The following is a 70,738-nucleotide window of genomic DNA, read 5'->3' as shown; positions in this document are numbered from 1 at the left end:
TGGCGAAACGTTCAAGTCACAGGATAAATGTCCCATGTGTGGGGCCAGCCGGTACAAGAACGATAACCTTTACGGTGGGGACAAAGTCTCCACGGGGAAAAAAAAGAAATAAGAAGGGTACAAAAAAGGTGGTACAAGAATCTCAGCCCCCAGAGGACACTCCATTAGGCAACGATGCAAAGCAGAGAAGAATTCTTGTCTTGGTAATGTGGTACCTGCCAATGACTGACCGCTTGAGACGTATCTTCCTAAACCCTAAAGAAGTCGTACTCATAACATGGTGGGATGATGAGCGCAAGGTGGATGATGATAAGATTGCACACCCGGCTGATTGTAGTCAGTGGCAAAGGTTCGATGAGAAGCACAAAGAATTCAGTGATGACCTAAGGAATGTACGATTTGGCTTGAGCACCGATGGAATGAATCCCTTCAATGAGAGGATGAGCGACCACAGCACTTGGCCAGTGATCTTGACCATGTACAACATCCTAACGTGGTTGTGTCAAAAGAGAAAGTACCTTCTCATCACTATTCTTATTTCTGGCCCTAAACAACCAGGCATTGATATAGACGTGTTCCTCGAGACTTTGACCTATCGTATATACAGGTCCCTCCTGAAACTCAGAAAAGACGACGTCGACATCCGCAACATCTCACTGGACAAGACGGAGTAGAGGAAAGGAGAGCAGAGGCAACAGCCACAGAGACGGATCACGATGCCTCTGCTTCACAACCTCAAGACACAACCACGACTACCAAGCCTAAGAGGAAATGAGGGGATAGAAAAGCAAATCAATATCCAAATAAGGCATGCTATGTGATAAGAGGACGATTTTGTAATGCCACCGGGGCCCTAATAAGAGATAAATTGAACCTAGCAATCTCTAACTAGAAAGAGGTACCATAGAACAAAAAGGATGAACTATGAGATAGACAGCTGAAGCTCAATTTTAGATTTCTAGAGGGTAAGCACGAACTGGTAAAAAAATGCTTTCAGGATGATGGGAGAGTCGTTCTGATGTTGGAGATCAGAGCTCAACAAGAAGTATATCCAAAAGGGGTTAACTCCCTTCAACGAGTTCAGCAACATAACTCCTAGTCAATGGGAGGAGGTCGTGGCTCAGAAGACTTCACCGGAGGCATTGGAGCTCAGTGCTCGTAACACCGAGCTGGCGAAGAGGAACAAACACCACCATCATCTAGGCTCCGGTGGCTACTATGCCAAGGAAGAGCAGTTTAGGAAGATGGACGAAGAGGCCACAGCTACTGAGAATATTGATGTGATGAATTTGTAGGTACGCTCAAGGAATTGGATATATGCGAGGAGTACAGAATCATCCGATCGTAATCTTAAGTTTGATAAGCCAGAGACCCAAGAGGCAGTATGAAGGATACTGAAATATGCTGAAGACAAGGAGAATGGCTCATTCGATCCTTCCAGAGAGAGGGATGAGCTTAGCCTTGGCTTGGGAAACAAGGAGCACACAGGCCGCACCAGGGGCTAGGGAAAAGGATGACCTGGAAGCAAGAATTCGAAGAGGACAGGCACATATACAAGAAACATAGCAGAGACCGGGTGACTAATCTTGAGCTCCAAGTGAAGGCTCTAGTTGCGAAGGCGCTGGAGGAGCAAGGACTGTCTATGGAGCCACGGATATTAGTGACGCCGCTGGGAGAACTAGCATTAGCTGGCAGCCCTCAGAAAGTTTCTAGCAGCCAAGGTTCCACTACAGCCACAACCCCTGTCGATCGCATATGGGAACCAACTAGTTGCACCTTGGTGTTTCTCAACGGCCGACAGAACATTGTGATGGAGGTGGCAATGGGTGTGGCACATTCTCCCGGTGGCTTACACCATAATAATAAGATACCACTAGACTACACTAGGGTCTAGGTGCATACCGTAAAGCCCGAGTTCATGCAGGGGAGGATAGACTACGCAACTCCCGAGGGGCTGGTGTTACTAGGAGACGTTATGGGGCAGTTCATCCTCTGGCACAAACGGAACATTATATTGACTGCTTCTTCGCCGCATGCCCCTCTCCTAAATTTGGAGCGAGTTGTTGAGGTCGGGGAGATATTTTTATCGTCTCGTGACCACCACATTCCTGAGATGCCACATTCTTTCTTGCCTCCTAGCGAGCATGTGCTTGATAAGACACAACCTTCTACAGCTCGTACCGAGCAAGTGCATGATGAGATGCCATAGTCTTCTCAACAAGCACAGCCGATACATGAACAACGAGTGCCTCCTGAAGAATGTGATGCACAAGAAGATGAGAACGTGCCTGAATGGGAACTTCGAAAGAAGCATCCAATCACCATAAGACCAATTTATGTTCTGATGAAAGACGACTCATCGGTGTCCAAGTGGTATTTCCATGACCAGTTCAAGCTTGAGAACCAAGTTAAAAAAGTCACATCACGGGGTTCTGAGGAGGCCGTCACTAGCAAACTCCACCAAATAGCAAAGCAGTATCCAAATATTGATGTCATCAAATGGTCAAAGGATTTTCTGAAAATATATGAAAGAGGCAAGCCCTTCCTACCAAACCAGGACATCCAGCGCTTACCACTTAGAATGAGAAGGTTCCATGATTGGTACTTGCGTGTTCTCCCAACGAGCATAGACCTCATACAAGCATGCTTCCCCACCAGCACATTTGGAAGTCCAGTGGGGAAAATTGTCTTTGACTTCAATGACATGCGGACATGCTTCCACCTCGGAGCAATGGAGATGAATCTAATTTGCACGTGGTGCCTGTAAGTCCTTGTCCTCCCAATATGATATGAATGTAATCTTTGAATTTTATTGTAACTAACCCACGTCGTGATTTGTAGAATGCAAGTGTACATTGTCAAACAAATACCAAGTGTGAAAGCCAGGTATATAGACCATCAAGCTATAGCATAAACAAATTTTAATTACCCTAAACAGTGGAAACTGGATGCCAAAGAGCTAGCTGTTGGAAAGACTCTTCGGGAGAAAGAGCACATCCGTACGACAAAACTAAGGGAAGAGTCCCTGAAGATTGCGACATACATTGACCTGGCTTTCAAAATTCTCCAATAGCACTCTACTATATGGCTACCATACAACTTCGAGTAAGTTCAACTCTATACTTAAAGCTTTGTTCGATATATTTTATTCGATGCAAAAGAACTTATCTAGTTCTATGATTAAATCCATGCAGCAATCACTGAATTTATATAGCTGTCGATGTGGAAGGAGCATGGCATGGGTCTTTGATTCAATAGATAGGGACCCGGTGACATACAAAGACTTCATATCGATTCTTAAGGCATATATATATCGACAATCCTCATTAACTTATATGTTTGTACACATACTTATAATGTTCACTTTTGGATACTAACAAGTTATATTTGCTAAAATAATTTGAACATGGTATTTAGGTTCTATGTCACTAAACATCACGGAAGGCGTGATCCAGCAAGGAAGTAAAAGCTGGCTATAAAAACACTATGTGCAGTAAGTGTAACTTACTTCTTCAGTAATCCATTACATGGCTGTCAAAAGCATTACTTAACATTTTCATATGCAAAACACACAATGCCCCAAACAGAAGCCTGGGAGTGTACATTGTGGATACTATATATGTTCTAGATGAGTAACACCGATTCCTACAGGAGACACCCCTTAAGGGTAAGTTTGAACCTCTTCACCCGTAGTATAAAAACTTCATACATGGTATAAAATACTAAACCGAAACTTATTTTCTTGTAGTGAAAAGAAGAGAAAAAAAATAAAAAGAGACCCGTACAAGGATGACCAACTCTTAGAGCTCGTCGGCGACCTTTGCAACTTCATACTGGATCAGATTGTACACGTTAAAGGCACCTACCATGACCGAGAGTCTGACTTAGGTAGAAATCCTCAGTACCAACACCTTCATAAGACTGAAAGGCTAGCTCTAGGACGTTGATAACAATGTGTATGGAATTTGACATTGGTTTTACCTTGTGAATTATGTCTATTTAATGATGGATTGTACATATTCTTGTGAATTGGACTTGTAATTGTAGTTTATATAATACTCTTATGCTTGTAGTTTATATAATACTCTTGAGCGAACACGGTTCAGAACGTTGGTCGCGGGGTGTTCGGCGGGATTATCTCGCTTTCCTCGCTCACGTCGGTCGCGGGGCGTTCGGCAACGCGAACGCTTGATGGAATACACGGAAACGTTCGGCAACGCGAACGCTGGATGGAATACGCGAAAACAAACAGTGTTATGGTCGAATTTGAATTGTAAATTTGAATTTTTTTTTAGAAAAACGTACTGTAGAGACAGTTCTAGACTGAACCACCCCTATAAACAGGTATTATAGGGGCGGCGAGTACTACAACCGTCCCTACAAATATATTTATAGGAACGGTCTGGGAACCACCCCTACAAATATATGATTTGTAGAGACGGTTTGGTAGAGACGGCTGACCAAACCGGCCCTACAAATGATCTTGAGCTCTCCCTACAAAACCCGGTCCTACAAATGATCTTGAGCTCTCCCTACAAAACGTTTATGTAGTAGAGCCAGCGTGGTCTCGGCATCCTTAGCGTCAAGGCTCTTGCACAGAATGCCTTCGCACATCAGCTTCAACCGTTCCACGGCGTACCTATCCGCAGCCACAAGTAGGTGTTTAACCATCTCCTTGCGGTCGACAGCGTCGAACCCTTCCATGGACGGCATCGAGTCCGTGTATATGAAGTGAAGCAGCGCCCTGAAAACAGCAGGCTGCATGTCCTCGATAGCTATGCTGCACTGGCTTGCTGCGTCGTCGTCGTCCTCCTCCCGCATTGGCCCGTAGAACTGCGCGTCGAACACTGGCGACCTCATCGCGAGCACGATCTTGTGCGCCGGGAAGAGCTCGTCTCCAACCCTGAACGTCACGTCCGCTCCCTTCTTCCCCTGGAGCAGTTTCGCGAGGCTGCCCGAGAGGTCCGAGGGCGGCACGCGCACCATCATGTTCACCTGTGGCTCTTTGATCACAGTCACATCGCACTCGATTACCAGGCAGTCGTCTCGCAGGTACGCCTCGAGCTCGCTCTTCTTCTTCACGCAGAAGGCGCCCCAGGCGTCGTCTGATCTTTCACGGCTACTACTAGTGCTAGCGCGCATCATGGTCATGGTGCTGAACGACGCAGTCGGCGTTGCCCATGGCCTGTGGAAAAGCGTGGACTTCCCTGTGGCCTGGTCGACCAGCCGGAACGTGAAGCGCGCTCTCACCTCGGCTTTCTTGCTCACCAGCTTCAGGAAGAGCACGAGGCGGCCGGGAGGCGCGAGCGACGAGCTGATGCCGTCGGGATAGTAGTGGATGCTCCAGTGGTACTGGTAGCCGTCGACGGCGAAGGTGGTGGAGCGGATGGAGCGGTCCACGCCGAGGCCCCTGTGCAGGCTGTAGCCGACGATCCGGAGCACTTGCGTGCCCCGCGCCGTCTCTGGAGTGCACGTCGACGACGTCCACGTCTGATGTGACCATTGTTGGGATGCTGCTGCCATGGTCGCGTCTAATTTGCCGTTTACGCAAGGAACCCCATCAGAGCGGCGGAGGATATCAGGACGATGTACGCGCGCGCAATCATATCGGTACGAGGGCCAAGAATTTGGGCGACGTATAGAAAGGGCCGGAGAAACGGAAGTTGGTGTCGTATCGGCAGCGGGATGAAGCTAGAGAGAGGTTTTGTGAACGGGGCCAGAGGACGGGACACGTCCGAAACGGAATTGTTCCAACTAAGGACCGGGTCCGATCTACCTCCGTCCAAGTCGTGTTTAGCTGTGCAATTCCTAGTAGAGCGACAAAAAGGCCACACGAGAGCTCGGAATTACATGGTTTTATTTGGCTGGTGAAATTCGTGCCATCCGGGCTAGCACGCATCATTATTATCGGGTTGCATGCATTAATTTTAGTTCAATTCAAAAGGTTAAGCTGAAGCAAATAGACAGACTATTTCACTTCTAGACTTTCTTTTTTTTAGCCTCAAACATGAAAGGGATAATGGTGTTCTTACCTTATCCAATAAGCCAATTGTGATTTTGCCCCTACTTTTTTAACTTTGTGTTTTTACCCTTGTTATTTTAAACTAAATGGTCCGTTTGCCCCTATTTCTCACGTCCATCAAATTAACATGGATTAAACGAATTAAAAAAATTCCAAATCTGAAAAGCAAGGGCTAAATGACCATAATGCCCCTTATCCTTATCTCCTCATCCATCCTAGACTGAAGCACGGGCGTCGTCTGTCTGCATCGGGCTCGGGCTGTTCGTGAGCGCGGGTTCCCGGCGGCGGCGGCTGCAGAAGCACAGAAGGGGAGGTCGTGGCTCCAGAGCACGGGCGCGGGAAGGGGCTGCCTCCTGGTTGTGGGCGCGGGGCCACGGCTCTAGGTGCGGGCACGAACTTCCTCCAGGCGCTGTGCCTGTGCGAGCATGGCCGGCGGGCTTGAGGGAGAGGGAGGACCTCCTCGCCCAGATCCATGCCGCCAGAGAAGGAGACAGAGGAGCTCCTCGGTCCCCGTGCCGCGCCGTCGCTGGAGGGAGGAGATAGGGGGCTTCCCGTGCCGCCACCGGATCCGACGTCCCCGCGCCGAGCTGCCACCGGAGTTTTGACCGGGAGTGCATTGGTTCTCGCTTAAAGCGTGTCTGCTGCGCTGTGCCTGCAGTGACGCGTTTGGGCCGTGGTGGTCGCTGCAGCTGCTGACGCGGAGGGGCCGGAGGACGAGGACGAGGAGGGCGGCGGCGGTGTACCCCAAGATGGCGCGGCCGCCGATCCTGTCCGTCGCGCTGCCGTCCGACACCGGCCGCGTGCTCAGCATCCAGTCCCACACCGTCCAGGTCCATCGCCGCTTGATGTTCTAAATATATTATAAGATTGTTGTTCACGTGCTTGTAGGTGAAAGCGCACTCATTCAGATGACCGCTATGCTTGCCATGATGCAGCATCGTCGTAAGAAGGTTTTAAAATCTTTTCCTTTTATATTTCCAGTATTCATATCGAGTGTGTTCATGTTTGCAATTGATAAACTAAAGAGGTTATGGCATCTGCCACTGACCATTTTAGGTTCCAATCATTGTGCACAATGAGAGTGAACAAGCTCACAAGTGGAGTCAGATATACAGTGAAGAGACAAAGAAGCAGTCCATTCGTGTCATAACAGCTTGGCAGTTGAATGAACGAATGTAAGAGTTTCCTGCAGTCTAGAATGATTATCTGGTGCATTGTATTATTTCTTGTTGAACCTGACATGTAATTTTACCTTGCCATCTAAGGTATGGTGAGCTTCAAGGCCTTAACAAGCAAGAAACCGCTGATCGATTTGGTAAAGAACAAGTTCATGAATGGCGTCACAGTTATGATATTCCTCCCCCAAATGGAGAGAGCCTTGAGATGTGTGCAGAGAAAGCAGTTGCTTATTTCAAAGACAAGTAAGGATATTATCAGACACTGCTATTTCAGTTTACATGTTGCTTTGTATGCTTACAAAAGTCAGATGCTGCAAGCTTTGGTTTTGAAACTATGGTTAGCCTTCAATTATCTCTACCAACTAATTCTAAATATGTTTCTGTCGAGGCTGGCGGAGAAGATGAAGCAGGACGGGGACGTCGGCCTCGGCGCCGACTTCGGGAGGTTTCATCGGGAGAAGGCGGCAGCGTCCAGGGCTAGAGTCGCTGACGATCCTAGCCTTAGCTTGTACATGGAGAGGTGTATGTGTGCAGCGTGATCATTTACATCTGGTTTCTGCTATACAGGAACTAATCTGAGACCAGAACACACTGAAACACGGCAGAGTCCAGTCCACTGTCTACATATGAATCGATCTCTGTAGCATCTTATGTAATCTCCCATCCCAGGATCATGAACCTTTTGGTCCCAAAATTTTGAATATTTATCAATATTAAATCTGAGTTCAAATAATTACAATTTGTGCCAAATATGTTTGACCAAATTTAATCAATTGTCAACATACAATAAAAAAGTCTAATTCCAAATCAGGGTAAAATCACAATTAGGCATAACAAATAGGGGCAAAATCGTATGGGCATTCATGTCCTTTTGTACAAAGTTTAACACCGTTAGGGGTAGATGACGGAGCAGGGGCAAACTGGTGCTTCGTGAACGGCACAGTTGGGGTAAATTCACAAAGTCAAAAAAATAGGGGCAAAATCACAATTTCGATACAAAAAAGGGTACAAACGCAAGAGCCCCAGCATGAAAATATAAGTCCATTGTAATTATTTAATTTATTAATGCATATTTTGCTCCCGGTCGGTTTCCTGGCCTCTCTCTCATAGTATCTCTCATAATACCTGTGTGCGTCCGGCCAGCGGCAACAGCCTCCTGGCGGCAGTGACCAGTGGCTGAACCAACGATTTTGATTAAGGGACCAGGCAAATTGTATTTTTAGTTTGATAAAATATACATAATTATATGTTTAACAACTTTTTAAATATGTTTACACTATTTATAACCAAAATCATAATATTTAAATAAAAATGGGTGAAAATTGATATTTTTTGTGATATAAATTCAAATATGTATATAGGTATTAAACAAAATCTACTGTTCTTGGGGGGAGGGGGGGTGTGGGCACGGGCCCTGCTGGCCCCCTGGTTCCGCCACCGGCAGTGATGGAGCTCAACCAGAATTTTAAAAATATGACCAACCTGCCATTGTAAAGATTAGTTACGATATAATTATCCTTAATTCCTTATCCATTTTCATACACAAACATGATGATACATACCCTCGGTTATCACAATGAGAGAAAAGTTTGACAGAGAGTAATGCAGACCTCATAGGAAGCTATTTCGACCAATGGGACCTCTCAAAGACTAACCCAAATATTTTTCTGGTCTAATCTTGTTTGTCAAAGAAATCCAATGCATAACTAAAAATAAACCAAAGCCACTCGCAACGCGATGGGCTGTCTCTCGAAGGCTCCCCCGCTACAGTTGAGAAAGGCGAAAAAAGGGGATCTCATCGCCGCCGGCGGAGTTGGTGGTCTCTTCCGCCTCCGATGGCCTGCGGGACGTCGCGAGGTGGTCAGTCTCTTGCCGGCGGGTGGGGTAGGTGGTAGTTTAGGTCCTAGGGTTTCTAGGTTTAGGTTTCCTGGTGGCATCGGCGAGGCAGTGGTGGCGGCGTTGCGGCGGAATAAGTCCTCTCGGACTTTTCCTCGCCCCGTTGAAGCTCCACTCCGGCGACGACGGCGAGCCCGTGGAGGTGGTACTCCCTGTGTGGAGTCCATGTGTAGGAGTTAGTGGTCGGCGGCCATCAATCTCGGTGTTTGCCGAGGCGTGGTGGGTGCCGACATTTTGCTTCGAGGATGGGGAGGTAGCTGTGGGGTCTGCGGCAACGTGGAGGATGGATCGACCTCGACTTCCCCGTGGCGGCGGCTGTTGTCAACAGCGAGCTTCGATCCAAGGCCAGGGGCTTGGGGCGCGGCCCCGACCGACGAGCTTTCAACGACGGCATATCTCGTTCTTAGAGGCGAGTGTCTACTTTGGCTCTTTGCAAAGCCTTTGTGCGATGGAGTCCTCTCGGTTCTGGGAAAGATGGCGCCTTTCGGTTCCCGGCGGCGTTCGGTGGCGGCTGATGCAGGCGACCTCGGTGACCACAGGGTTCTTGGGCTTGTTTGTAATTTCTGTTTTATCTAGGTCCCTATGTGTGATTTGGTGGGGACAACTGTCCTCTGTATCCTACTGTGTCATATACTCATATCTGTATTTCTACGGGTCTTTGTACGTATTCCTTAATATGAATACAGGTACGTTTGATAAAAAAAAACAAAGCCTCTCAGTGCCTACAGAGAACGTAGAGCTGCATGATCTGACATAAGTTCAGTGGGAATCAGACATCAAAGTATCAAACTCTTTACATAAGCTCAGTGCATCTCACAATCCGATGAGAACTACGACACAATCAAGCAAATCCACATTATCTTTATACCTAAACTAATTTGCCAACAACAACAAAAACCCACCCGTTGTGTTTCCCCTTGTTCATCAGCAGCCTCCTAATCAATTCAACGAACCTACCGGCTCACTCGGCGGCACGTGCTGACGTCCCCGGCAGCTCGTCGCTCTCCCTCCGGGGCTGATCCACCTGAACTGCTAGACGGCCTGTTCGCTGTCCGGCTGGTGCTGGTTTATTGTGAGAGGAAAATACTGTTGGCTGGCTGATAAGCCCTGGCTGAAACCAACGAGCGAACGTGCTAGAGTCTCTTTGAGGAAGTCCACCTCTCCCAGTGCCTCCTTGTACATGGCGTATAGGATGTCTGCTGACCTTGCTTCAGCATATCCTTGTCATGCTTAGCCCTCTGCCTCTCCTGTCTGAGCTCGTCGTAGAAGCCGTGGCACCTCTGCTCCAGCTCGCCAATCTGACCTTGGAGCGTGCTCATCCGCGCCTGCGCCGCGGCAAGCTCTTGCTCGAGTTCGTGTGTCCTCGCCTGGGAAGCGGCGAGCTGCACAAGCTGTGCAGCTGACAGCTCCACCTCACTCGCCCACGCCGCCTCCGCATCGTGCGCACGCGCGTTGCCCCGCCGGCGGTGGTAACGGTGCTACCACCAGGCAAATGCCTCTGCCGATGAGACTAATCGGCACCTTCTCATCAACGGGTAGGTCGGAGAAACGGGGCTTGATGAACTGATAGGGTGATACCGTGGAGTTGTTGTAGTGGTGTGAGCCTTCTATAGCTGAGGTGAACGTGCGAGGCCACCACCGCCCACCGCCTGCATAGAACATTACGACGGGGTGAGATACTTAAAAAAAAGCTAAAACAACTTATAATTTGATATTTGTTCAGTTTAGAGTTATGATATATTCCCATTTAAAAATACCATGTTGAATAGTAGTGTTTTTAAGACATGTTTTAATTTGATATTCATGAACATTGAATTTTATAACCAAATAATTAAAGGTCGATTTTACAGTGGTGTCTACCAGTTTAGACTTGCGTAAGCGTGCAGGCTGAAATACTTGATAAAAATATCCAGTGTGTGAAAGTTGTCTACATGATTTTGCAGCAAGCAGATACAACTCTTAACCAAGCAATGATGTTATGAGGCGGACCATCATCAGGGATGGTAATAAATTGCCATAACATTAATTAGAAATATGCAAGTTACTGCACAATATTTTATTAAAAATGAGCTGAATATTTCAGAATCTTCGCCATCTTGAGGGCGATAATTTCGAAATGTGCATTGCATAGTAGTGACACGCTGACAGCAAACAAAACATAAAATATTGCAAATACCAGAGAAACCAACCTTGATTAAGGTGGGTTTGTTAGTGACCACCTTTGCTTCCTTAATAGCTGCACGGATGTTTCTCAGCAAGTGCCAACCCAACTGCAATGGCGATACCCTGACCAAGAGGTCCTGCGGAACAACCATATGGAAATCGAAACTTAAGTTTTACAGTGCAGCTGGGAAACTTGCAAGTGTTAGCTCTGTAGAGAAGAAAACAGACCAGAGGTAACTTCAACTCCTGGAGTCTCAAAAGTTTTCTGGGTGGCCCGGTGTGCTGCTTCCCCATTGCCTGAACTGCTTCAAGTCCTCCTCCTGCAGCAGTATACCGGCCGTTAAAACAAATTCAGTCGCACAAGAGGTAATGTACATGTTCCATATGAAACAGCAAGCAGTTCTAGTCTGATAAGTAGTATATGTGCAGGTGTGATGTGTTCAATGAAATGCCAATCAGTGACGGAGCTCAACCAGAATTTTAGGTGGGGCGGACCGTGCACACATAACTAATAGTACGAAATAAGAGAGAACATATGCACACCATATTTTTAATAATATCACACAGACGCATATAAATAGTCAAATTTAAAGATCAATTGAAGATAGTACCTTCTATTAGAAGGTAGCCGTCCATAGCACTTAAGTCCAATACAATTCATTAATTCAACATATACCAACTGAATAAGAGTCCAAGATTAAACTATTCAAGAGCTAACGAACTGGTAAATTTGAAACAAATCCATCAATTCATCTAGCCATCATAAGAGGAAATACTTTAGAACAACAAGCCATCATCGCCTGACACAGAATAACTTGCTCGTATAAAATACAACATTACGATGTAAACAGAGAATTGCATAGATAAGTAGGACCATAATCAATGAACATATAGGTTCAACAGAACAGTTCAAGCATACGAAAGATCTAGGTTCAGCAGAACATATCTTCCTGCTCACCACCGCCATTCCCCTCTAGCCCACCCCCACCCTCTCCTCCATACAGCACAGCAACAATTTGCAGGTAGCTAGGCACCAGCTAGGGGCGGCAGCAGCTGCACTACAACAGGCAGCGAGGGGCACCGGGGCGGCTGCTGCCGGCTGTGCCGCGTAGGCTAGCGGCAACAGCAGGCCAGCATTGGAAGGGACACAGAGGGGCATCAGCAGCTAGGGTGTGACGGTGGCACGCTTGGGGTAGCGCAGCGGAGGCCGCCGGCGCCCTTAGCCTCGATGTCGTGAAGTGGATTTTTTTTTTTTTTTTTTTTTGAGAATGCTGGAGGGTCTTGCGCCCCTACAGAAAGTTATTGCAATAAAAAAACACAGTTGTGGAATTGGGGAGGTCGATAGAGGGAGATTGAGACGTGAGATGTATGGGTCGGCCAGGAGTGGGCTAGCTCAAGGGTTGTTGGGCCTTTAGGCCCTCCACAGCCTGAGGCTCGAGTGGTGCTCGTAGAGGAGAGAGAGACTTTGGGAGTCACTCATTTCCACTGCAGCAAGTGATTTCAGCTTTCACCGGTGCCAAAAAAACCAAGAGCGGAGCAACTACTTTGCTCCGGTGCCCAAACAATAAAAATAAAATAAAATTTCGTTGGTACTTCACTGGCCGATGCAGAATACTAGTTGGGTTTAGCTAGTGGGTTCTGTGTATTTCTTTTATCTCCCCTATGGGTCCCAACAGTGATGCCCAGCAGCTCTACACGCTGCAGCAACTGAAGAACGCTCCTGGTTTTGGCAGTGGGGTCCGGTCCGATTTTTTTGATGGCTCTACTTCCACACTGTTCTGTAGAAGGGCTCTACTCGGGCGCCATCGCCCTTATCGTGCGACGCACAGAACACACTCCTGCGCGTCTTGCCGCCGGTCACCGCTTCACACAGTGGCGGAGCCTGAACCATTATATAGCGCAGTGGCGGAGCCTGAACCATTATAGGGGGGGGGGGGGGGGATTTGTTAATTAAAATCAATATGTACATAGGTGATGAAGAAATTAGTTTTAGTACTTATAATTAGGTCACAGTTCACAGGATACATAGAGCATTCAGCTATGCAATTTGGGGCTTAGGACAAATTAAATAACAAAGATTTAAAATTATCTAAAAAAAGCATCAGATGATCTCAATAGACAACAAATTATTACTCAATTGGTGACTTCTAGTATGCATAGCCCGTAGGTTTTACAGATTAAATAATTTGGAAGCAAAAAATAGAAGAATCAACAAGAACGACATCTATCCCTCTATCCATAATAATAAAAATAAAAAATTTCTAGCCTTTTTTTTGTCCAGCTCATTCTAATCTGGCCTAACCGTCCAGCCACTCTCTAGCTTTCAGCCCGGCCCGATTCGATCACATGGACTCACAGCGCTCCGCTTCCCGTCGCTCCCGTCCGGTCGTTCCTCTTCATCTCGATAAAAAAAAATCACGGTGAGTGGCGTCGCTCCCGGAAAATGAGAATTTTGCCTTCCTCAGCCATGTGCCCAGGGCACACGGCAAACCTACTGTTTCCGGTAGTGTATAAAGCATGACTTTTAGTAAAATGCTTTACGCAAAGAGAATGAATAGATTACGATGAGAGTTTTCTCTCCAGTTTCATGCAAAGATTCTTTTAGAATCATAATGGTGTTATTGGCACATTATGATTTAGAGTTACATCAGATGGATGTAAAGACGGCATTCCTCAACGGGGATTTGTATGAAAATGTTTACATGGCATAACCCAAAGGTTTTATCGTGGAAGAAAAAGAACGTATGGGATGCCGCCTGTAGAAATCCATTTATGGGTTAAAACAAGTCACAAGACAGTAGTATTTAAAGTTGATGAAACAATAAGAAAGTTTGAGTTTTAAAGAAAATAAGAAAGACAATAGCGTTTATGCGAAGTTCATGAATAAAAAATTCATTTTCCACATCCTGTGAACAGATGACATTCTACTCACTCGTAGTGATGTTAATCTGTCATTGGAGAAGAAGAAGTTTTGTCCTCAAGTTTTAATGTGAATGATCTTGGTGAAGCGTCATTGGTTCTAGGAACCAAAATTCACCGAGATAGAAGAAAAATGGGGTATTAGGACTATCGCAAAGACATACTTAGAAAAGATTCTAAAGAAATAAAGTATGCATGCGAGTAAACCTACGCCTGCTCCTATAGTCAAGGGTAATAGTTTTGGGAACTTTAAGTGTTCCAGGAACCGATACGAGATCGATCAAATGAACATGGTTCCATATGCTTCAGCTGTTGGAAGCTTGATGAGTGTACAAGTACAAGTAAAAACTTACCCTGACGTAGTTTACGTATCCAGGATATTTTAGTAGAAGTCCAGTCTAGATATAGATCACTAGAATAGAGTTAAGAATATCTTACAATTTTGCAAAGTATCATAGGCCTCGTGCTGGGTAAGAAAGAACAAGTACTCTCAAATAGTTGAGGGTACAAATGTTAAGTCTTGGCGAGATGTATAGTGAAATCCACAGAAGTTGCTAACACTCGCAGTTGAAGTATTATTGTGGAAAAGCTCCAAAGAAACAGTTGTGGTGTCATCAGTGATGTATACCATAGTATAGCTTGACATGAGGCTTAAGGAACATGCAAAAGGAGGTTAAGGGAATTAGTACCCGGATTTAACAATGGTAGTCAACAGCAATAACCATTTAAAGTAGTTAACTCCTATGACAACAGGTCAAGTGTGCTGCCAAACACATTGACATTAAGTTATATGTTGTAAAGGAGAAAATCTAGAATTATTTTGAAAGCATCGAGCATATAAGTACCAAGCAAATACTTGTGGATCCGCTTACCAAAGACTAACCACCCAGTGCGTCCAGAGAACACAATCGACATGGGTTTACAGAAAAGCCTATGATTTCTAAATACTAAGGGCCTAGTTGAGAATCTATTTCAAAATAGAGAGGTGCATTGTAGCTGTTAAATCTAATGGCAACTAACCGTGGCGATGAGGCACGCTCTATGCACTGATCTGTGATGCAATGGGAAGAGATAAAGTAAGTTAAGTTTAAGTCATAAGGTGAAATCAAGGGAGAGAATGTTAGGATTGATCTCCACCAACTTGGCCCAACGGCCAATTGGGACCTTGATCCGCACTCTGATCGAGGGCGCCCAGCCGTTCTTTTAGCTGATGGCCCCCATCGCGCAGCGCAATAAATAGGAGGTGGGGGCTGGGGCTCGAGACACGAGGTTCACCACAGCCGCCAGCGCCCCACCGAGGTTCCTAACCCTAGTCCGATCTAGAAGGGCGCGCTGTGAGCGACTGAAAGCTCTAGTTTGGTTTTGGTTAATTGATGAAATCCTAAGTGCTAACCTAGTTTATCAAAGTGATTATAAGATAGGTAGCACTACTCTAAGTGATGAAGAAATGGCGAAGATCATGACAATGATGATGGCATGGTGATGATCAAATGCTTGAACTTGGAAAAGAAGAAAGAGAAAAACAAAAGGCTCAAGGCAAAGGTATAAATAGTAGGAGCCATTTTGTTTCGGTGATCAAGACACTTAGCGAGTGTGATCATATTTAGGTTAGATAGTCATACCATTAAGAGGGGTGAAACTCGTATTGAAATGCGGTTATCAAAGTGCCACTAGATGCTCTAACTCATTGCATATGCACTTAGGATCTAGTGGAGGGCTAACACCCCTGAAAATGTTTGTGAAAATATGCTAACACATGTGCACAAGGTGATACACTTGGTGGTTGGCACATTTAAGCAAGGGTAAAGAAGTTTGAGATGAAATGGAGTTGGTCGCAAAGATGCTGGCGTCGGTCAAAGGACCGGACGCTGGGTCGCTCAGCGACCGGACGTAAAAGGGCTGCGTCCAGTCGTGTTGTCGGTCAGCACAGTAAGAAGTCACAGTGTGACCGGACGCTGGCAGGGTCCGGTCGAGCATGACCGGACGCGTCCGGTCGGCAAAAATCGGTTTTGGAATCTTACTGTAAACGACCGGACGCTAGGTGTTCAGCGTCTGGTCAACTCAGGCGCAGTGTCCGGTCAAGACTGATGACCGTTGAAGTCAGGACACGTGGCTGACTGCGAGCGACCGGACGCTGGGGGCTCAGCGTCCGGTCAACTGACCGGAGCATCCGGTCAGCCCACGTTATGCTCAGTGAAGGGGTATAACGGCTCTATTTCGTGGGGCTTCTATTTAAGCCCCATGGCCGGTTCAAGCTCACTCTCTTCCATTTGCATTGACATAGCAACCTTGTAAGCTTAGCCAAAGTCCTCCCACTCATCTCCATCATTGATTCATCATCTTTGTGAGATTGGGAGAGAATCCAAGTGCATTGCTTGAGTGATTGCATCTAGAGGCACTTGGTATTCGTGTTTTGCTGCGGGATTTGCTTGTTGCTCTTGGTGGTTGCCACCACCTAGACGGCTTGGTGCAGCGGTGGAGGATTGGCACGAGTTGGTGATTGTTCGTGGCCATCTCCAGTGATTGTGAAGAGATTTGTACCTTCCCCAGCGGAGCGCCAAAAGGTAACTCTAGTGGATTGCTCGTGTCATTGAGTTACCTCACTTGTGGGTAGGTTCTTGCGGTGTCCAATCATGTGGACGAGGTTTGTGCAACACCTCTTAGCCGCCGAACCACCAAGTGTTGGTCGACACAACAGGGCCGTAGCGTGTTGGCAAGCACGTTAACCTCGGGAGAAAATCGGTTGTCTCTGGCCATTTGGTATTCTCCTGGTGATTGATTTAATATTCACCTTGTGATTGGTTCACTCCTCTACACGGTAGTATAATCACCCTACTCACTCATTTATATTCTTGCAAACTAGTTGTGGTAAGCTCTTTAGTTTAATTAGAATTGAGAGTTTGCTTTGTTATTTTAAGTTCATCTAGTGGAGCTCTTTAGAGTAGCAAGATTGAGAGCTCTTAGTGAGTAGTAACTTTGCAAGTTGTGTGCCCAGGAATCATTGCAACTAAAATTGTTGGATAGGTGGCTTGCAACCCTTGTAGAGCTAGAGCAAGTTTGTTTTTCGCTATTTGTCATACTAATTAAATTGCTCTAGTTGATTTATAGATTTTTAAATAGGCTATTCACCTCCCTCTAGCCATATTAGGACCTTTCAAGTGGTATCAGAGCCGTGGTCACCGTTTGATTGAAGGCTTAACAACCTCGGTGTCAAATTATGGCTCAAGTTGTGTTCAACCATGTGGGGGGCAAACCACCGTTCTTTGATGGCACGCGCTATGATTATTGGAAGAGAAAGATGAGGATGTATCTTGGTTCAATCAATGATCAAGTGTGGGAAGTGACCGAGAATGACTATGCTATCATCGATCCCGATGATCCCACCAACCAAGATAAGATCAATAAGCAATGCAATACAATGGCTCTCAACACCATATACAATACCATTGATTCCAAGATGTTTGAGCAAATCAAGGATTGTGAAAGAGCAAATAAAGTGTGGAAAAGATTGGAAGAAACTTATGAGGGCACACCGGCGGTGAAGAGTGCCAAGTTGTATATCCTCAAGGATAAATTGACAAGCTTCAAGATGAAGGAAGATGAGAGCATTCCGGAGATGTTCCATCGATTACAAGTGATTGTCAATTATTTGAAGGCATTGGGAGAGAAGATCAATGAGGATGATGTCTCTCATCGGTTCTTGATGTGCCTACCTCCAAGATTTGAGATGTTGAGATTGCTCATCATAAAAGGAGGATTGAAGGAGATTACCCCTAACCAAGTATTAGGTGATGTCATGACCCAAGAGACATACCATGTGGAAAGGGAGGGGGATGACAAGGATGACAAGAAGGAAGAAGACAAGAAGAAGAGTATAGCATTCAAGGCTAGCTCATCATCATCTAAGAACAAGGGCAAGTCCAAGAAAGAATCAAGCGATGATGATGATCTTAGTGATATTGATGATGAAGCTATGGCCCTCTTTGTTCGCAAGATGGGAAAATGCATGAAGAAGAAGGGCTATGGTGCAAGAAAGAGAAGAGATCACACCAAGAGCAAAGAATATGTGAGAAGATGCTACAATTGCAAAAGCCCCGATCATGTTGTAGCAAATTGTCCCTACAATAGTGATAATGATAAAGATGAGAAGAAGAAGCACAAGAAAGATAAGAATGAAAAGAAGGAGAAGAAGGAGAAGAGAATTACCTTCCAAAAGAAGAAGAAGGGTGGAGGCTATGTAGTCACTTAGGATAGTGATGGTTCCTTGGATGATGATAGCTCTAGTGATGATGACAAGAAATCTATCAAGAGAGCACTAGCAAGCATCGCCATTAACAAGAAGCTCTCTATCTTCGACACTCCATCGACATGTCTCATGGCAAAGCCTATCAAGGTAAAATATGATGAGAGTGATGATGATGAATGTGAAAGTGACTCTTGTAGGAATGATAATGATGATGATGAGGATGAGGAGTACACCAAGGAGAAGCTCTTGGACATGTGTGAGCAAGTGCACGCTTGTAATGAGATAAAGAGAAAGGAGTGCAAAGAATTGCGTAAGAAAAGTAAAATTTCTTGAGAAATCCTTTGATGAGCTCAATGCTACTCATGAGAGGCTAATGGAAGCCCATGAGAAGTTTGGCAAAGCTCACTCTAAGCTTGAAAAGGCTCACTCCTCTTTTATTGAGCAAGTCAAAGTGGAGGAAGCCAAGAAGGAGCAAGTGATCATATCATGTGATGTGGGACTAACATGTGATCTTATTGATGAATCTATTTTTGTTGCTCCCACTAACACTTCTTATAGCACTACCACTTCCACTTCACCCTTGAGTGATGGTCTCACTTGTGAAAATTCACTAAAAGTGGAAAATGAGGCCCTCAAGAAGGAGGTGAATGAGCTCACTCGTGCCTTAGGCAATGCCTATGGTGGAGATACCCGCTTGCTAAAGTGCTTGGGTAGCCAAAGGTTTTCTCTCAATAAAGAGGGATTAGGCTATACTCCCAAGAAAGGCAAGGCGGCCTTTGTCACTCCCAAAGTTAGCTTTGTGAAGGACAATGGTCGGTTTTGCAATAGATGCAAGCAAGTTGGGCATATAGAGCAATATTGCAAGATTAACAAGAACAAGCTACCTAATATATCCTCAATTAAATTTGATTCTTGTTATATGCTTTTTAAGGGTGCCAATGGTGTGAAGGCTAAGTTCATTGGTACACCAATTGTGGGCCCAAAGAAGAAGGCCATTTGGGTACCAAAGACCTTGGTAACTAACCTTCAAGGACCCAAGCAAGTTTGGGTACCTAAAAGGAATTGATCCTCTTTTGTAGGTCAATTATAAAGCCGGAGGAAGGCATTGGGTGCTTGATAGTGGGTGCACACAACACATGACCGGTGATCCAAGAATGTTCAATTCAATCAATGAAAACAAGAGCAACAGGATTGATAGTATCATATTTGGTGACAATGGCAAAGGCAAGGTCAAAGGACTTGGTAAGATTGTAATATCCAATGACTTGGGTATTTCTAATGTGCTACTAGTAGAGAGCTTAAACTTCAACCTATTATCAGTAGCTCAATTGTGTGATCTTGGTTTCAAGTGCATATTTGGTGTGGATGATGTAGAGATTATAAGTGTAGATGGCTCTAACTTCATATTCAAAGGATTTAGATATGAGAATCTATACTTGGTTGATTTCAATGCTAGAGAAGCTCAATTGCCAACATGTTTGATCACTAAGTCTAGCATGGGTTGGTTATGGCATAGAAGGCTTGGTCATGTTGAAATGAAACAATTAAACAAGTTAATCAAGCATGACTTAGTTAGAGGCTTGAAAGATGTCACTTTTGAGAAAGATAAGCTATGTAGTGCATGTCAAGCCAGAAAGCAAGTTGGTAACACACATCCTAAGAAGAGTATGATGAGCACATCTAAGGCATTTGAGCTAATGCATATGGACTTGTTTGGACCAACCACATACACTAGCATTGAAGGAAACAAATATGGATTTATGATTGTAGATGATTTCACTAGATATACATGGGTCTTCTTTCTTGGTGACAAGAGTGATGTGTTTGCAACATTCAAATCTTTTGTCAAGGGTATTCATAATGAATTTGAAACAACAATCAAGAAAGTTAGAAGTGACAATGGAAGTGAGTTCAAGAACACTAGAATTGATGAGTTATGTGATGAATTTGGAATTAGACATCAATTCTCGACCAAGTACACTCCCCAATCAAATGGCTTAGTTGAAAGAAAGAATAGAACTTTGATTGACATGGCAAGATCAATATTGAGTGAGTACAATGTGAGTCATTCATTTTGGGCCGAAGCAATCAACATGGCTTGCTATTATAGCAACCGTCTCTATTGTCACCCCATGATAGAGAAGACACCTTATGAGCTTTTGAATGGAAGAAAGCCCAACATAGCATACTTTCAGATTTTTGGTTGTAAATGCTACATATTAAAGAAATGCACTAGATTGAGCAAGTTTGAAAAAATGTGATGAAGGTTTCTTGCTTGGTTACTCCACTACTAGCAAGGCTTATAGAGTTTGAAATTTGGCTAGTGATACTCTTGAAGAGGTTCATGATGTGGAGTTTGATGAAACAAATGGTTCCCAAGATGAAGATGAGAATCTAGATGATGTGAAAGGCACTCAATTGGTCAAGGCAATGAGAAACATGGACATTGGTGAGTTAAGACCTAGAGTGGTGATTGATGTTAAAGATGACAAGAATCAAATACTCTCTAACTCAAATGTGCAAGCTAGTGGTTCTCATGATCAAATCCAAGCAAGCATCAGTGATGGCAATGTGCAAGATCAACAAATGGCTAGTTCATCATCTCAACCAAGTGATCAATCAAATGCTAGCAATCAAGTGCAAGTGCTTCAACCAACCAATGTTGCAAGAGATCATCCATTGGACACTATCATTGGTGATATTTCAAGAGGTGTGCAAACAAAATTAAGATTGGCTTCATTTTGTGAGCATTTCTTATTTGTGTCATCCATTGAACCTAAGAAGATAGATGAAGCTTTGAGGGATGTTGATTGGGTCAATGTTATGCATGAAGAGCTAAACAACTTTACAAGAAACTAAGTATGAGATTTAGTTGAGAGGCCTAAGGATCATAATGTGATAGAAACCAAGTGGGTCTTTCGGAACAAGCAAGATCAAGATGGGATAGTAATAAGGAACAAAGCAAGATTAGTGGCTCAAGGTTACACTCAAGTTGAATGTCTTGACTTTAGAGAAACATATGCCCTGGTTGCAAGATTGAAAGCAATTAGGATTTTGCTAGCTTATGCTTGTGCCCACAACATCAAGTTGTACCAAATGGATGTGAAAAGTGTATTTCTAAATGGGTACATCAATGAGCTTGTGTATGTTGAGCAACCACCTGGTTTTGAGGATGAAAAAAAACCCAACCATGTGTACAAGTTGAGAAAGGCTTTGTATAGATTGAAGCAAGCACCTAGAGCATGGTATGAGAGATTGATGGACTTTCTACTTTCTAAGGGATTCAAGATGGGAAAGGTTGACACCACTCTCTTCACCAAGAAGCTTGAAAAGGACTTGTTTGTAATGCAAATCTATGTTGATGATATTATTTTTGGGTCAACAAATCAAGAATTTTGTGAGAAGTTTGGCAAAATGATGGCTAATGAGTTTGAAATGTCCATAATTGGAGAGCTTAGCTACTTCCTTGGTCTTCAAATCAAGCCAATGAAGTATGGCACATTTATGAGTCAAGGCAAGTATATCAAGAATATGCTCAAGAAGTTTGGAATGGATGATGCTAAAGCTATTAGTACACCAATGGGGGACAAGTGGAAGCTTAGATAGTGATGCTAGTGGCAACATGGTGGATCAAAAGATGTATCGGTCCATGATTGGAAGTCTACTCTATGTGACCACATCAAGACCGGATGTAATGTTTAGTGTATACATGTGTGCTAGATTTCAAGCCTCACCAAGAGAGTCATTTGAAGGCAACTAAGAGAATATTGAGGTACTTGAAGCATACACAACATGTTGGATTATGGTATCCCAAAGGAGCAAGATTTGAGTTGATTGGATATTCGGACTCCGATTATGCGGGATGCAAAGTTGAGAGAAAGAGCACATCAGGCACATGTCAACTATTGGGAAGATCACTTGTGTCTTGGTCATCAAAGAAGCAAAATAGTGTAGCACTTTCAACCGCCGAAGCAGAGTACATTTTGGTCGGTAGTTGTTGTGCACAATTACTTTGGATGAAGGCCACTTTGAGTGATTTTAGAATCAAGTTCAAGCAAGTGCCATTGCTATGTGACAATGAAAGTGCCGTAAAGCTCACCAACAACCCGGTTCAACACTCAAGAACAAAGCATATAGATATCCGTCATCACTTCATAAGAGATCACCAACAAAAAGGGGACATTTACATAGAGAGTGTGGGCACTGAAGATCAACTTGCCGACATATTCACCAAGCCACTTGATGAGAAGAGGTTTTGCAAGCTAAGGAATGAATTAAACATACTTGACTTTTCTAATATGTGTTGATGCACCCCCACTATATGACATGTCTCTCCTTCGAGCAAAGCAAGGTAAAATTGATTGACATGTCATCCATCCATCCATTGCTAAGGACTTGTTTAGTGCATCTAGTCATTCCTATTATGTCCTAGGCTCATTCATGAAAATCAAATAAATTTGATGCTTGTATGGTACAACTATTGCTTGTATGCTTGAAATGATCTAACCGAGTTAAATAACTTTTGCAAGTAATCTAGATTGAACCAATTTGGGAAAATGATCCTCACTTCACATGGTTTCACCCCAGCCTATCTAAAATTTGAGCCCTCTTTTTGTGCTAATTGTTGACAAAGGGGGAGAGAAATACACAAAGATAGTAAGATAGATAGGGGGGGCAAACAAATGAAAGATAGTAAGATAGATAGGGGGAGCAAACAAATAAAATGACATTATAAGGGGATCAATCAAAATTACACACAAGTAGGGGGAGCAAGCTCATAAACTTGTATAATGCATTTGAATGTGCATTTCATATATTTGCTTGCATGGTACAAGTTCTCAATTTCAATATCCATGCTTGTGTGGTGTATGCTAGTTGTAGGTTTGAATGTTGAAAGGAAAAACTAGCATGCATAGGCTAAAGTAACTAGATCTATGTTCATTCTATGGAAACTAGACCCTTGCTTGTAATATTGATCTCATAGGGTATTCTAGTTTTTGTATATGTCTAGTTACTAATGGTGCTAAGGATGGTATATTGGTGCACTCCGATTGGTATCATGCTTCAAAGGTCCATCTCTTATACCTTAGCATCATTTGGTAGACATTATCTCCTATATTTCCTATCTAAGCATATGTGCAAGCTACAATCCAAACTCTTAGCACATATATAGGGGGAGCAATTGCTACCATTTGGGATTCATGAAACTTGTCCATATCCTTTACACATGGTAAATATGCTTGGGCAAGCAACATGGATTCAATTAAATTTCAACTCATATCTTTGTGAAATGGTTGTCATCAATTACCAAAAAGGGGGAGATTGAAAGCTCTAGTTTGGTTTTGGTTAATTGATGAAACCCTAAGTGCTAACCTAGTTTATCAAAGTGATTATGAGATAGGTAGCACTACTCCAAGTGATAAAGAAATGGCGAAGATCATGACGATGGTGATGGCATGGTGATGATCAAATGCTTGAACTTGAAAAAGAAGAAAGAGAAAAACAAAAGGCTCAAGGCAAAGGTATAAATAGTAGGAGCTATTTTATTTCGGTGATCAAGACACTTAGCGAGTGTGATCACATTTAGGTTAGATAGCCGTACTATTAAGAGGGGTGAAACTCGTATTGAAATACGGTTATCAAAGTGCCACTAGATGCTCTAACTCATTACATATGCATTTAGGATCTAGTGGAGTGCTAACACCCTTGAAAATGTTTATGAAAATATGCTAACACATGTGCACAAGGTGATACACTTGGTGATTGGCACATTTGAGCAAGGGTAAAGAAGTTTGAGATGAAATGGAGTTGGTCGCAAAGATGCTGGTGTCGGTCAAAGGACCGGACGCTGGGTCGCTCAGCGACCGGACGCTGAAGGGCTGCGTCCGGTCGTGTTGTCGGTCAACACAGTAAGAAGTCACAGTGTGACCAGACACTAGCAGGGTCCGGTCGAGCATGACCGGACGTGTCCGGTCGGCAAAAGTCGGTTTTGGAACCTTACTGTAAACGACCGGACGCTAGGTGTTCAGCATCCGGTCAACTCAGGCGCAGTGTCAGGTCAAGACTGATGACCGTTGAAGTCAGGACACGTGGCTGACTACGAGCGACCGGACGCTGAGCCCCCAGCGTCCGGTCAACTGACTAGAGCGTCCGGTCAGCCCGCGTTATGCCCAGTGAAGGGGTATAACGGCTCTATTTCGTGGGGGCTTCTATTTAAGCCCCATGGCCGGTTTAAGCTCACTCTCTTGGCCATTTGCATTGACATAGCAACCTTGTGAGCTTAGTCAAAGTCCTCCCACTCATCTCCATCATTGATTCATCATCTTTGTGAGATTGGGAGAGAATCCAAGTGCATTGCTTGAGTGATTGCATCTAGAGGCACTTGGTATTCGTGTTTCGCTGCAGGATTCGCTTGTTACTCTTGGTGGTTGCCACCACCTAGATGGCTTGGTGCAGCGGTGGAGGATTGACACGAGTTGATGATTGTTCGTGGCCATCTCCGGTGATTGTGAGGGGATTTGTATCTTCCCCAGCGGAGCGCCAAAAGGTAACTCTAGTGGATTGCTCGTGTCATTGAGTTACCTCACTTATGGGTAGGTTCTTGCGGTGTCCAATCGTGTGGACGAGGTTTGTGCAACACCTCTTAGCCGCCGAACCACCAAGTGTTGGTCGACACAACGGGGACGTAGCGTGTTGGCAAGCACGTGAACCTCGAGAGAAAATCGGTTGTCTCTTGCCATTTGGTATTCTTCCGGTGATTGATTTAATATTCACCTTGTGATTGGTTCACTCCTCTACACGGCAGTATAATCACCCTACTCACTCATTTATATTCTTGCAAACTAATTGTGGCAAGCTCTTTAGTTTAATTAGAATTGAGAGCTTGCTTTGTTATTTTAAGTTCATCTAGTGGAGCTCTTTAGAGTAGCAAGATTGAGAGCTCTTAGTGAGTAGTAACTTTGCAAGTTGTGTGCCCAGGAATCATTGCAACTAGAATTGTTGGATAGGTGACTTGCAACTCTTGTAGAGCTAGAGCAAGTTCGTTTTTCGCTATTTGTCATACTAATCAAATTGCTCTAGTTGATTTGTAGATTTTTAAATAGGCTATTCACACCCCTTTAGCCATATTAGGACCTTTCAGCGACGGGAAGCACCACTACGTTCACCGCCGCCGGGACACCACTGGAGCGCTACTCCGTCGCTGACCTTATCACCGACACGTCGCGGCCACCTTGTTGGCGGCGCCACCGCCGCGAATGCCTTTTGGTAAGGTACATCAACAAGTCACCCCATTAAGCTAAGTATTATCCACTGATCTACGCCTAGAAGTACTTTCAGATCTATCGATCCACGGAGGAAGACTATCCAACTTTCCCACGAAGCTAAAATTAGTGACAAGCAGGGGACGTGAATCCACAAAAGCCAGAATGTCTAGAGATGAGTCATGCTCCTTTTCATCTATAATGTGAATAGAGAGTGAGTGAAGAGAGCATGCCAACTTTCCCAGAGACCCGACAAACGCCTTCCAGTTAACTTTCACATTTCGAAGGAGGACTTTACGCTTCCTTAGCTTTTGTAACAGACCAATCTCCCGTAGAACCAACGGCTCGTCCTTAACCACTATATGAGCAAGTGATTGCAGAGCTGTCATATTCCTGACCACCCCAGGAGAGATCTCCAAACCTGAGCAATGTTTTAAGAACTTGACACTGCTCGTCCTTGTAAGTTGTTCCTTGTGCCCAGCTAACAAATGCTTCATACAACTGAGGTTGTTTGCACTGGCCGGTAGTCTTTTGATTAGTGTTGCCCTAATGTCAAGTGTCTCCAAGTGCTTCAGGTTTCCTAATTGCCGTGGTAACTTACATATGTTGGTCTTTCTGAGGCTTAAGCACTTCAGCTGGAAAAAAACTGCAGATGCAGTCCAAAGTGCTGTTGTTTAGGCACCTGCAGCCTTCTATATCAAGTACTCTTAGCAGGCGTAGCTGTGGAAAGAAGACTGGGATGTCCTCTACAGAAGCAGACATTGTGAAGGAACAAACATGAGATACACTGGGAATTGTTTCTTGCATCAACTTGTGACTACTGTGGATGGACAAGCGACGGATTTTGTCATGGGAAACCAATAAACTTCCATTATCACGTAAGAATGATGCAAAGTTCTCCTCTAGTGACTTGGATATTATGACTTCTAGCATTATATCATGAACTCTGCAGCTCCTCACCTTGCCATTCCAGTCGATTCTCACAGGCTGCACAATGCTTCTAGCAACAAACTCATCAAAGTAACTTTCAGCGATCTGCTCCATGCTTAATCCATACCTTTGACTTACAAAACCTTCTGCTATCCACCTTCTAACCAAAGGTCCCCTCTTGATCTCATAATTTTCAGGGAAAATACTTAGATATAAGACGCAAGCCTTTAGATGGTAGGGTAAATCATCATAGCTCAAGGTCAAGACTAGCTTTGCACCTTGCAGAGTAGGATTACTTTCAAGTTCAGAGCCTAAGTTGTCACAAACCTTCTTCCACTCCTGCTTGGTTCTGTCTGTCTTGCTTGCAAGAAGGCTGCCGATGCTCATTATTGCTAAAGGCAAACCCCCACATTTCTTCAAAATGGAATTTGATACTTCCTCCAACTCATCATGTGGTAAATTATCTGCAGAGCCAAAGATCCTCTTAAAGAATAATTCTCTTGATGTAGCATCTGATAATCGCTGGATTTTGTAAATCCAATCTTGGGGATGAGAGCAGCATGTTTTGGCCACATCTTCATTCCTCGTGGTAATTATTACCCTGCTACCCTTCATATTGTCAGGCAGTGCACATCTGATGCTCTCCCATGATGATATGGTCCATATGTCATCAAGGATCATAATATACCTACACGAAAAGAATATGAAACTATAAGGTTACAAACAAGCTAATGAAAAAAGCTGCAGCCCGATGTGCAAGACACAATTATTTGGAAATGGATGGCTGACGGTGCCTACTCCACCAGCTTGGTATACAGGATACAGTTTCGAGGCTCACATCGGAAGTTCCAACATGAGCTCATTTGGAAGGCACGATCGGAGAATAAGTGCAAGATACACGCCTGGATCCTCATGCATGACAAAATCCTAACGGTAGACAATCTACAAAAGAGGGGTTGGCCACACCAAGAACATTGTGCCTTGTGTAACGGTCCTGTGGAAAATGGGCTTCATCTCTCCTTGCTTTGCCCCTTCGCAAAAGCCGTATGGGATCTAGTGCTAGCTTGGGAAAACTTTGTGGTGCAATGGCCACAACAGGACCCTGCCTCAATTGCCGAATGGTGGGAGCAGGCGGCAAGCAAGATTCAAAAGCAAGACCGCAAGCGATTCAATGGCATGGTGATATACATTATGTGGAATTTGTGGAAGGAGAGGAATAGAAGAATCTTCGAAAATGTGCACAGGACGGTGCAGCAGGTGGCATTTTTGACCAAAGAGGAAATAATGCAAAGGCATAGGGCACTGAACTTTGGTGAGGGGTAAAACTAATATTGCGAGACGTATTTTCTCCTCTTCGGTCTTCAGACCATGGTGTTTAGGCACTTCAACTGCCATTTGTACGTAAACCTCTTTTCCCGTCTTAATTGAGTGGCAGAGCTCCTGCCTTTTATTTCAAAAAAAATTACATTTCCTTTCCAAGGGTGTGAGTGTGTGTGTAGTGTTTGTGGTGTTGTTTAGGCTCTTGCCCTTTATTCTCTTCTTAATATAATGAGGCGTAGCTCTCCTGCGTTTTCGAGAGAAAAAAAAGTTGTTGATGATGGCAGTCTAAAAACTCTAATGTTGAGTGAAGTGGTTTAACTCAGAGCTGACACCCCCTCCATTACCTTTTTCATGAGTAAAAAAGGGGAAGAACTGGAAATAAAAAGGCTGACAACCATTTGAATTTCTGCATGCAGGTTTTCCTTTCCAAGTGGACATAGTCACTTATCTGGCTTGTTTTACCTTGCAGACAGTAGAACTTCGAACGCTCATAGAGAATAGATGTAGTATAATTAAGCTTGACATCATTTGTACATCACAATCATTGTTTTTGAGGCGCCGCGAGCTTGACATCATTTGTACATCACAATCATTGTTTTTGAGGCACCGCGGCGAGGCGCCGCGCCTGACCCCCTTCACAACGCCTAGGCATTTGTGGCGGATGCCTAGGCGACGCCATACACACATTGTAAGGCGTTGTAAGCTAGAATTTTATATACTAGTGCAGCACATACATACCTCGTTTGTTGCCAATTCTTGAGCCCATGTTCCTTTCTTTCCTTTCCAAAAGCTCTTCTCCCATGTAGCATCCATCCCCCTTGAAGAAAACTGCATGACAATTACACAATTCAGCAATAAATAGGTTATCAGTTGCTGAGAATTAAATAGGAAACAATACACAAGAGGCAAGATAATAAATTAGCAAGCATTAGTGCATGCATGAGCATGACAAATGACATCATAGTCTGTCTCAAATAGTCCACAAACTTAGAATGAAGTACTGAACTCTAAAGCATACTAATTAAGTCAACTACACCAAAGCCATACAACAGGAGTGCAGGACAACACAAAAGTACAGCAAGGGTGCAGGACACAAAAGAATCCATCAGCAGGAGTGCAAATCTCTGTTTCAGCACTCAAAATCCATCATCAAACTCATCAGGATAAGCAGCCTTGTCTTCTTCAGTAGCAGGAACATTGCCATCTTCTTCACACTCGCTCACTTCCGCATCATCATGTGGGTCTTCAACTTCATCTTCCTCTTCTCCATCTTCAGTAGCAGGAACAGGAACATTTCTTGAACGACTATAATGTTGAGTAGCAGTAGCTCTCCTAGGAAGATTACGACCCTGCAGCGCTTGTGATGCACCGGTGGTTTCATCAACATGCTGCCATACGAGGTCATTGACAGCATCAGACCCTCGAGCACCCGGAATGGGCACATGCAATGAATCAGCCCATTCATTGTCCCAATCAAACTCCTCAATGACCAAAGGGTCATATTTCTTGCCTGCCTTCTCACGCATAAGCTGAACCCTTGTTCTCATCTTCCGATTGTATGAAACAAAAACAATATCATTCAATCTCTTGTGCAGCAGCCTATTCCTTTTCTTTGTATGCATCTACAAACAAAAAATCAGATGGGAAGCAGTATGGCACTATGAGAAGCAGTATTCCTTTTCTTTGTATGCCTTATGTTTTTTGTTCTGTACAACAGTAAACTAAAGAAAGAACACAAGTGAATGGCACTATGGCAGAGGAAGACATTATACTAATCAAAGAAAGATCCTTGTGCTTTGTGTTGTAGCAGGGTGTGTGACAGCCCAAGCCCAAGCAGCCATTTGTATATGTGAGTGACAACCCATATAATATAAAAAGCAGGCATCAGCAGTTCATCTTACAATATTCAGAGGCTCAGAGCAGAGTACATACAGGCACACACCATGAGCAAAAGCAGAGCAGAGTGCAGAATAAATATTCAGAGCAAGGGAGGAGGCAGGGACAGGCATGCAGCATGAGCATACAATATTCATATCAATAGCAGAGCACGAGACATACAATATTCAGATCAAAAGCAGAGCAGCAGAGCACGAGGCATACTATATTCAGAACAAAAGCAGAGCACGAAGAGCAGATAACACTACAAGAGTACACGCCTGGGAGTTGGCCTTTGGGAGACCAGAGACAGAGAGGAGGCAGGGGACATACCAGGCGGAGGCGCAGACACGAGGCAGACGGACAAGTGCGGTGCGGATGGACCTGCGGATGGCGACTCGAAGCGGACGGACAGGTGAGGTGCGGATGGACCTATGGATGGCGACGGCGACTCGAAGCAGAGAGGAGGCAGGGAGCGTCCAGGCCCAGGCTGACGGCAGACGGTCGACGGAGGCGGGTGAGCAGCTGCAGACGGCCGACGAGTGCAGGTCCGGCCGGTCGACGGAGACGGGCGAGTAGGTGCGGACCGCTAGTGGACTTGCGCAGCCAGGCGGAGATGCAGGGGCGGCCTCGTGGGAGATGCGGGCAGCCGCTGGACTCAAGCAGATGAGCAACAAGAGGAGATGCAGGGCCGCCGCCGCCGCCAAGAGTTCCCGCCCTCGGTCTTCTCTTTTCTTCTCCCTCTCTCCCCGTGAAGCTGCCCGCACCTACAATAAATGCCACCGAGCGGGAAATTTCCCGCACAAGAGCATATATGCGCTCACCGCGGGTCTTCTAGCGCGAACGTGTGCTCGATTTCCCACCCGACGCCATTCGCGCCTAGGCGTCCGCCCGACGCCATTCGCGCCTAGGCGACGCCTAATCCTATGAGGCGGACGCCATACCTGCGGAGGTCGTGGCGACCCCGACGCCCAGCACCTCTACCACGCCTTGTTGCCTAGGCGATGACTAGGCGACGCCTCATAAACCATGATCACAATGTCCAAATCTAGTCTGTTGGCCTTTTGTTTTTCTAAACATGGTAGAGACTTGATTCAACCTCTTTCATACACATGTTTCCAGCCCCAGTGGCGGAGCATGTAACTAAACCCATGGCCATGTATCAAAGAACCAAGACTAATTTGACTTTCGAAAATACTGGTTTTTTTATTTTCAGAGGAAGCACATATATGACACGCGCACACAATTGACTTTCTTTTGACCAAAACTAGGTAATACAAATTTCACATTGCATTTCCTGACAATTTAATAAGTGAGCGGCTACCTGAACGTGGTAACAGCCAGTATACAACTAAAAAATGATACTATCTTGAGAAAAGAACAAGGTGGCAGTTGGCATTTCCAAATCAAATCCAGAAACAGGGAAGTATGCCTCTATCACTCTTTTATCAGACAGGCATTAAACTGGATTGAGAGAACTGGGCTGAAAATATAACTTTTTATAGATAAAAAAATTAGAAGTTACCTGCAGTGGTATATCTTTGTTTATTTATATTTCAAATTTCAAAAGAATCCATATCATCATGGGAGAGCATCAGATGTGCTACCCTTCATATGTCATCTGATGCTCTCCGTTGATGGATTATTTTCCAGAACAAAAAAAAAAATATAACTTCATGATGGTGTAGAAATATAACAAGCCTGCTGAAGTACCTTTTGTCTTGTAAATATCTCCTAAGCTTCTCAGCAAGCACTGCAATTCCCAACCTTTCAATTCCCTCCAAGGTTTCCTCTGTGAAATGGTCATATTTGCCACCCGCTATTGCCATTGCCTCATGAGGTCGCTGGATCAACTCCTTTATCATGTGCTGAAAGAGGTTCCGGACATTGAAGGTTTGCGACACAATGAACAACGGACAACACTGGAAATCAGCACCTTTCACCACTGGACTCTCACAAACCATCCGTGCCAGTGTGGTCTTGCCTAGGCCACCAAATCCAACAATTGACAGCACACGAAGCCGGGGATCATCTTCCATGAGCCACCTTACAAGCGCATCCCTTGGTTCATCAATGCCAACAAGCTGAGCTTCTTCTGTAAAGAGAGCATGCGACTGTGGATCTAGATGAAGAGAGGCATGCTTCAAGAACTGTGGGCTAGCAGCTCTGGAAAGTAGGGTATTTGCTAGGACCACCCCATAACATGAGCGCCGCTCACTAACATCCCAGGCACGTGCCTTCAGTTCCTGCAATTGGATGGCAATGCGACGGTGACAACCAAACGTGCCAATAATACACATTACCCAACGAAGGAAACCCACTCCTAACATGTCACTGGAATGATGGATGAACTCATCAATGCAGTCCTCGGCATCATAGGCAATTTCCCTCACTTGTTTCATCCAGATTCTCACTTGATCATCATGGCCATCTGACATGGTGAGGGTGCGGAGGAAGGCATTCATACTCTCCAGTTCATCTTTGATGAACTGTATGTCTCCATGGACACCCTGTACCAACGACCTTTCCTGGGAGAGAAGGCAGCCAAACTTGCATAGAAGACTCCTCACTGCACCCTCAGTCAAACTGAAGATAGTGGCTTCCATGTCTTACTATGGAGAATGGGAATGAAAATGTTTCTTCTGTTGGAGTCAGATTGCTTAGGCTCCATATATAGGCCATTTAGTTAGATAAATTCTAATAAGTAGAAGCAGAATAGTATTATGGACCACAGTTTCCTGATAGTTTCCAGTTCTGATTCTGAACAGGCTTCTCTTGGTAGCCAGAATAGTAAATTGAAGAAAGGAAAATAATACTGACTGCAGTGTAAATTGATGACAGGGCAATGACATGACACAGACTTCCAGTCAGGGCAATTTGCTTGCATAATTCCAAAAACTTTCTTACAATCTACTCAGCAGAACATATTATTCTTCTAGTGTCCCTCTTCAAAAGATCTGATTCAAAAAAGTCAGGAGCAACTTGTTGCTATCCCTAGATATAAGGTGATTGGCAAATTGTTGAGTCAACAATGGCGAGCTTAACAACAATGCTGAAAAGGTGATAACTATGACTCTTTTAAATATATGCAGTGGCGGAAGAGTGACTCAAAAGATATTACATCCAAACCAAACATATAAATACAAGATCACCTGATCAGCAAGACCAGCTCGTAAAGTGGGAAAAAGGAGAAAAGGAAAGGTCATTATTAAAGTGCATGATCATGGAAGCCTGACAAATAAGATACATATCCAAACCAAACATATACAAACAAAATCTCGAAAGAAGCAAGACCAAGAAATAGAGTGACTTGCAACAGCTAGGAAATTGGCAATGCTGTAATTCAACAAGAAAAGATTAAAAAAAGCATATGATGTGATCTAACCCAGAAGATACACATCCAAATTGAAACATATACAAACAAAATCACTGAATAAGCAAAGAAAGAGTAAAGATGCGGAACCAGTTAGGAAATAGGCATACTGCACGTCAACATTACTTAATTAATTTTGAAGGAAAGTAATCATAGAGTGATGATGAATTACTTGGTAATTGAGGTTGTCAAGAATTCAAAATCCTGGGAACTAGGATAGCCACCAGACACTGACTATCTGAGTCACAGGCTTTTCACACTTGTATGCCTGCTCCCAATCAGATTAGTAGTGCCTCTGATGTTAACGTCATGACACTCGGTTAATTACATCTTAATATTACCAGCCCGAAGGAGAAGAACCATGCAGGCACACAAAACAGATAAGAAGTTACAACACATATAATAAGAACGTGATGAAAACAAGAGGACATTGCTGTAGTGTTGTTACATGAGATTATCTTAGTTAATAAGACACACTATTGACCTAATAACCATATGATGTGCTTCACAAATCATAACCTAACAAGCAGTGGGCATAGCTGCAAACGATAAAAGATTTGTTGAAGCATGGTTGTTCGACTCATACCTAGTTGCCATGCCTTACAAGAAATTTGTCTGCCAACAGAAACGCATATAATGTAATAAAAAAGGATCCTGGTATATAACTGGTCATTTTCTTACTTAAAACTTTAGAAACAGTCCATTATTTAGTATATTATTCTGGAGACCAGAGAGGTCCATTCTTGTGTTGAACTTTGAACAGAACAAACTCACTCAGTGACACTTGAATTATTTGTGAAGCTGACATCATTCCATTTAGGAAATTTAAGGAGAAGTTTAAGGTAAGTGACACGCAAGAAGATAAGTACCTGGCCCGCGAGGCATGCCATCAGGCTACTCAATCGCGACTTGGGAGGGTCGCGGGTCGGTTCATTGGATGGAAAGCCAAGCTGATGGCACTACGGCCTATGCTCATCACCTATACACATCTAGGCCATCCACGTCCAGCTGCTCACCATCAGGCCACTTGCTGCTGGTGCCTGTCAATGGACAGTCCCTCGAGAGCAGTCTGCATCCACGGCAAGCTCTTCATGAGGCATTTCGTCGAACACCTGGAGCATGGCTCCCTAGGTACATTTGCCCAGCAAATGTTTAGCCCTTGCGGCTGCCGCGTACCACTGGGAGTCGATCGGCAAGGGTGTGGCGCTCGGGAGGCAGGCGGTCGCAGGCGCCGCTGCTCGCACCGGGCTGGAGCCCAGCGAGGAGCTCGCCAACCGTTCGAAACTTACGCTTCTCCGTCTGCTTCGTACGACCAGGACTTGAGCGGTTAGGGCGTGGCGCGCCGAGAAGGAGGCTGCTCGTGCTGAATAGCTGTCAGATTTGGAGGCCATAGAAGGAAAAACAGCGGCCCACCAAGTACTCTGAGGAAAACAAGAGAATGGCATGGGCCTCTTGCCGCTAGAAAATACTGCTCCTTGACCACTACATGGGAAAGCGATTGCAATCCTGCCATGTTCTTGATCACCCCGGGAACAACCTCTAAACCAGAGCAAGGTTTCAAGTACTTCACGCTGGCTGTCCTTGTAAGGTGCATCTTGTGCCCAACTAACAGATGCTTTACACAACTGAGGTTGTTTGCACTGGCTGGCAGTTTCTTGACAAGTGTTGCTCTAATGTCCAGTGTCTCCAGATGTTTCAGGTTTCCTAGTCGCCGCGGCAACTTCCAGACATTGGTCTTCCTGAAGCTTATGTACTTCAGCTGAAAAAAATTGCAGATACACTCCAGAGTGCTCATGCTCAAGCAACTGCAACCTTGCATGTCAAGTACCCTTAGTAGCCGTAGCTGTGGGAAGAAGCATGGGACTTCCTCGACAGAAGCTGACATTGTGAAGGAACGAACATGCGATACACTGGCATTTGTTTTTCCATCAATTTGTGACTACTGTGGATAGAGAGAAGGCGAATTTTGTCATGGGAAGCCAACGTGCTTCCCTCACATAAGAAAGATGCAAAGTTCTCCTCAATTGCCTTAGAGACGATGTATCATGAACTCTGCAGCTCCTCACCTTCTCATTCCAATCAATTTTCACGGGCAGCACAATGCTTCTGGCCACAAACTCTTCAAAGTAACCTTCTGCAATCTGCTCCAGGCTTAAACCATGCCTTTTGCTAACAAAACCTTCAGCTATCCACCTTCTCACCAGAGGTCCCCTCTTTATCACATAATTTTCGGGGAAAATACTTAGATACAAGAAGCATGCCTTCAAATGGTAGGGCAGATCATCGTAGCTAAGGGTCAAGACTTGCTTTGCAGCTTCTAGAGTGGGATTGGTTGCAAGTTCGGAGCCTAAGTTGTCACACACCTTCTGCCACTCCTGCTTGGTTGTATTTGTCTTGCTTGCAAGAAGGCTGCCAATGCTCATTATTGCTAAAGGCAGGCCTCAACATTTCTTCAAAATGCAGTTTGATACTTCCTCAAGCTCATCATTTGGTAATTTATCTGCTGAGCCAAAGATCCTCTTGAAGAATAATTCCCGTGATGTAGCATCTGATAATCGTTGGATTTTGTAAATCCAATCTTGCGGACGAGAACAACATATTTTGGCTACATCTTCATTCCTTGTTATTATCACCCTGCTACCCATATTATTGTAAGGTAGAGCACATTTGATGCTCTCCCATGCTGATATGGTCCATATGTCATCCAGGATTATAATGTACCTATAAGATAAGAATAGAAGGTTAAGGGAACTTGCCAATCTAGAGATACTCAACAACCTTGAAATTATTTATGAGTTAAATGCACCAGAGATCCATTAACTTGTGAGAAAATTTCAGTTGAGTCCATCAACTTCCAAAGTGGTCTTTTAGATCCATAAACTTTTAAAATGGTTCACTGCAGTCCATATATATTTATTTAACCTTAAATTCAAAGCACATTTGTAGAAAACCCCTTCCCACGCGCATGCAGTGCATGCATGGCCGGGTTTAGTGCTTTACTGTAGCTGGCGAGGAAGGGAATCAGCGCCGCGCTCTTCTCGGTGTCCACCACCGTCTCGTGACTCGTCCTTCACCAACGGCGGCCTGCTCCCGACGAACGAGAGCATGGCGGTGTTCGCCGCGAACCGTGGCCTGCTCCTGCTGCTGGCGGCACAGATCCTCGCCGGCAGCACGCTGCTCCCGGTGTTCCTCAGGCTGGCGGTCAGCGCCACGAGAGGGCTAGCGAGGGTGTTGTTCTTGTTCACCGGGCGAGGAGGACCCGTCGAGGAGCTCGTACCCATGGACATGGAGAACAGCGCCGCGGCGGCGGGCTTCGGCCACCTGCTGCCGAGCGACACGCGGGCGGCGTCCCTCGCCGCCACGGTGGTCGCCGTCGCGGCCGCCGCCGCGGCGCTCCTCTGCTGCCTGAACTGGAACTCCGCGGTGTTCGTGGGGCTCACCGCCGGCGAGAAGGTCACCAACGCGGTGTTCATGGCCGTGAACGTGCGGCAGGCCGGGGAGAACTCCGTCGACTGCTCCCTCGTCGCGGTCGCGCCGGCGGTGCTGGTGCTGTTCCTCGCCATGATGTCAGTCATGCTCCTCCGCGCGAAATTGAAGCATACGCGACAGCATATTGTTCGATCATTGACAGATTTTGCATGCCAACCGACGACTTTCAGGTGCATCCCCGCGTCGGCGACATTGTTGTCGGTGCACGACGACGGCGGCGAAAAGAAAAGGAGCGGCGCCGGAGAGCCGGAACGCAAGGATGGAGAGAAGAAGAGGAGACTGTCGCTGAACAGCATGCTGCTGTCACCGCTGGCCTGCAACGCCGCAGCGGTAATGCTCGCCTGCATCACCGAGAGGCGATCGATCTCCGTGTAATCAAGACCAAGAAAACAGGGCTGAAAAACTGCTGAAGAATTGGCAATACTGTGTTCAGTCCATTGTAATAAGGTAAAGCATAGGTTGATGATGACTAACATGACACTTTAAGGTTAGTAAAAAAAAGTTCAAGCTCCAGACAATTAGGACAACTGCCTCGGTCAATTGTTCTCCACAGTCCACACTGGTATATCTGTCCCAATCAGATTAGTTATGCTTCTCGGTAATGTCAGGTATCAATATTAGTAACATACCAGGAGAAAAACCAAGCAACTACACAACATAGTAGATATAGATAAGTATTATTAAAAAAAATCCACTAGTTAAGAAGGCTGACCTCATATCATACATGGAGAAGACAAAGAACCTCTGTTGTTACCTAACATGTAAGTTTTATTAATTAGAGGGAGGGCAAACAGTATCGAACCACGAATCATATGATGTAGTATAAAACCTGAATTGGGACCACAGGTTGAATATGAAAAGCGAAGAAGAAGGTAAGTAGCGAACACATGGCAAAATTTTAAGCAACCAAGCAACTTGAAGAAGTTTCCATGTGCTTCACAGTTCACCACAAAATCATTGAGGAGCTTCCTTTCACACAAATAAAAAAAAAATGTTGAAACACGACTGTTTGATTGTAATACCCTCAGCTGCTATATAAGAATGGGAGATGTCGGTGCCTACAATACTGTTTGTGTCATGGTGGCTGCAGAGTACTATTCCGTGCAGGGTATGGTCCCTGGTACAGTGGTTTTGACTTGTGAGCCTTGCCTTGCTTTTCTCCGCACGTCTTCTGGTTCCTACCGAGCGGGCGTCCCCGGTCGGATGGCTCCAGTCGGCTCTGAGTGCGCCGGTCGGAGAAGAGCGGTGAGCAGGGTTCCTGTGATCCCCGGTCGGAGACGTGGGGTCGAAGTCAGAAGTAGTGTTTTGGGCCAGGCCTTCCGATTGGAGAGGCCGTCCGGTGGCGGCTGGAGTCGAAGCGAACGCTCCGGTCGGAGAGGTGGGCCGAAGCAGCCGACGAGCAGGCGTTGTTCCTCTTCGGCCAGACCTTCCGGTCGGTGACATGGCCGCCCTTCCGGTCTGTCGTTTTAGACTCTTGGGCCGGCCCATGAGTCACGTGCTGTCGGCTTGGGCCAAGCCTTGGCGTGGAAGCCGGTCCCCGAGGGACCCCGGGTTTATGAACCCGACAATACTTCTATAATAAACTTATAAAAAAACTCGATCCGCGGGGGAATGACGTCCCCACCGGTTTTTCATTAAGAAGAAGATCTTTTCACGCAGATCGAGAAAATCCCCGAACTCCGGCCCCATCCATATACAGCGGCACCACACCCCCCGAACCCCGGCCCCACCCATATACAGCGGCACCGCATCCCCGTGAGACGGGACGGCCACAGACATGTACTTTGGCGTGGAACAGACGAGGATATTTTTTTTACCTTGAGGCCTGAAAATCGCCCCCGAGGGGGATCGAACTCATGACCTCAGGGGTGCCGAACCAACCGGTCTAGCTTCTGTTGGCTAATAAATTTATCTAAAAAAAAGATATTATTTTCTATATATCTAATCAAATTTGAACAAATTTGATTCTTCAGCCAGCAAGATGTGCTATTATTTTTAGACGAAGGGAGCCGATGCCAATCTGTCAACACGCGATCACCAAACTAACCTCAAATTAAGCAATCAACATGGACCCATTCCTTCATCCCCAGATATTTTAATCACAAAATGTCTTCTCTATCGCGCACAGTTTCGGATACGTAAGATAAATGCATAAACAGGGATTTAAAAAATCGGCCTCATCTCCTTTAAAATGGTGGGTCTCCAGGAACTAAATAAAGAAGACAAGCAGAGACGACGATGCTCACGCTCATCTACTACCTTGTACACCTCTGCATTACGCACAAAACCACAAAGTAACTTTCTCGAACATGTCTACCAGCACAGCAGGGCATGTTTTTTTTTTTTTGAGGTGCACGTACCCTTGACTTGCCACCACGTCACCTATGTCGTTCTCGTTCGACGAGGCGATAAACTCAGCGCAGGCATGGCCGAGAGCCTCGCCGCGATGCCGATCGGCTAAAGCTGCCATGTCAGCCACATCCTCGACGCCAATGCTCTCGCAGAGACTGGCCTCGCACATCAGCTTCAGCCTCTCCATGGCGTACCTATCCGCAGCGACAAGCAGGTGCCTGAGCATCTCCTTCCTCTCACCGGCGTCGAGCTCGTCCATTGCGGGCATCGTGTCCGTGTAGACGAAGTGAAGGAACGCTCCAAAGACGTCCGGGTGCATGTCCTCGATGGTCACACACTGACTTGTGCTCTCAGCCGCCACAGCCACCGGCCCAAAGAACTCGGCGCTGAACACCGGCGACCGCATCGCGAGTATGATCTTGTGGGCAGGGGCAGGGAAGACCTCGTCTCGGACCTTGAAGGTCACATCGGCGCCTTGTTTCTCCTGCAGCAGCCTCCGTAGGTTGTCCGACAGGTCCGAGGGCGGCACTCGAACGACGACCTCGAAGCCGAGGCTAATGGCGGCGGCGGTCTTCTTCACTCATGGTTTGCCCATTGGAACAGTGACGTCGCACTCTATCACCAGGCAATCATCGCGCAGGAACGTCGACGACGACGCTTCCAGCTCGCTCCTCTTCTTGAGCTTGGGCAAGCCCCATGCAGAAACCGCAGACGGGTTCTTGGTGACGTCGGAGGTGAAAGCCTTGGGACCCTGGTGGAGCAAAACCGTGGACTGTCCGGTGGCCTGGTCGACCAACCTCAAGTCGAAGCTTGCCATCACCTCGGCGACGTCGGTGCTCATGAGCTCGAGGAAGGCCGCCGCGTAGTCCGCCGACGATTGCAACCCGTCGGGATAGAAGCGGCCGGATGGACCAGTCGTAGCCGCCGACGCCGAAGGTGGCGGACCTGACGAGTCGACGAGAAGCTGCCGATGCCGAGGCCCCTGTGCAGGCTGTACCTGTCCACCTAGAACGCGTGCGTGCCCCGCGCGGTCTCTACCGTGCTCGTCGACGCCGTCCTTGTTCTTGGCCTCATGCTCATCTGGGATGCTAGCTGCTAATAGCAGCGCGAGGAAGTACCGTAACGACGGCGCTGGATGCAGTCGTGTGGATCGGATACTAGGGACCTCGATCTGAGATTTTATGGTGCCAATCGGCGCCTACTCGATCTGAGATTTTATGGTGCCATCGGCGCCTGCGTGATGAGGAGACGGGACACGGTCCCGGAAACCGGAGTCCTTTCGTTCCTCGGAGACGGTCTCCGAGTTTCGGTAGGCAAGACAGCCCGTGCAGACCGCAGCTTCCTGACGCCTTGTTTAGCTGAAGCAAAAGATACCGCCATACCAGCTAGCTCCACACTTCACCGTCCCTTATACTCACTCCGTTCCAAATTATAATATGTTTTGCCCTTTTAGCTTTTCTAAGATACATTAGCTATAAATCTAAAAAAACAAAATGTCTTGTAATTTGAAATGGAGTAACTATTTTTTTCAATAAAAATTTCATATTAGCTTCTGAGGTATGAGGTGATTGAAACCAAAAACTCATTTCATTTACAAACTTATAAAACAAAAAAGTGTGGAGCAAGAATATGATGGACCACTCAGTCTCTCAAACCAAACACTGAAACAAGCCTAAATAACTCAACGTAACTACTATATCTTCGTATTTCCCTGAACAGCTTACTACTACTTAACAATCAGATCATGCAAGGAGCCCGTACCATGTTCAGAATAATGTCATCGCAATTTAAAAGTGTTGAAATCAGCATCAAGAGCACAAGATTGAGAAGCAAGCTGCAGTACTTTTTTTTGAAATGGTCTGCCGTACAATTGAAAGGGAAGAGGATGCCTGATCTTCTAACGACGAATTACTTTAGACATCCAGCAACATTGTAAACGGAAGCTATTACATCTGGATGATAACAGTAAAATGGTGAGGCTGGTACAAGATTTCTTAGTAGTTACAGTGAGCTCAACCTAGACAGCAGCATTCTTATCCTTCCTCAGTCCACGCAGTGGCTTCAGACGTGAAACAGTGATTTGGTCACATGGACAAAGTGCTGCCACAGTGAAACATTCCAGAACATCTCACGTCTGCACTGATCAGATTCTTGGTGCTGCATGAGTGCCAATACAAGCATCAGTACTGCAAGCTAGTGTGATTATAGGATAAGCTGGGGACAAAGAAAAGAACACACAGATCAACTGAGATTATCAGATGAAAATATCACGTACCTCCACCAATTGTGGCCTCAGGGAGCCGTTCTATCGAATACCTGTGTCTTGTGATGTACATGATTGGAACACCAGGAACCTGCGAAATTGAGAAAATGCCCATGATATAAGCATGCAAGAAAAGCTTCTTCGATACTAAAACAAGCATGTCCTGAGCTGTGAGCAGTGAACACCAAACACACCTTTCTTATCCTCCTTTTCAAATCTCTATCACAAGTAGCAACTATGTAGCATTTGTGCTGTCATGATAAAATATATGGTTTAGAACAAATAAAACAAATTGCCTAACATACAAGGTAAATAAACCAAAATAATCATCGACTAGGTATTGTGAAGGTGAACAATACAATCTAACGCAACTAAATGCACTAGCTATAACAAAGAGATCACTGCATTCCAACATGCATGTTACCATGAACTAAGCTCAGTGCCCACATGCACATTAATCAAAGCAAAAGCCTAACCCGTAGATCTGTATATTAAGATTATAAGAGTAGTTAGAGGACACAACATCTATAGGTATAAACAGGATACCACTCACATGCAAGTTCCAATTGTTTAACTTGGAACAAAATTGGATACTACATATAGACACAATACTTTAGACAAGTATGCAAAAAGGATTACAGGGGAGAAAACACAAGTGCAATTTTTTTGTTCACCTTGGGAACAGATACAGTAGAATCTCGAATCTCGGAAGAACATAGCATTCAGCCACATTTCTCAAATATTGGGAAAAAGTAAATTCTAAAGGAATCAGCCACATATCTCAAATATTGAGTAAACAGTTTCAGCACGAGGTTTGAAATTTGAACAGCCAATGTTTCAAGAACTTGCACATATCTCTAAATTAACATTTGAGAAGGAACTAGGAATAGACGTTATATACAAATTACTAAAACTTCTGTACCCAATGTCCCTGTTAACTAGCGATAATTGTAAGTCACAAGTTCTCTAGCAGGAGCTATCCTCCTAGTTGGCACTTAACAGAATACTCCCAGTACTCATGCTCCAAACAAACAAAGAGCGTTGAAGAAGGCAGAGCTTTTACCTGAGTGACCCTCTCCACAATGCAGTCATCAGCATAAGTTCCCTTGTGTGTGCATGCCAATCTTTGGAACCTAGGGTCCTTGGCGATTCTGTGAGGGAGGCAAATTAGGTTATACAGACAGATGAAAGTTATACTGAAGAATCGAATATAACAGCAAGTACGTGCAATCAACATTTGTATAGGTGGAAGATGACAACAAGAGCCATAGATAAAAACCTAATTAAACCTCTATTTGAAGACAATGAAGCAGATAAGACAAAAGAAGACATTAAAACACAGTATGGCAACAGAATCAGATAGGAGCGCACCTCAAGGCCACACGATACTTCTGTCCCAGCTTTTCAAGCTCAGCCATAACGCAGTCAGTGATACACGGGGTACCTTCATAACAAGGCATCAGAATTGAAAATATATTAAAAGCGTAGCTCAGGTCACTAGAAAGAAAATGGGAATGGAAGATAACAGAGTTAAATGCTTACATTTTGCATAAAGGCAATCCATCATTCCCTTCTCCAAATCCAGCTGCATGGGGGAAAAGGAGGATTTAGTCACAAAGATGAGTGTTTAGGATATGGAAGTTAGCCCCATTAAGTGTTCTGTAGAATACAGAATTCAAAATTAACTGCAGTTAATGAATCAAATCCTGACTTGAAAGGAACATTCTTAGCACAGCATCCATATCGGATGGCAAGTCGAGATTGCTATAACATGATTCCCAGTCTCAGACTTGTTGGTTGCTGTTTGTTTTGCTATTTGCTAAAACAGTAAAATGGGTCACCATGCTCTATATCCTAATTTGCTTAACCATTTGTTTTCAATTTCCATAAGGTTTTAGTATCTTGTAAGAATTGGTAGCTCCAGCAATAACAAAGTGAATTGTGCACGACCTTTCTTGTGACGATACAGCATACAGATAAGCTATATGTGTCAACAATCAATTAAATCCACTGCATTAACTCAGTATCTTCAATTCTTAACTGAGGGAGTGAGGCAGTGGACATGCAAGTACACACCCTCTGGTGCATAATAACTAATTTATTGTGCAATCGGAATTAACCTTGGTCTCACGGAATTAATCAGTGGAATCGCAGAGCAGCAGATAATTCAACGACTAACCTTATTCTGTATGGAGAAGTTGATGAAGTTGGTATCCACAATCACCCGGTACGGCGGCCCCAGCGCCGTGTTGTAGCTGAAGAACAACGCCGACGAAACCTGCGGTCTGCAAATCACAGAAACAAAACGGCATCAGAAATCCAAACAAGCACATGAAACCCAACCGAGCCCCCAAAATCCGAGCGCAAACAAGCACTCACACATTCCGGCCGAGCTTCTCCTTATCCGCGTCCTTCTTCTTGTGGTTCAGCACATCCTCCTTGTACCTATCATAGACAAAAATTAGAATTCCCGGTAGCATGAACCTAACCATAGGCAGTTGGAGATGGTTGCCTTACTTGTTGATGGTTTTCTTAGTGATAATCTTCTTCACTGCAGCGAATTTAGGGCCCTTGCCCTTTGCCTTCCCCATCTCGAGCCAAACCCTAGCACCCGCAGCTACCTCGCGCTCTCCGCGGCAGGCGGCAGGAGACGGCGGCGGCGCCTGCGTCTGATGGGTCTCGAGAGGTCGGCGGAAGAGAAAGGGTTTCTTTTCGCCTCCGCAAGGGAGAAGGCGGCTGCTTGGTGGGCTCGCTCTGGTTTATGAAATGGGCCTTTTTAATTCCCCTGCTCGGCCCAAGAAGTTGAGTTTGATCCGTTGAGTGCGACGAGCTGTGTTGCTCGTCCTCTGGGCCGTTGGATGTGACCATGTGGGAGTGCTGTGTTCGTTCGTCGTCGTCCTCGTCCTGATCCGGAGGGAGGGAGGGAGGTGGTGGGGAATGGCGGCGGCGACCGCGACGCTCCGGTGGGTGCTGCAGCTGCACCGGGACGTGCCGCGAGCGGCGCGGTTCTACGCGGAGGGTCTCGACTTCAGTGTGAACGTCTGCACGCTCCGCTGGGCCGAGCTGCAGTCAGGGCCGCTCAAGCTCGCGCTCATGCACACCAACGACAGGTGCGGCTACTGCTGTTTGCCACCGCGCTCTCCTCCTAGTATTACCCAGTTCGTATTACTTCGACTTTCAGATGGATGCAAATTTGGAGTTGTTCGAGGGAATGAGGTGGGGGTTAATATGGCGGTTTTCTAACCACCCCTGTGGTGTACTGGTGTTACGCGCTGCGATGCTCATGTGTTCGATGAAATGTGTGTGTGGAACACTTGGTTTTAGATGGCATTGCGACGTTAGTGAAGAAATCAATTCAATTTTCATATGATAGCTGTGTCAATTTTGGCTCCGAAAAGTACCTTGTACTGGAATTCTTCTCCTGTGGATATGATCTGGCAGTTCAAAATTTGCTCTTTTTTAATTTCTTTATTTTCCACTGGCATCTAGCAGCATAGATGAGTAGTTTGGCAGGTTAGATGGAGTGAGGACTAAGCGATTGCTTATTTGCTTTACTGCATGCTAGCCCCACCTCCCCTTGAAAAACGGTAAATTGGTCCCGTTTTAGTGTATAGGAGTGCACACCAAATGGCAAATTGAATCCTTCATTTCTGGGCATGATTTGCACTTTACAGGTTACATTGGGCTTTGGGCAAGTTCAGCCTTTTTTAGTAAAATGTTCTTTTTTGTTGATCAGCTTGGTCAGACTTACCATAGGCTATGTACCCATGTGTCCAAGTCCAACATACCGCGCAAACTTAATGACCCCATAAACAAAATAATTCTGAAGTGTATGGAAGGAGTGTTGGATCTGCGAGATTGCCAATTCTTGAGAAAATAATGACCGAGCTGAGTGATGACCCTACATTCCATATATTGCATGAAAATATGAGATCCATGGAAAAGTTGTTGGACAGGTTAGATGGAGTGAGGACTAAGTGATTGTTCTAACGCTTGAAAAATCAACCCCCCCCCCCCCCCCCCCCCCCCCCCACACACACACACACACAAACACCTTGAAAAGCAGCAGGTTGGTTTTGGTTTCGTTTTAGTGTGCAGGAGTGCAGGCCGAATGTCAATGGATCCTAAATTTCTGGCCAATGATGTGCACTTTACAGGTTACTACTGGGCTTCGAGCAAGCTCCTCCTTTTGAGTAAAAGGTTCTTTTTGTGATCAGCTAGGTTAGACTTACCATAGGCATTACGTTATGTATGGAAGTCCAAGACATACTGGACAAACTTTGCGACCCCATAAACAAAACAGCTCTGAAGTGTTGGATCTGTGAGGTTGCCAATTCTTGAGAAAACATTGACCTAGCTGAGTGATACCCTACAATCCAAACATTGAACTAAAATGATACTTTTAGTCTTCAATACATTTCAATCTTGCTAGGTCAAAGTAGTGCATGAAAACAAATGATTACGGGTTAAAATGAATTGTCCTCCTTGGAGCTTTTCTCAGTTTTTTGCGATGACTTCAAGTTTCATCATCATATAAATATAAGCTAGAGAAACCTCATATGGACAATGGAGATACTTGCATGTTAATAAAGTGAAATTTCTAATTGCAAAATGAATGTTCTTGAGACATTATAGCATTTTTTTTTTGCAATTGTCCAGCGCATGAAATCGTAACTGTTATCTTATGTCTGAACATACTTGCAGTAATCTTGCATCGCAGAGAGTTTATTCTTCAATGCTGTCCTTCACTGTACCAGACATAAGCAGTACTGTATCGAAATTAATGGCATTGGGAGCTGAGTTGGATGGGCCTATCAAATATGAGATCCATGGAAAAGTATTGTCTCTATATTCCCATAGTTTCCATTTATGATTGTATTTCAGGATCTCAGAATCATTTATATGATGGTATGTTTCTTTGGGTTTTCTATTTCTCCCAATGCAGGTTGCAGCATTGCGATGCATCGATGGGCACATGCTAGGCCTTTACGAGCCGGCTTGAAGAACTCATGCCACAATGAAAGTAACGAAAACCTCCATTTTTCGCTCGCTGAAGACTGATGTGTATGTCCATTTGTTCCTGGCAAAAGATCTTTTGGCGTAACTCAACTCACTGGGCCTGGTGTGCCTGAAGTGGAAGAACTCCTTTTTCGCTAGCAAAATCATGAGAGACACTGTAGATGGTTTACAGCAGCTGAACAATTATCGATCATTCTCTGCCTCGTACTGCTGGTAGTTATGCTGCACATTTTCTCTAACTGAATGCACCTAGCAGGTCGTCATGGTAGGCTGAAGCCAAAGTCGAGTGGTCCTGCTCGGTCATAGCCTTGTCTTATTACATTGTGTCAGTATATCTAGTTCAACTTTCAATTCTAGTTTTACAATGTGTACCTAGTTTTCGATTTGCGATGCTAGTGCAGGAGTGCTCTGTACCTATTCATCCATGTAATTGAAATTCTTATATAATATAAGCACTTGTTTTGAAAATTAACCATAGAAGTGCTGTTAACTTGTGTAAACTTCATGACAACATCTAATCCCCTTCCTTTCAGATCCTACAACCATACCCTTGTAACTGCACTGTTCTATTTTACACTTCAGTCATCCTTGCCTTTTCACTGGTTTGCCAGAACAGGAAGTGCTGGGCTTCTGGCTCTCCAGATAACACGCGCTTCGCTAGCTGTGGCGCGTGCTAACCTATGTGACTGTGAGCGATCTGTTGTTCTTGGTCTCGGGAGCATCATGGCTGTATGAGCACCCTTTTCTGCCTGGCCGAGTACTCATGACAACTTCACAAGGTCCAGCCGTCCAGGGCTCCAAAGGCATCATCAGCAAGCATTGAGTAGCAACCACGCCAACCAGATGCCACCTGCATTGCATCCCCCACGTCAACAAAACGCCCAGCAAATGTCAATCACTTTTACCTTTGTCCTTGGCCGTTATCCTACTACAATTTTTTGTTGTGTGCCTTGGCGCCTTGCTATGTGCTAGTAGCCACTACTTTAGTCAGAGATGAACTACTACACCAAAGCTACCGCGTCCCAATCACTCTGCAGCTGCTGTAGTCATGCCAGTAGGCCACTGCCAACGCATGCATATTCTGTCAGTTCTGGAGCAGCAGCATCAACTGCTCCTCAACGGGAAAAGAATGGAATGTATGAGTGTCCTGTCGTCGGATAAGCGTCCTGTGCTCGCGCTGAAGACGGCGAGGTTTGTTGCTTTGCTGCCGGGATCGTCTTGTTGTTGGTTGGTTTGGGAGTTTGGCCAGTCGCTCTCGGCGGTTGCCGGAGCCCGGAGGGGAAAGCTAGCCTGATCAAAGCGTCTGCTCCTGTATCTGGTAGGTGAGGCACCAGCTCATATCGTGCTCCGTATTGCACGGTGAGCATGACTGTGCGCTGAAATTTGGCTTATGCTGATTTATCGTGAGAGAAAAACATTATTTGTTTGTTGAAAAGTACTGCTGAAATAATTAAAGCAAACATGGCCATAATCGTCCAGCCGGCCAATAACGCCCATGGCCTCGAAAATAAAGCAGGGGTGAAATGCAGTTTCGGGTCCTAAATGGCTAAATCTTAATCGTCCTTCTTTCTTTTACCGAGTGTATCGAGATGAAGTTCGTTGATAGTTCAGCAGAGACAAAGTGTAACACCTCTTGTGTTACGAGCTTGATAAGCACTGAGACCATGGCCTGAGAGTGAATTAGTTACTTAAATGCCTATATGTGTTAATGAAAAATCCTAACGCGAAGAGTAGAATAAGTAGTTCTAAACATTGGCACCAAAGCAATTTTTTTAAACAAAAAATAAATATAATTTGTATGTAGCACTTGAATAAAGTTAGAGTGTAAGTGTAGTAGATGGAAATGCAACATTAATTTTTAGAGAAAAAAATACTATTAGTTAGTAATTTAGGAAGTTCAAAAAAATCAAACTTGGGATTTAAGAAGGGTCATTTCGTTGCCGGCAAACGCTTGAACTTGTGTTTAAAAGTATCATTCTTTGGCGAACTATATTGGACAAACTAATTAGGAAGTGCTTAGATATTTTGTTTCTAAGAGTTAGTGTGTAGTATGGGCTAGGTCATGGTACAATTGTTAGTTGAATCTAGCAAGGTTTAGATCTTTTAAAAATTTAATCAAAAGTGTTAGGGGAGGTTAGTACTAATCGGACATGGAATTCTTCTAAGTTTGAAATGATAATAGACAATGCTATTTTGTCATTTAAATTTTAACAAAGCTACTATAGAACATGTATGTGACGCCTTAATAAAGGTTGAAATGTGAGATTTGTAGATGGCAATGAAATACTTGATGTTGAGAGATAATGTTGTTAAGTACTATTTTCAATAGCTTAAAAGTGCAACTAGAAATAGAAATCCATTTAACACTTAGAAAATTTCATGAACTTTTGGAAGGTTAGGTATTGTGATGTTTAGCAATTTTTGTAGAGAAATTGGGTTAAGGAGTAGGGTGGTATTATGGCTTGTTTTAGTAGCCTAATATACACTCTAAGGTATAGCAAAAGTGGTTTGAGGACTGGATAAATGGTTTAGACGTTTCGAACGCTTTAAAATCCATGCATAACACGAACTCGGGCCGTCTTCTCATGTTGGATGCGGTCACCAGGCCGTCCAGCCCCGACGTCGCTGCGTCGGTGCGTTGGGCGCGCGCGCACGCGCGCACGTGGCCACGCTGGTTGGTTGCTGCTGCCACAGCCTGGCCGTTGTGGGCACACCGCGAGCCGTCGCGCCCGCCGCTCACTTGCACCTGGGCATCCTACCGCCGTGCCACGCTACTGCGGCTGCCGTGGCTCAGCCGACGTGGAGACCGCCCTGCCGTTTGTTTCACCTACCGCGACGATGACCCCAGTCACAGTGGCGATGGACGCTTCCTTGCTCTACTCTACTCTGCTCTGCCGCTAGCCGCCACCAGCGACCCTGCTCGATCTTGCCACTTCATGTCGTGCGCTTCGCGACAACCCTTCCCGTCTCGTCAACTGTACCACGTGCTCGCTTGGCCACCAACCAGAGTTGCTCACCTTAACTGCTTGGTTCGCTCGTAGACCACTCCACCGCCTCTCCGTGTGCGGAGCCGTCATCACTTCTCCCTCTTCCCATTGCCAAGTTATAGCTTCGCAGCTGAAAGCTCTAGTTTGGTTTTGGTTAATTGATGAAACCCTAAGTGCTAACCTAGTTTATCAAGATGATTATGAGATAGGTAGCACTACTCCAAGTGATGAAGCAATGACGAAGATCATGACAATGGTGATAGCATGGTGATGATCAAATGCTTGAACTTGGAAAAGAAGAAAGAGAAAAACAAAAGGCTCAAGGCAAAGGTATAAAATGTAGGAGCCATTTTGTTTTAGTGATCAAGACACTTAGTGAGTGTGATCACATTTAGGATAGATAGCCGTACTATTAAGAGGAGTGAAACTCGTATCGGAATGCGGTTATCAAAGTGCCACTAGATGCTCTAACTCATTGCATATGCATTTAGGATCTAGTGGAGTGCTAACACCCTTGAAAATATTTGTGAAAATATGCTAACACATGTGCACAAGGTGTTTGCAGGGTTGAGATGGGTTTGGGTCCCTCTCTCCCTCCCGCCGAGCTTGCGAGGCGGGATTCGGCGCTTTTGGAAAAATGAAATGTCTATTTTCTATTGCGCCGGATGCAAAATTCTTGGTGGTTGGCACATTTGAGCAAGGGTGAAGAAGTTAGAGTTGAAGTGGAGTTGGTCGAAATGATGCTGGCGTCGGTCTACTGACCGGACGCTGGGTCACTCAGCGACCGGACGCTGAAAGGCTGCGTCCGGTCGAGCTGTCAGACGGCACAGTCGCTGTGGTTGAGCACCGGACGCTGGTCTGCGTCCGGTCAAGGTGGACCGGACGCGTCCGGTCGAAAAAACATGCCTCGGGGAGCTTACTGGAAACGACCGGACGCTGGGGCTTCAGCGTCCGGTCAGTTTTATCGGACGTGTCCGGTCATGCTCGGGAGCTTACTGTAAACGACCGGACGCAGGGGCTTCAGCGTCCGGTCAGTTCGAAAGAGCAGCGTCCGGTCGAGGCTGATGACCGTTGAGTCTGGACACGTGGCTGACATCGAGCGACCGGACGCTGAGAGACAGCGTCCGGTCAGTCTGACCGGAGCGTCCGGTCAGAACGCGTTTTGCCCAGTGAAGGGGTATAACGGCTCTATTTGATGGGGGCTCTATTTATAGCCCCATGGCCGGCTCAAGGGCTATCTCTTGCACATTTTCATTGACATAGCATCCTTGTGAGCTTAGCTAAAGCCCTCCCACTCATCTCCATCATTGATCCATCATCATTGTGAGATTGGGAGAGAATCCAAGTGCATTGCTTGAGTGATTGCATCTAGTGGCACTTGGTATTCGTGTTGCGCTGCGGATTTCGCTTGTTTCTCTTGGTGGTTGCCACCACCTAGACGGTTGGAGCAGCGGTGAAGGATCGGCACGAGTTGGTGATTGTTCGTGGCCGCCTTCGGTGATTGTGAGGGGAGTTGTACCTTCCCCGGCGGAGCGCCGAAAGGTAACTCTAGTAAATTGCTCGTGTCATTGAGTTACCTCACTTGTGGGTCGGTTCTTGCGGTGTCCAATCGTGTGGACGAGGTTTGTGAAACACCTCTTAGCCGCCGAACCACCAAGTGTTGGTCGACACAACGGGGACGTAGCGTGTTGGCAAGCACGTGAACCTCGGGAGAAAATCGATTGTCTCTCTTCTTTGTCATTCTCCCGGTGATTGGCTATATATTCATCTTGTGATTGGTTCATCCCCTACACATCGGTATAATCAATCTACTCACTCATTTACATTCTTGCAAACTAGTTGATACAAGCTCTTTAGTGTAATTAGAATTGAGAGCTTGCTTTATTATTTACATTCATCTAGTTGAGCTCTTTAGAGTAGCAAGGTTGAGAGCTCTTAGTGAGTAATTACATAGCTAGTTTGTGTGCCTAAGTATTCATTGCAACTAGAATTGTTGGATAGGTGGCTTGCAACCCTTGTAGAGCTAGAGCAAGTTTGCATTACGCTATTTGTCATACTAATCAAATTGCTCTAGTTGATTTGTAGATTTTTAAATAGGCTATTCACCCCCCCTCTAGCCATATTAGGACCTTTCAGCAGCGAAATCCCTCGCTCCTGTGGATAGCTTAGAAGGTTGGCTAAGCGCCTGGTTTCTCTATGGTCCGTCAGTGCACTGTGGGCCGCCAATTTGGCGTTTTATCGCCGCCGGTCATGAGCGCCGACACGACCTGTGGTTTGGGGGTAAGTCCATAACCCGGAGGTAAGGGTTCGATTGGTGGCGTTTCTAGGCTCACCTTGACCTTCTCTATCCGATGCTCGCGTTGATTCGGCCAGGAAACTCGTCAGCGACGTGGTGATGCGTTGATGCCACCGTGGAACATCGCCACCATGCTCGGGCGCACATGGTTGGGCCGCCTCGACCCTCCCCTGCTTCAACCATCTCCTTAGAGCGCACCGCGGTGAGTCCCTGACCCTTCTCCACCATCATGACCTGTCCGATAGGATGTAGACTCGCCGGAGCACTCGTGCCGCCACGTGGATCCTCCGTCGACGTCGATAGGTGGGATTAGTACACCGTTGAACATGCCATCGCCTTCTACTTTTGCGCGTAGGTTCGGAGGTCAATGTCGATCTAGTAGACGCGTCATTGTGGGCCTCAGTAGGCCGGCGTGGTCGGGCGGTGCCGACCGGGGCCACACCGACGCGTACAGGCACGTCTGGGACCCGGCCATTGTGAAGACAAGGTATTCCAGGGTGCTTTGTGCAAAACTCGAGACAAGTGGAACAGTGCCGCACTGTATCGTTTGATTTTCTAAGAGTGCGAGTCCTCTTTTGCAAAATGCCAAACGCGCGCGGGCGCCCCAGGCTTGGGCTGCAGTAGGCCATCGCGACTCGCGCACGACCACGCCCTGCGCGGGCCGCTTGGATTGCTAGGCCCAAGTGGTTGCCGTCGGCCCTTTTCGATTTCTAAAGCATTGCCTAATTTAGTTTCTAAGGTAAATTTGAAAATTCAATATAAAATTGTGTAGTTAACCAAAAATTGTAAAACCAATTTTGTCAGGTTCCTAAAATCATAATCTATCTGCTAGTATATTTTGTTCACATAGTTTTATAATATTCTTAGGATCTATATAATTAATTTGAGATACTTAATATTGTCAAAATATAAACTTGTAGGAATTGTTGTGATAAATTAGTGATAGTATTGGCTCTGAAACTTTCATAGTAAATCCCTAACATTATTAGGTGCTCACTGTAATATTTGTAGCTCCATAATAATTAGTTTGCTAAGGTAGCTAAATGAGTCCTAGTTCAAAAATATATATTTAGTCAATTAAATGCCAAAACACCTTGGGATTTTAGAACTAAAATATTTTTCTAGAGACAAAGCCTTACTTGACAACGTGGATACGTAGACCAGCACGTTAGTCATTAAAGCTAGCTCGTTAGCTTGCGGAGCGTAATTGTATATTTAAGAGTTGCGGTTACCGTTGATTAATTGGGTCTCTGCGTTGCATCCACGTATACCATAATAGGAACAACGATGGATTATGGAGTCGACCGAGGTAGCGGAAAAGATGGTGCCTTGATGATCGTGTCACCTTGATGGAATGCTAACTTTTGGTTATATCTTACCCAGGCAAGCCCCGCTGCATAACCCCTATTATTCTACACTTTATGTTATGCTTGTGCATTAAGTTTTAAGGAGTTGAATGAAAACCACTAGCATATATATATATATATATATATATATATATATATTGAGCCTTACTTGTATGATAGGATCATGTAGATTGGTATGTTGCATGACTCTGGTAGAAGTCGAGTGATTGCCTATCACTCGCGAGATATAGGAAAGATATTATTGTTGTTATTATATTGCTATCATAGGGAATATATATAAATGATAATTGGAGACCAGGAGGAATGGTACTTTGGATCTGGACTTGGTTTGGCATTCGAGCAAGGCTCGGATTGCACTCGTTTCGCCTGTGTCAGTTAAGGACCGACCGTTGCATTGGATTCTAGTCAGGTCACAGACTTATTATTCTGAGCACATACTTGCTTATAGAGGCGGGAAGGCTCATTGCTCTCTTGTCGTGGGTTCTGACTCTTTCCGGACTGACTGATTGGAGGCGGGGATAGTGGAAGTCTAAGCACCACACTGAGTCTGGGACTCAGGTGTGGGGGTTTAGAGTCCAAGTTTGGACAGGGACTTGGACCCCTTGACATGAGAGTGGTGGGTTGGTCCGGCTTGTGCCTGGGGTATAAGCGAGGCATGTGTTTCGGGGTACCCAGCTAGGCTACATTGATTCACGAAATGTCGTGTAATACGGTATGACTTGTCTACGATCTAGCACCATAGTAAGAACTGGAATATGAAAGATGGTAAAATGGTTCTGATTGCTTACCACCTGCTTGAAAGTAGCATAGGTGCTTACATAGAATGGTTAGTTAATGAACTAATGATGACTGCTAATAAAATTGAATATAAGGATGCACGATTAGTAATGCTCCTGCAGATGCAATAAATCCACAAGCCAGATAGCCTTGAATATCCTTGGAGTCTTTTCTTTCCTCCTGACGGGTAAGTCTTGCGGAGTACAATTGAGTACTCAGGGTTTGTTCTACCCTGTGGCAGGTGACAGGTGGATGCTAGAGCTGACACTTGTGTGTAGGAACCTCCTGGTGGGCTCAGCGAGGATTTCCTCAACGTTGCGGACATAGAGTTTATTTGAAACTTCCACCCAAAATGTTTTACAATGGAAAAACTTCTAACCTGTTATGATGTATATAACGGATCATCGTGTTAATGTTTAACTTGTCATTAAATGATTTTATTTCCACTGAAACTCTGATAAAATGGTTATATTCTGCTATTATAAACAATAAATATTATACTCTGATGTTGCATGGAAAGTGATGTAAGAAATGGCTAAAATGTTGTAAGCTTTATTCTTCCATTTATGATCCTGTTGAAAAATGTGGATGTTCGGGTTCTCCCATGGGGTGCGCTCGACAGAACTGCCTGATGAAGCTCACATTCGGGGTGCTTAGTATCTAGTGGAAGACAAGCGCCTCAGTAAGTGAGTTATTTCGGGTGATTCTACCACACAAAGGCACAGTGAACTGTGGCCATGGTGGCATTCATAGAAGACACCTGTTGCACATGCGTTAGTGCTGTTATAGTTTTTTCTAAGTGTTACTATCTCTACTAACGTCAAAAAGTTCTACACTTCATGTTTCAATCATATCAACTAACCTAAGAAACTAGATTATAGGAAAGTAAAACCACACGACCAAAGTATTATCTAGAGTGGTGGTAATTTATTAGGGAGCTACTAGCACCCAGACATCTGATCGGATACTGATCTGTTGGACGGTACCATGGCCGCACCCATGCGGGGGCCCACGCGGCCTAGATGTCGTCTGCACACCCCGACCACACGCGGGACCGTCTGTGCCCACTCGGTGGCCCCCAATAGCTATAGCAGGCAGCTACGATAGGTGGGTCTCATTACAACATGTGCAACATAATATCTACTTTTGCAACATCCATATGGAATACTTGTGACATACGTCCGAAATAGCTGACAATACGAGATTACTGTGACTAACGTGTGTTTTGCAGATGCAATTAAGTTAGGTCATGGTAATGGCAATTGATTGGGCAATCATGGTTGTCATGCCCCTACAATGGAAATCATTTCAATTTTTAAAGGATGGATGACAAGGTTAAGGATGGACTAGTTCTAAGTATCGTTTGGTGTTGAGGAGACACTAAGAGTAGTTTAGGACTTTGTTTTTCCTTTGGCCATACTATTAAGGGGGTTCTGGACGGGTAGCTTGACCTAGGTGAGTCTAGTGGGTTAGGTGTGGTGCACACTTGTCAAAACTAGCACTAGGTAGCTCCAAAATAGCCCTAAGATCAATTGGAGCGAACTTCATTCACATATGATTGTGAGTTGAAAGTGAATGGAGGGTCAAATGCTGATCAGACGCTGGTTCCAGTGTGACCGGACGCTGGCGTAGAGTCCGATCAGTTCATTTGATCAAGGTGAAGTCATTTGGATGCGACCAGACACTGAGAGGTGAGTGACCGGACACTAGGTGCCAGAGTCTGATCAACTCCAGTAAGGTTCCAGTGATCGGACGCGTCCGGTCATTGCTGACCGGACGCTGGTTAGGTTTTGGCTACTGATCGGACGCTGAGCAGCAAAGTGATCGGACGCTAGGTTCCAGAGTCCGGTCAACATCAGTAAGGTTCCAGAGGGTAGTTTTTGTGATCGGACGCATCCGGTCAGTGCTGACCGGACGCTGGACAGAGTCCAATCACAACTTAACTGCTTGGTGGCGGGGAGAACTGATCAGAGTGTCTGACCAAAATCCTAGTGAGGTGATTGAGATTTGACAATCTAAGAGAGAGGCCTCATTAGTGAAAGCAAGAGTAGCAAAGTGTGCATCCACCCTTCTCATTAGGCTTGTCGTGGTCAAGTGAGAGTTCGTGCTTGTTACTCTTGGTGATCGCCATCACCTAGATGGCTTGGTGGTGATTGGGAGCTTAGTGATCATCCGACGAAGCTTGTGGATGACCCAACTCAAGTTGTGAGTAGTTGTGGGTGATTCACCACGACAGAGTGTCGAAGAATCAACCCATAGAGAGCACTTGATCCTTGCGTAGATCAAGGGGGAGCTACACCCTTGCGTGGGTGCTCCAACGAGGACTAGTGGGGAGTGACGACTCTCCAATACCTCAGCAAAACATCACCGCGTTTCTCCTTCTCTCTTTACTTTAAGTGTTTACTTTGAGCAATTCAATTCTTGTCTTTACATTCATAGAATTGACATGCTAGAGTAGGATTGGAATAGAGGTTGCTAGACTTTTGTGCGTTAGAACAATAGAAACACTTTTTAGGCACAAGGGGTGAAGTGGGCTAATCGTAGGGTTTAATTATTGCAAAGCATTTTAGAATTATCCCAATTCACCCCCCTCTTGGGCATCTTGATCCTTTCAATTGGTATCAGAGCCTCATACTAATGTATTTAGGCTTAACCGCCTAGAGAAAGATATCTCATGGGGATAGACCTCCTCCTATCTTTGAGGGGGGATTTTCCTTATTGGAAAATCCGCATGGAGGCGTATTTAGAAGCTCTAGATGTTTGAATACTTAGAGCCACCTCACAAGGATTCCCAAAACCTCGGGATCCCACGCACCTTTAAGGCGATGAAGTGAACTATGAGAAATGGAATGCAAAGGCTCAAAACACCATCTTTAGAGGCCTTTGCAAAGATATGTTTAACTGGGTGAGGAACCACATGGACGCCCATGCACTATGGTCGGATATTTATGCGCTCCATGAGGGAACTAGGAGCGAACGTGAGGAACACTATCATCTCGTAATGAAAAAGCTTAATTCTTTTGAGATGCTTCCTAAAGAGAATGCTAATGAAATGTACTCACGCTTGAATGTTCTTGTAGAGGAAGTCAATGGGCTTGGACTCACTCAAATACAACCATCTGATGTTGTAAGAAAAATCTTGAGTGTCCTCCCCATTGATAAATATGGGCATATTGTGACCGTGCTTCATCAAGGTGATCTTTCCACCGCTACACCGACTCAAATCTTGGGAAAGATCAATGCTCATGAGATGTATATGCACATCACACCACAAGATGGCTTATCCTCTACCAAGAAGAAAGACAAAGACTTAGCATTCAAGGGTAGCCAAGAGAAGGGCAAAGCAAGAATTGAGTATGAGAGCTCAAGTGATGATGAAGTTGATGATGCAAGTCTTGCTCTCATGGTGAGAAGAACCTCCAAGATGCTAAAGAAGCTCAACAAGAGTGGCATCAAGTTTGATGAGAAGAAAAAGAAGTTCTTCACTAGCACAAGAAGGAAGCCAATCTCTGAGATGGATTGCTACAATTGTGGAGAACTTGGTCATTTAGCACATCAATGCACCAAGCCCAAGAAAGACAAGTACAAAAACAAGTACAAGGGCAAGAAAGATGACTCAGGTAATGAAGATGAAGATGAGAAGAAGAAAAACAAGCCATACAAGAAGAAGGATGGCAAGAAGGACTTCCATAAGAAGAAGAAAAATGGGAAGGCATACATCGTCGGTGATTGGCTCACGGACATTGATTCATCAAGTTGCTCATCCGATGATGATAGTGATAATGAGAAGGTGGCCACCATTGTGATTGACTCTTCATCATCTTCACCAACACCACCACCATCATCCTCTGCACACCTATGCCTTATGGTCAAAGGTGAACGAAAGGTATCAAATGATGATGATAGTAGTGGTGATGATCATGCCAATAATAATGATAGTGATAGTGATAGTGATGATGATGAATTTGAATCACCTTCATATGATGATCTTGTTAAATTGCTAAATCAATATACTAAGATCATTAGAAAGACTAGAGCTAAGAATGACAAGTTAGAAGCTAAGAATGATTCTTTTTTAGCTAAATGTGATATAGCGGAAAAGGCTAGTGTTGAGCTTAGAGAAGCAAATGAAGCTATGTCATCCAAACTCAAAGAGCTCAAATCTTCTAAGAAAGAGCTTAAAAACATGATAAACTTGAGAGGATACATAATGAACTCATCACTAGCCACAATATGCTAAAAGAAGAATATACAACTCTTAAGATAAATCATGATAATCTTGTCATTGCTCAAGAATTTTTATCCAATGAGCCACATGATGCTACTAACGATGTTGTTAAGGTTGATATAGCTACATCATGTGATGATTTAATTGTTGAGAGCATTGAGCAAGGATCTAGTAGCAAAGGCAAGCAAGTGGTTGAAACCGACAACTATGATGAGTGTGTCAAGCTCAAGCATGATAATGAAAAGCTCAAGAAAGATCTTGAAGAGCTCAAAACCACCAACACTATAGTGCTAGAAACTCTTGATCATGATGGTGATTTGATTCTTGAGAATGAGAAGCTCAAAGAAGAGAACAAGAAACTCAAGGAAGAGAAAAATAATGATGCACTCAAGGAAGAGAATAAAAATCTCAAGTTGGAGAAAGAGCATCTCAAGATTGGATTGAGTAAGTTCACAAGAGGCAAGCATCTTCAAAGTGAGCTACTAATGAACACCATCATGAAGATGGATAGAAGTGGCATTGGGTATTTGGCAAACTAAGAGAAGAAGGCTCGAGCTCAACAACAACAACACAAGTCAAAGCTAAAGCCAAAGAGGTGTTTTGAGTGTGGACAAGAAGGCCACTTTGCCCATGAGTGTCAAACTCCACCACCACAACCCTTGCCCAAGCATGCTAGACCCTTTGTTTTTAATGCTCATTACATGCTTAGAAAGGACTCTAGTGGAAAGATGAAAGTTATGTTCTTAGGACCTCCCAACAAGAATAGGCCTAAGAAAATTTGGGTAGCAAAGTCACTTGTTGAGAAGGTGAAGGGCCCTCAACAAGTTTGGGTTCTGTCGATGTTTGACCACCGATAGCCTGCCATGGGGTCCCTGGGGCAATATGTTTGGGTTTCAGTGTACGCAGAACTCGACGGTAAATGCAAGCGATAGTCGATTTATCCTGGTTCGGACCCTCGATCTCTGACCGAGTAATAGCCCTACGTCTAGTCGGCGTTAGCCTTTGCGTTGGATTGATTGTAAAGTGTTGTTGTGTTGTTACAAAAGTTCTCCCCCTGTCTCTAGGAACCCTGCCCTCCTTTATATAGTCAGGAGGTCAGAATCCTAGTTGGTTTACAATGAGAGTTCCTAGTAGGATTACAGAATAATACTACTACTAAGATTACATGGGGAGAATCCTAATTAGACTAGATCCTCTCTCTTCCTTGCGGGGTATCTCGTGGGTCCCACATCGACAAGCCCCCGAGCACTTCATGGTTGAGCTCTGGAAGCCTCGTCTTGTTCTTTCAGGTCTTGCTGAGCAGGAACAAGCGTCGTCCGAGTGCTTTCTTGAGCGAAACCATGTAGCGCTTTGTGAGATCTTCGCATGGTGTGTACCTTTTTGAAGAAAAAAGTACTCCCTTTGTATGTAGCCCCCGAGCCTCTTGCTATTTGTTACAAGGAGCGGGAGGGTCTTGTCTTGAAATCGCTCTGATCCTTCGTTGAAATGTTCCCGAGCGTGTACCCGGGTTCTTTATCAAAAAGAACTCGGATATAGCTCGATCCGGCTTCTTTTTGTCATGAATCTTTGAAGTAGTTTTGTCTTGAAGAAGTCTTCTTGGTGACGTGCGCTTTTTCAAAGAAAAAAGTGCACTCACTGAGTGTAGCCCCCGAGCCTCTTGCTATTTGGAACAAAAAGTTAGAGGGTCTTGAATCTTTATGCTGTTTGAAAATTCCTATTCTGAAGAAGTCTTCTGAGTGATGTGCGCTTTTTGAAGAAAAAAGTGCACTCACTGAGTGTAGCCCCCGAGCCTCTTGCTATTTGGAACAAAAAGTTGGAGGGTCTTGAATTTGAGTTGTTTCAACGAATTGAAAACTTCCCCTGTTGCAGCCCCCGAGCATTATTCACAAAGAACTCAGATACAGAATCTTGACATATTCTCTGGTAGTCTGCTGTTGTCAGATGTAGAGTCTGTTGCTTTTAGATATAGAGTCTGCTGCTTTCAGATATAGAGTCTGCTGCTTTCAGATGTAGAGTCTGCTGCTTTTAGATGTAGAGTCCACTATTGTCAGGTGTAGTTGTATGGTGGTGGTTGAGTGTTAATGCCTTTTGTTCACGGGTTGTACTATGTTGGTATATTCTCCCAAATATACTTGTTGTTGAGTACTATTCCTTCACGCCTGAGCTCCCCTTCTTTATTGAGTTCTGTCTTTTCATTATGTCCTTTGCTAGGCTTGTTCCGTTGGTGCTCTTGGTCCATGTGCACCGCCCCCTTCAGTCTATAAATAGCCCCTTGGAGTGCTGTTTTGATTCATTGAGCATTCTGTTGCTTGTTCTAAAGTCTCTATAGTCATGAATACGGTAGTTTGTGAAGTAGAGCAGCCTCCGGACATATTTTGTAGTTCTCGTATATCTTGTCGTAGCTAGAGGAAGTCTTGTGATAGGGATCAGAGGTAGACTAATCCCTCAGCAGCAATGTACCAGGAAGTACATGGTAGTAGTTGGAGGAAGTCTTGTGATGTGGGCTTCGTTCCTTCATCTGGCAGTTCTGGGTTGATCCTCGCCGCTTGTCTTGAGACTGTTCGATGTAGATCCACACCATATCTAGCATCACATCGGACTTGGGTAGACAGATGCCTACCAACCTTCTCTGCTCCATGTTGTCCTGCTGTTCTGCTGATTTCTGCCTTGGGTGCACTACGTCCGTCCTTTGAAGAAAATAGTGTAGCCGAGTGCGGTTTGTTCTACCGAGTAGCGATTTGGAGCACGTAGTTGTTCCAGAGCCTAGATGTTTCCGGGTTCCTTTTTGCTACTTGCCTGTCATAGTTCCGAGTCCGTTGAGTCTTGTAAGATGTGTAATCTTGTATCTTTTGAAGTCATTTGTAATAGAGAGAATCTTGTCTTCTGAGTTGTCATTCTTTATTCTGCTGATGTCCTGGTTGTCTATGAGATTCCCGAGTTCTTTATGTTAGAACCGGGTTGTTATGTTCCTTGTGAGGTAACCTTCCGTTGCTTCATGGCTGATGAGTTCTTTTTGCAACCATATGGTAACTCTGCCGTTTTGCTGGATGGAAAAGTCCGAAATCTACCCGTTGAACTGTACCGTTGTGTGGATTTGTGCCTTCCGTTATTTTAGCTGTGTCAGTAAATGGACCGTTGCGTTCTCACACCGTGTTTTAACGGGCCTGGTGGGCTGTGTTTTTATTGGTGTAAAATCTATTTAAAGGCCTTTGTCCTCCTTTTCTTTGGTACCCGGCCTTTGCCTTGAAAACCCTAGCCCTTGCACCTCCGCCATCGCTATTGCCATCGCTATCTTAGCGCCGCCGTCCAAGCCTTCTCTTCCCCTGGTGCTTTTTTGCCTCCGTTAGTACATGGGTAGGAAGAAGGCCGCGAGCAAGTCCCAGGCAACCTTCATGGACAAGGAATCATCACTTTCCGTGATTGAGAACCAAGAGTTTGTGGCCATGAGGGCTGCCCAGAAGGCTTGGCCGGCTCCGATGACGACTGAAGATCAGCTTCGGGAACTTGTCAGCGATGGTTTGATCTAGAGCAAGGACATTGCTGAATGGAGAGTTCCTAGCGAGCATTGGGTCCCTGCTCTAGGTCCTGGTGAGATCGTTCTTTTCGTCTCCTTCATCCGTGCTGGACTTTGCCTTCCTACCTCCGCCTTTCTTCATCAAATTTTCAGCTATTTTGGGATTAGCCTGAATCATCTTGCTCCCAATGCAGTCCTTCACTTTTCTGTCTTTGTTTATCTTTATGAAACTTTCCTTGGAATTCCCCTTCTCTTTCTCTCTTTCGCTACTTCTTTTGTCTGAAACCCCAACCCCGTCGCGAAGACACCAGTGTTCTTGGTGGCTGCGGGATTCAATTTCGCTAGGGTCTTAAGAGCAAGTTCTTTGACTATGACCTGGTTGATTCTATGAGGGATTGGTGTGCCGACTGGTTTTACGCCGCCGATCTGATTGCTTCTCTTGTTGTTCACTCTGGATCTGGTCCCTTGGTTAATGACCGATGGGATAAGAACCCTGTGACGACGGCTGAGGTTTAGGCGATCTAGCCATTTCTTGATAGGATAAGTACTTTGAAATAGCAAGGCTTGACCAGCTTCGGTATTGTCTCGAGCTTTCTTCGTCGTCGTGTTTAGCCTCTGAAGGAGCGAGAGAACCATGGTCCCTGCCCTTGAGTTGACCGATGAGGAGGTACTCGAGCATCTCTAGAAGATGCTAAAAGGAGCAAGCGTTGTCCTGCTTACTGTCTTCGAGTACTCTGCCAACAACCTGCCTCCAGCTGTAAGTCGTTTTCTCTTCGTGCGGGTACTTTCTATATTTCTTTTGTTGTATCCATTTTTTGCTTAATTTTCCTTGTCTTGTTGTTTTATTCTTTTCATAGGAATTGGGGCGCAACTTTGTTGACCCGATTCCCCTTGATGTCCTCCCTGCCATGGTGAATACTAGGGAGAACCTTGCTAGGGCTTCTATAACCAGTAAGTTCCCAATCACCACAGTGTTTCCTGGAGTTTCTTTCGGAGTTGTTGATGTATATGAAGAATATGTTCCTCGTCCAGTCCCTCGAGGTCCTCGTAGTGTCTCGAAGAGGGGGCGAGCGGATGGTTCTTCATCTGGTTTACCTACTTCCAAGAAGTCTCGCCAGCCAAGTAATCGTCCAGGTACTCCAGTTGTAGCTAGCATGCTCTTAGGTGAGCATATTAATACACTCTGTCCTTTTGTCTTCTTGTTTTTATCTTGAACCGAGTACTTTTGTTCTTTTTTCAGCTGGTGCTATGGTGGCCTTAGTCGAGACTGAGGAAGAAGAGGACGATGATGCACCCCTTATCATGTGGCGGTGAGTTGTTTTCTTATTTTCCTGCTGCTGAATCTCTCCTCTTTGTTTTGACTTTGGTCTTGATCTTTTTGTAGTAAGCGATCGTCGGGTATGTGTTCTTCTGAGGCTCCTGCACCAGGTTCTTCTATAGCTCCAGTGCCAAGTTCTTCCGTAGCTCTGGTATCGAGTTCTTTCGGGGCTCCGGTCCAGCTACTCCGCTCCTACCACCGAGTGGCGGGGACGTTTTTGCTGCCGTGGTTCCCCCTACGAGGTCTTCTTTTTGTTTTACGAAGAAGATAGCTGGGTGAGTGGATTCTGGTTTCGTCTCTTTGCTTCTGTTCTCCTTTTCTCTTGTTCTCATTGGCGAGTTTTTTTATCAACTTTCAGGCCTTTGTCTTCTCTCGTCCCTCCGTTGACTTCTTGCCAGCCCTCTGGTGTGCCACCGAGTACTGAGCCTCAGGACTCAGAGCGCACAGTCGGTGAAGTGGTTGTGGGGGGGACAAGGCTTTCTGGTGATGATGATGCTGCTGACTTGGTTGCCCTGGAGGTGACCGTGGCCATGGCGGTGGATTCATCTAGGGAGGTAGCCAGGACTTCCCATGATGTGTCCCTGATCTTGCCTTCTCCGCATCGGCCGTCTTCTCCCTCCGCTCCTCTTTCTACTGAAGATGTGGTTCATCAATTTGATGCCACTCATCGGTTGTCAGAGTTGACCGCTTCTTGGGGAGACTTCGTGACCTTTGCAACTTCTTTTGGAGAAAAACTCCAAGTAAGTTTTCTGAAGTTCTTTCTTGGGATGTTTGTCTTTCTCCTGTTCTTATGCCTTTTTTTCTCTCTTTCTTTTTGTTCAGCCCTTCTCTCGGGACCATACCGGCTTCTTTTTCTCGTCGAAAACCGAGAAGAAGTTGTCTTCTGAGTTGAGCGCCCTGAAGACAGAGCTAGATCTCTGCCAGGCCGAGATGGAGGTTAAGCATCAAACGCATCAGAAGGAGGAACAAGCTCTTCGTGCCTGGGTTGTTGAGGCCAAGAAGCAGAGGGATGCTGCTATCTAGGAGGCTTTAAAGAATTCGGAGGCCATGAAGAACTTGGAGGCCGTGAAGAAAGAGTGCAATGGTATTGCGGGTTCTTTTTTGTTTCCTTCTGTATTCAAACTTTCCTTTCTGCTGACTTGTTGTTTGGTGCCTTGTCCAGCTCTCTGAGTTGAAAAGCATAAGCTCTCGGAGGGCATTGATAAAATGAAGACACTTGTTCGTTCTAGTCACAACAAGGCTGAGGAGGTAATTACTCATGCTGAGGAAGAACTTGTGCTTGCTAAGTTGATTAGGCATGCAGCTAATAGAGATCTTATGCAGGCCCAAAAAACTATTGAAGACTTGTCTGGCAAGTTGGTGACGGCTACTGAAAACTAGAAAGCTTTGTGGAAATCCTTTCATTCAGTAGCCGATGTTCTCCGAACTCTAGTGGATGATGGGCAATCTTGGGCTCAATTAATTCCTCGAATTCTGACTCGTTTCCAAGAGTTTGTGAAGAGGTGCGCCCAACTATGTACCAAGAATGTCCTAGCCCAGGTCCAGGTTCTTGCTCCAGAGGCGCCTTTGTCCAAGATAGCAGAGGAAGCCGATAGTCAAGAATACATTGATGCCATTGAGAGGATGGAGCCTGAGGTCGAAGACTTAGCCAGTAGAATTGTAGATAATCTTAATATTGTTATCTCTTCTCCTGATGATGACGCTTGATGTAATTGACCTTTATGCTCACGCCTTGTAATATGACATTATACTTCTTTTTGAATGAAGATTTTTTGTTGATGTCTTCTTTTCCTGGATGCCTTGTTTATTCTTTGGATGAGTTGTCCAAGTGATCAGAGTTACTTGACTTGCCGAGTACTTTGTCTTGCTTTCATCTTTGCCATGTAAACAACTCTGCGCGTTATCTTGACAAACTTTCTTGATTTGTTGAGTACTTTTCTGTTCTTCTTCTGTGCTATGTAAACAACTTGTTATATGTAGGTCTTTGTGTTGACAACCTTTCTTGATCTGTCGAGTGCTTGTCCAGCTTTCGTCTACGCCATATAAACAACTCGGTATAGAACGTTGTCTTGACAAACTCTGGGCTCTTGTTAGTACTAAAAAGACTTAGGACCGGAGATCTCAAGCGTCTTCAACTTCTCCTTTTTAGCTTTTTCGCTTAACTCGAACTGTGTTCAGCATCTGTCTCTTTCCTTAGTTGCAAAAACTTCTTAGGATCGGTAGGCCCCCGAGCACTTCATGGTTGATTTCTAGAAGCCTCATCTTGCTCCTTTAGGTCCTGCTGAGAAGTACAAGCGTCGTCTGAGTGCTTTGCTGAGCAAAACCGTGTAACACTTCTTGGGGTCTTCGAGTAGTTTGTGCCCCTTTTTTTGAAGAAAAAGTACATCCATCTGAGTGTGGTCCCCGAGCCTCTTGCTTCTTGGCACAAGGAGCTGGAGGGTCTTGTCTTAAAATTGCTCTGATTTATGCTTCAGGCTTAGTTTCAGTCGCTTTGCTTTTTGTTTCGGGTGTTAGCTTGTTAGCTACCCTCATCGGTGAGCTCAAGCATCTTTTCAGCTATTTTGCTCTCGGCCAGGATGTTCAGGCGTATTTTCAGCCATTTTGCTTTTTGGTTTGGGTGTTAGCTTGTTAGCTACCCTCATCGGCGGGCTCAAGCATCTTTTTAGCTATTTTGCTCTCGGTCGGGATGCTCAGGCGTATTTTCAGCCATTTTGCTTTTTGGTTCGAGTGTTAGCTTGTTAGCTACCCTCATCGGCGGGCTCAAGTGTCTTTTTAGCTATTTTGCTCTCGGCCGGGATGCTCAGGCGTATTTTCAGCCATTTTGCTTTTTGGTTCGGGTGTTAGCTTGTTAGCTACCCTCATCGGCGGGCTCAAGCATCTTTTCAGCTATTTTGCTCTCGGCCGGGATGCTCAGGTGTATTTTCAGCCATTTTGCTTTTTGGTCCGGGTGTTAGCTTGTTAGCTACCCTCATCGGTGGGCTCAAGCATCTTTTCAGCTATTTTGCTCTCGGCCGGGATGCTTAGGCGTATTTTCAGCCATTTTGCTTTCAAGAAACAACTCGGGGAAAGCCAGACATGTGTTGTCGAGAAACCATCTTTATTGATCATGATCGTTTGACAAACCATAATACATAAGTTGTCGAGGAACATCATCTTTATTGGCCGTGAACGTTGATCTCTTGTGGTTTGTACATGTATTCTTCCTTGAGTTGTTTTCAGGCGTAGAATCTTCTTAGTTGGCTGATGTGCCATGAATTGCTGACTTCTTTCTCATCTTCAGTTATTAACTTGTACGTGCCCGGTCCAGTGACTTTTGAGACAATAAAAGGACCTTCCCAAGGACTGAGTAATTTATGACGTCCGTCAGTTTTTTGTATTCTTCTTAGCACTAGGTCTCTGACTTGTAGTGATCGAGGCTAGGTATTCTTGTTGTAGTGGCGTCTTAATCCTTGGAGGTACCTTGCTGATTGAAGGGTAGCATTTACTCTGACTTCTTCTATACTGTCGAGTTCTAATCTTCTGGTGTGTTCAGCGTCTCCTTTGTCATATTGTTCTATCCTTGGTGACGTCCAAATCAAGTCGGAAGGTAGTACAGCTTCTGATCCATAAACTAGGAAGAAAGGCGAGTATCCGGTGGCTCTGCTTATTTGAGTTCGTAGCCCCCATACTACTTTGGGTAATTCTTCAATCCATTTTGATCCATAGTCTGCTAGCTCTTCATACAGTCTTGGTTTCAATCTGGCTAGTATGAGTCCATTAGCCCTTTCTACCTGTCCGTTGGCTTCTAGATGTGCGACTGATGCGTAATCTATGCAGAAGCCACAATCCTGTGCCCAACTTTTGAATTCTATAGCTGTGATGGGAGAACCCAAATCTATGATGATTCAATTGGGCATGCCGAAGTGGTGCATAATGTCTTGCATGAACTCGACTGCTTTGGCTGCGCTGTATTTTGCGAGTGGTTTGTATTCAATCCACTTGGTGAACTTGTCAATTGCTACAAAGATGTACTCGAAACCGCCCTTTGCTTTCTTGAGAGGTCCTACTTGATCTAGCCCCCAGCAGGAGAAAGGCCAAGCAGGTGGGATGCAGATGAGATTGTGAGCTGGCACATGAGCTTGTCTTGCGAACATTTGACAACCTTTGTATTTTCTAACAAGTTCTTCTACGTCTTTCAAAGCGGTTGGCCAGTAGAATCCAGTGCGAAATGCCTTGCCTACTAGTGTTCTTGAAGCAGCATGATTTCCACAGCAACCTGAGTGTATTTCGCCTAGGATTTCTTTGCCTTCTACAAATGAGACGCATTTTAGGAGTACTCCTGACGATGCGGCTCTTCTGTAGAGCTTGTCCCCCACTAGGATGTAGTTTTTGCTTCTGCGAACAACTCGAGTAGCTTCCTCTTTATCTGCTGGCAACTTATTTTCTTTGATATAATCAATAAAAGCCTGTGTCCATGAAGTGTTGATTACCAGAATCTGGTTGCCTTTGGCTGTGAGTTCTGGGTTGTCTCAACGGGTTGTTTGATAGAAGGAGCTGGTAACTCCTCTATGAATACGCCGGGTGGGACCTTTGCCCTGTCTGATCCGAGCTTGGCAAGGACATCTGCTGCAATGTTGAAATCGCGTAGGACATGTAGAATTTCTAATCCTTGGAAATGTTTTTTGAGTTTTCGGATTTCGGCGCAGTAAGCACCCATGTTTTCTTTGGTGCAATCCCAATCTTTGTTGACTTGGTTGATGACTACTACCAAATCGCCGTATACGAGTAATCGCTTGATTCCGAGGGTAATTGCCACTCGTAGCCCGTGGTTGAGAGCTTCGTATTCTGCTTCATTGTTGGTAGCTTGCCATAATATTTGAAGGACATACTTGAGCTGTTTTCCATCCAGAGAGATTAGGAGAACGCCCGCACCGGCTCCGCCTAGCTTGAGTGATCCATCAAAGTACATCTTCTAGTGGTCAAGGATTGTATTTGACATAGGTTGTTGAATCTATGTCCACTCGGCAACAAAATTGGCAAGGGCTTGAGATTTAATTGCTTTTCGTGGGATGAAATCGATGTTGAGAGCACCGAGTTCAATCGCCCACTTAGATATGTGCCATGTTACGTCTCTGTTGTGTAAGATGTCTCCGAGTGGGAAATCTGTCACCACGGTAATCTTGTGTCTTTCAAAATAGTAGCGAAGCTTGCGTGAAGTGATCAGTAGGGCGTAGAGTAGTTTTTGCACATGCGGGTATCGGATTTTTGATTCTGATAGTACTTCGCTAATGTAGTATATCGGGCGTTGTACTTTATACATGCGCCCTTCTTCTTCTCTTTCTACTACTATCGACGTGCTGACTACAGTAGAAGTTGCCGCAATGTACATCATCATGTCTTTGTCTTTCTTTGGAGGTGTGAGAACTGGTGAGGAGGTGAGGTATGCCTTAAGTTTCTTGAAAGCTTCATTGGCTTCTTCCATCCACTCGAACTTGTCTGTCTTCTTTAGTAGTTTAAAGAAAGGTAACCCTTTTTCGCCGAGTCTTGAAATGAAACGATTAAGTGCCGCCATGCAGCCTGTTAGTTTTTGTACATCTTTGACGCTTCGAGGAGGGCCCATCTCTGTTATGGCTCAAATTTGCTTGGCGCTTGCTTCGATTCCGCGATGACTGACCAAGAATCCGAGTAGTTATCCTGAAGGAACTCTGAATACACACTTGTTTGGGTTCAATTTCCACCTCCACCTTTTCATGTTCTCGAAGGTTTGTTTTAAGTCTTCAATTAGTGTATATGGGTTCTTTGTTTTTACAACCACGTCATCCATGTATGCTTCTACGTTTTTGCCGATCTGATCACCAAGGCATGTTTGGATAGCTCTTTGGTAAGTGGCTCCAGCATTCTTGAGTCCAAACGACATGGTCTTGTAGCAGTAGGCACCGAACAGAGTGATGAAAGATGTCTTGCTCTGGTCCTGTTCTTTTAATGCGATCTGGTGATATCCGGAATAGCAATCAAGAAAGGATAATAGGGTAGATCCTGCTGTTGAATCAACTATCTGATCAATGCGTGGTAGCCCGAACGGATCTTTCGGGCAGTGTTTGTTGAGATCTGTGTAGTCGACACACATGCGCCACTCATCTGAATTCTTTTTCTATACTAGAACTGGGTTTGCTAGCCAATCTGGATGAAGGATCTCTCTGATGAATCCGGCTGCCATTAGCTTTGTGATTTCTTTTTTAATCGCTGCCTTCTTGTTAGGTGAGAATCGTCGTAGCCGTTGCTTTACAGGCTTAGAGCCTTCATTGATATCAATTCTGTGCTCAGCCAACTCTCTTGGGACACCTGGCATGTCGGCCGGCTTCCAAGTGAAGATATCTCTGTTGTTCTGAAGAAAGTTGGTGAGTGCGAGTTCCTATTTTGCCGAGAGGTGGGTGCTGATGGTTGCTATTTTGGAGGGATCGCTAGTGCCCAGGTCGATTTGCTTAATGTTGGCTTCTTTTGGCGGTGCGAGGATGCTGGGCTTTTTAGCTGGTATCTCTAGTTCTTCTTGGCTTATTTCTACGGCAATAGTGGCTATTTCTTTTCTACCATTATCGGCTTGTGCTTTGGCTGCAATTTGGATTGCCTGAACGTCGCAGTCAAAAGCGTGCTTCAAATCACTTCGAAGAGAAAGGACACCGTTAGGTCCTGGCATCTTAAGCAGTAGGTACGGATAATGCGGTATTGCCATGAATTTTGCTAGCGCTGGGCGCCCGAGGATTGCATGGTATGATGAATCAAAGTCTGCAACCTCAAACTTGATGAACTCTGTATGGTAGTTCGAGGGAGTTCCAAAAGTAACTAGTAGAGTAATTTGTCCAAGTGGCATGGCTGCCTTGCCGGGTACTATGCCATAAAAAGGTGTACTTGTTGGTGTAATCATCCCGGCGAGTTGTAGTCCCATCTTTCTTAGCGTTTCTGAAAAGATGATGTTGAGTCCAGCTCCCCCGTCGATTAGTACCTTGGTGACAGTCATACCGACAATAGTTGGATCTAGAACCAGTGGGTAATGGCCTGCGTTTCCTACGCTAGTCCATTGGTCTTCTCTTGAAAATTGGATCGGATACTGTGACCAATTGAGATATCTTGGAGTAGCCGGTTCTGCTGCCATGATAGTTTGTAGTGCTAATTTTTCTTGATGTTTGCTTCTGGAATCTGGGGCCTCGGTGAAGATCACTGCTACCGTCCCCCTAGTTTTTTGGAATCCCTTGTCTTCGTGGTTGTTCTCATCTTTTTTTGATTGTCTTCTTTAGTGTTCTCCTTACTATCTTTTCTTGTGTATCGATCATTGAAGGTGCAGCAATTTCCGATGGTGTGCTTCCCATTAGGGTGCAATGGGCAACGCATGTTTTCGATGTCATCATATCTTCTGGGTTTGGAAAACTTCCTTGATTTGTTAGCCGTTGCTACGATGTTGTCTGGTCCACGTTTTCTTTCCTGATGTCTGCTATTTCGATGATTTTGCTTTTCTGGGTTGTCTTGGTTGCTTCTATCCAGGAACCTTTCTCGTGTCTTCTCTTCTGTAGTAATCATATTTTCTACAGTTCATCTGAATTCTTCATTGTTTTTTGGATTTTCTTTGCAGAAGTCTTGAAATTGCCACCTAGCCATGATTCCATGAGAGAAAGCTTCAATTACTTCTCGTTCGGTGATGTCATGTATTTGAGCTCGTAGTTCGCCGAATCGTCGATAGTAATCTCTGAGACTTTCACCTCCCTTCTGCTTTAGTCCTTTTAACTCTGCGTGGGTGATTGGGTGTGTAATGATACCTGCGAAATTTTCACAGAAAGCTCTTTGCAAGTCCTCCCAATTTCTAATTGATCCTAGATTCAATTTGTCGAACCATTGGAGAGGCATGGTTTCCAAGGCCATGGGAAAGAATAGGGTCTTGATATCGTCGTCTCCTCCGGCTAGTTCAATCGATTG

At 45.1% G+C, this 70,738-nt stretch overlaps 3 protein-coding genes, 2 long non-coding RNA genes and 3 pseudogenes across 5 annotated transcripts; 2 read left to right on the top strand and 6 right to left on the bottom strand.

Moving 5' to 3' along the window:
- Positions 1-4,509: 4,509 nt before the first annotated feature.
- On the bottom strand, positions 4,510-5,523 carry LOC136523475 (BTB/POZ and MATH domain-containing protein 2-like). Its single transcript, XM_066517148.1, has 2 exons — positions 5,165-5,523; positions 4,510-5,125 (listed from the first exon to the last, which is right to left on the bottom strand). The coding sequence occupies exons 1-2, from the start codon at positions 5,521-5,523 to the stop codon at positions 4,510-4,512; spliced, it is 975 nt and encodes a 324-aa protein (XP_066373245.1).
- A 615-nt stretch (positions 5,524-6,138) lies between these two features.
- Positions 6,139-7,918, top strand: LOC136519635 (uncharacterized). The gene is made up of 3 exons (XR_010774993.1): positions 6,139-6,972; positions 7,079-7,197; positions 7,288-7,918. It is a non-coding gene; the product is annotated as an uncharacterized lncRNA (long non-coding RNA).
- A 2,075-nt stretch (positions 7,919-9,993) lies between these two features.
- Positions 9,994-11,572, bottom strand: LOC136519641 (uncharacterized). Its single transcript, XR_010774997.1, has 3 exons — positions 11,488-11,572; positions 11,286-11,396; positions 9,994-10,745 (listed from the first exon to the last, which is right to left on the bottom strand). It is a non-coding gene; the product is annotated as an uncharacterized lncRNA (long non-coding RNA).
- A 14,149-nt stretch (positions 11,573-25,721) lies between these two features.
- LOC136523474 (disease resistance protein Pik-2-like) lies at positions 25,722-32,417 on the bottom strand (annotated as a pseudogene).
- A 2,094-nt stretch (positions 32,418-34,511) lies between these two features.
- On the bottom strand, positions 34,512-36,657 carry LOC136523473 (disease resistance protein Pik-2-like; annotated as a pseudogene).
- A 2,291-nt stretch (positions 36,658-38,948) lies between these two features.
- LOC136523472 (BTB/POZ and MATH domain-containing protein 3-like) lies at positions 38,949-40,405 on the bottom strand (annotated as a pseudogene).
- A 442-nt stretch (positions 40,406-40,847) lies between these two features.
- Positions 40,848-44,023, bottom strand: LOC136519622 (uncharacterized). Its single transcript, XM_066513014.1, has 9 exons — positions 43,806-44,023; positions 43,668-43,733; positions 43,468-43,573; positions 42,831-42,873; positions 42,660-42,732; positions 42,352-42,439; positions 41,483-41,539; positions 41,301-41,379; positions 40,848-41,182 (listed from the first exon to the last, which is right to left on the bottom strand). Exons 1-9 carry the CDS (start codon positions 43,877-43,879, stop codon positions 41,169-41,171), a joined length of 600 nt encoding a protein of 199 aa, XP_066369111.1. The 5' UTR covers positions 43,880-44,023; the 3' UTR covers positions 40,848-41,168.
- Positions 44,024-44,200: 177 nt separating this feature from the next.
- Positions 44,201-46,778, top strand: LOC136519633 (uncharacterized). The gene is made up of 3 exons (XM_066513022.1): positions 44,201-44,398; positions 45,993-46,125; positions 46,234-46,778. Exons 1-3 carry the CDS (start codon positions 44,226-44,228, stop codon positions 46,288-46,290), a joined length of 363 nt encoding a protein of 120 aa, XP_066369119.1. The 5' UTR covers positions 44,201-44,225; the 3' UTR covers positions 46,291-46,778.
- Positions 46,779-70,738: the final 23,960 nt, after the last annotated feature.

Source organism: Miscanthus floridulus, chromosome 18 (assembly GCF_019320115.1).
Source record: "Miscanthus floridulus cultivar M001 chromosome 18, ASM1932011v1, whole genome shotgun sequence".
NCBI lineage: Eukaryota > Viridiplantae > Streptophyta > Magnoliopsida > Poales > Poaceae > Miscanthus > Miscanthus floridulus.
The sequence above is the reverse complement of the archived record's forward strand: the minus strand, read 5'-3'. Positions and strand labels throughout refer to the sequence as shown.

Excerpts from the sequence above, each read along its gene's own strand:
- LOC136519622 (XM_066513014.1), bottom strand. The coding sequence starts at position 43,879 with ATGGGGAAGGCAAAGGGCAAGGGCCCTAAATTCGCTGCAGTGAAGAAG. Across the intron at positions 43,574-43,667 it reads GAGAAGCTCGGCCGGAATGT|ACCGCAGGTTTCGTCGGCGT; the intron begins GTGAGTGCTTGT and ends TGTGATTTGCAG. Across the intron at positions 41,540-42,351 it reads TTGTGGAGAGGGTCACTCAG|CACAAATGCTACATAGTTGC; the intron begins GTAAAAGCTCTG and ends TTATCATGACAG.
- LOC136523475 (XM_066517148.1), bottom strand. The coding sequence starts at position 5,523 with ATGGCAGCAGCATCCCAACAATGGTCACATCAGACGTGGACGTCGTCG. Across the intron at positions 5,126-5,164 it reads CCATGGGCAACGCCGACTGC|TAGTAGCCGTGAAAGATCAG; the intron begins GTCGTTCAGCAC and ends CGCTAGCACTAG.
- LOC136519633 (XM_066513022.1), top strand. The coding sequence starts at position 44,226 with ATGGCGGCGGCGACCGCGACGCTCCGGTGGGTGCTGCAGCTGCACCGG. Across the intron at positions 44,399-45,992 it reads CTCATGCACACCAACGACAG|TAATCTTGCATCGCAGAGAG; the intron begins GTGCGGCTACTG and ends ACATACTTGCAG. Across the intron at positions 46,126-46,233 it reads AATATGAGATCCATGGAAAA|GTTGCAGCATTGCGATGCAT; the intron begins GTATTGTCTCTA and ends CTCCCAATGCAG.